Source organism: Trifolium pratense, linkage group LG5, assembly GCF_020283565.1.
Source record: "Trifolium pratense cultivar HEN17-A07 linkage group LG5, ARS_RC_1.1, whole genome shotgun sequence".
NCBI classification, from domain to species: Eukaryota; Viridiplantae; Streptophyta; class Magnoliopsida; order Fabales; family Fabaceae; genus Trifolium; species Trifolium pratense.
This window is the reverse complement of record NC_060063.1, coordinates 52,123,337-52,184,284: the sequence shown is the minus strand read 5'-3', so window position 1 is coordinate 52,184,284 and position 60,948 is coordinate 52,123,337. Positions and strand designations below refer to the sequence as shown.

The 60,948-nt window shown below is 31.7% G+C and overlaps 9 protein-coding genes across 10 annotated transcripts; 2 read left to right on the top strand and 7 right to left on the bottom strand.

Moving 5' to 3' along the window:
- Positions 1-1,213: 1,213 nt before the first annotated feature.
- On the bottom strand, positions 1,214-4,839 carry LOC123885558. The gene is made up of 5 exons (XM_045934836.1): positions 4,609-4,839; positions 4,444-4,505; positions 3,773-3,906; positions 2,822-3,262; positions 1,214-1,876 (listed from the first exon to the last, which is right to left on the bottom strand). The coding sequence occupies exons 2-5, from the start codon at positions 4,468-4,470 to the stop codon at positions 1,462-1,464; spliced, it is 1,017 nt and encodes a 338-aa protein (XP_045790792.1). The 5' UTR covers positions 4,471-4,505; positions 4,609-4,839; the 3' UTR covers positions 1,214-1,461.
- A 2,280-nt stretch (positions 4,840-7,119) lies between these two features.
- Positions 7,120-11,570, bottom strand: LOC123884226 (VAMP-like protein YKT61). Its single transcript, XM_045933289.1, has 6 exons — positions 11,150-11,570; positions 10,725-10,822; positions 9,421-9,525; positions 9,188-9,253; positions 8,455-8,541; positions 7,120-7,465 (listed from the first exon to the last, which is right to left on the bottom strand). Exons 1-6 carry the CDS (start codon positions 11,340-11,342, stop codon positions 7,415-7,417), a joined length of 600 nt encoding a protein of 199 aa, XP_045789245.1. The 5' UTR covers positions 11,343-11,570; the 3' UTR covers positions 7,120-7,414.
- Positions 11,571-12,264: 694 nt separating this feature from the next.
- On the top strand, positions 12,265-16,219 carry LOC123884224 (probable apyrase 7). Of its 2 annotated transcripts, XM_045933286.1 has the most exons (3): positions 12,274-12,568; positions 12,793-13,827; positions 14,963-15,622. In XM_045933286.1, exons 2-3 carry the CDS (start codon positions 12,900-12,902, stop codon positions 15,511-15,513), a joined length of 1,479 nt encoding a protein of 492 aa, XP_045789242.1. In that variant the 5' UTR covers positions 12,274-12,568; positions 12,793-12,899; the 3' UTR covers positions 15,514-15,622. The 2 variants fall into 2 exon arrangements, with proteins under 2 accessions (XP_045789241.1, XP_045789242.1); XM_045933285.1 differs by having other exon boundaries at positions 12,265-13,827; positions 14,963-16,219.
- Positions 16,220-16,786: 567 nt separating this feature from the next.
- On the bottom strand, positions 16,787-17,700 carry LOC123884225 (heme-binding protein 2-like). Its single transcript, XM_045933287.1, has one exon. The coding sequence runs from the start codon at positions 17,625-17,627 to the stop codon at positions 16,959-16,961; it is 669 nt and encodes a 222-aa protein (XP_045789243.1). The 5' UTR covers positions 17,628-17,700; the 3' UTR covers positions 16,787-16,958.
- A 2,050-nt stretch (positions 17,701-19,750) lies between these two features.
- Positions 19,751-20,428, bottom strand: LOC123885840 (heme-binding protein 2-like). The gene has a single exon (XM_045935168.1). The coding sequence runs from the start codon at positions 20,400-20,402 to the stop codon at positions 19,788-19,790; it is 615 nt and encodes a 204-aa protein (XP_045791124.1). The 5' UTR covers positions 20,403-20,428; the 3' UTR covers positions 19,751-19,787.
- Positions 20,429-20,996: 568 nt separating this feature from the next.
- On the bottom strand, positions 20,997-24,633 carry LOC123885861 (phosphatidylinositol transfer protein CSR1-like). The gene is made up of 6 exons (XM_045935200.1): positions 24,447-24,633; positions 24,203-24,355; positions 23,254-23,400; positions 22,895-23,047; positions 22,644-22,766; positions 20,997-21,638 (listed from the first exon to the last, which is right to left on the bottom strand). Exons 1-6 carry the CDS (start codon positions 24,579-24,581, stop codon positions 21,561-21,563), a joined length of 789 nt encoding a protein of 262 aa, XP_045791156.1. The 5' UTR covers positions 24,582-24,633; the 3' UTR covers positions 20,997-21,560.
- Positions 24,634-25,930: 1,297 nt separating this feature from the next.
- On the bottom strand, positions 25,931-27,663 carry LOC123886881 (CRAL-TRIO domain-containing protein C589.09, mitochondrial-like). Its single transcript, XM_045936155.1, has 6 exons — positions 27,625-27,663; positions 27,228-27,422; positions 26,823-26,969; positions 26,524-26,676; positions 26,320-26,442; positions 25,931-26,083 (listed from the first exon to the last, which is right to left on the bottom strand). Exons 1-6 carry the CDS (start codon positions 27,661-27,663, stop codon positions 26,006-26,008), a joined length of 735 nt encoding a protein of 244 aa, XP_045792111.1. The 3' UTR covers positions 25,931-26,005.
- Positions 27,664-31,213: 3,550 nt separating this feature from the next.
- On the bottom strand, positions 31,214-33,470 carry LOC123884588 (plant UBX domain-containing protein 10-like). The gene is made up of 4 exons (XM_045933712.1): positions 32,598-33,470; positions 32,134-32,307; positions 31,712-31,912; positions 31,214-31,503 (listed from the first exon to the last, which is right to left on the bottom strand). The coding sequence occupies exons 1-4, from the start codon at positions 33,105-33,107 to the stop codon at positions 31,276-31,278; spliced, it is 1,113 nt and encodes a 370-aa protein (XP_045789668.1). The 5' UTR covers positions 33,108-33,470; the 3' UTR covers positions 31,214-31,275.
- Positions 33,471-46,541: 13,071 nt separating this feature from the next.
- On the top strand, positions 46,542-50,578 carry LOC123884774. The gene is made up of 7 exons (XM_045933985.1): positions 46,542-47,241; positions 47,392-47,478; positions 47,610-47,828; positions 48,118-48,282; positions 48,388-48,441; positions 48,561-48,707; positions 49,972-50,578. The coding sequence occupies exons 1-7, from the start codon at positions 46,840-46,842 to the stop codon at positions 50,347-50,349; spliced, it is 1,452 nt and encodes a 483-aa protein (XP_045789941.1). The 5' UTR covers positions 46,542-46,839; the 3' UTR covers positions 50,350-50,578.
- The last annotated feature ends 10,370 nt before the right edge of the window (positions 50,579-60,948 follow it).

Here is a 60,948-nt window from a genome sequence, read left to right as displayed (position 1 = left end):
TTATTAAAAAAAACACTATTATGTATTGGAGTTTTGGCAGCACACTGCATGTTAAAGCATCTTTAGATCACCCGAAAAGCTGGATAGATAAGTGTTAGGAAGACAATTATGTACTCACTTCATCAATTCTAATTCTATTTTATTTCCTACCTTTGAGTTTTTATTTATATATTTGTTTATAATCAAATAGGAAATTATAAAATCTAATATTTAATTATTTTTTTTAAAAGTTCTCGTGATAGTTGACTATGACTCTGTTTGGTAAAAATAAGCTATAAGCTAGCTTATAGATAAAAACCTAGTTTATAGCTGATAACTGATGGCCGGTAGCTTATAGCTGAAAAGCTAGTAGAATAAAATTAAAGTGTTTGACAAATTTAGCTGTTGTAAGTACAAAATGACATAAAAATTCATGGTTAGTGGATAGTTTTTTGTTTTTTTTTGTAAGTGTTAGTGGGTAGTTATTATAATTTTTAAAAAATAAATAAATAAAATTAATAAGGGTAAATATGGAATAAAATTAAAAAGCTATAAGCTCATACGCTGCTTGAAATAGCATCTCAAAAAACGCTATAAGCTAGTTAGAGAAGCTTGTTACCAAACACTCACATTTTTTTCAAACAAGCTTATAAGCTAGTTCAATAAGCTATAAGCTAGCTTATTGGACTTACCAAACAGTGTCTATGTACATGTTTGGTTCCACGTTTTCGCGCCCCAAACTCGCGTTTTCACCTCTGAACGTGATTCTTAGAATCAATTTTTGCAATCGCACAACCAAACATATGCTATGTCATGCTAGCGAAGCAAACATGAAAGTAAAACCTATATGTACAGAACTTTTCGGTTATCAATTTAAAATAGGAGGTGGAAATAAATGTAATTTTTGCACAAAAGAAACAACAAATATTTCCCATATTTACATAACATGCTCTAACTTTTGCTCAAAAAACATTTTGATAATATGAAATACATTGTGTTCTTCGTTGAACAGGAGTGAACAGGGCATTCATATTGCCTAATCCTATTTCAATTTTATAACTTTAAAAAATAAAAACAAACACTCTCTCCCAAAACTCTTCATCTAAACATACCCTTAATATTTTAGAGCATTCTAAAAGCTAACATATAGTAGTCACAAGATATTAAAAATGTTCCTAAAGTAAACAATGCACACTACCATCTATGCAGAAGATGCTACATAATACCAAGAAAATAGTGCTAGGAGCTGGATTGAATATAACGTATGCCAACTTCCAATTATTACACAGTATAGTATACAACAGTATAATTAATCTAATACACAACCTTGTAATTACCAATCAATACAGTTGCAGCCTAACCTAACACCAAAAAATGTTTTCAAGATACTTCAAGGAACTCCCCCTTCCAATTTTTTTCTATTTTATCCCTATCCAGAAGAAGCTTTACCCTAAACAAAAATACAAATTTATATTTTCAAATTTATATAAGATTTGAACTCTTTAAAAATCTGATCATCCGGCAATAATAGGGCCATATTGATTCCACAAAATCAATATACTTCTCTCGCATCCATTCTGACAATACTTTCAACATTTTTCTTGTCAGCTGTTTATAATCTGCATTTTTTATGTTCAATACAGGCTGCAAAATATGAGCTTTTATATCTTCTTTGAGCTTGCCATGAAAAATGTAGCTGTGGGCTAAATTGCAGTATGAGGGTAAATTCACAATTACTTTCACAGTCTGCTTGAAGCTGTAGACATAAAGTGAACACAGCACCCGCACCATCATGACGTATAGAGCCACAACGAGTGGCCCTATAATCCATAATGGAGTTAACTCCTTGGACACTTCAGGACCATAAATTGCATTAACAGCCAGGAAGAAAGGAGCACTGCAGATAAATATGGAATTAGATGATGCGGGGAAAAGAAAAAGAAGCATTCATGTCTAATGTAATATATGCTGTTTGTTGACATGATTTAAAAGTAATATAAGCATAATAGAACTGCAAAAAGTAGTTACATACGGTTTAGGATATAATGATAGGATTCCATATGTTTCTCTTAAAAACGCTAAATATACTGATAGGCAATTTTTATAGGCAGGAATTTTGGAACAAACGTATTACAACATACAAATGTTGTTCAAATCTAAAATAAAAGTGTTATTAAAATTTAAACATAAAAATTACAGAGGATTCTCATAAAACTATTGACCCGGACTCTTAAAGGAGGTCCAGTCCAGAACTTATTTAAGCATTAATAATAAAATCTTTAATTTGCTAATGTAGAAAAGACATGCATTTACAGGATATTAAAAATGATAGTTACATAAAAAGACTAATCTCTTAGTATACTATACATGTTAATCCCCTCTGCCTTTTCTTTTTATTTTCTCGGTAAACTTTGATAACCTAAATTTTGCTTCAACAAAGAAAGCTAGGTTGACATCTGATGAAATCAAATCTGTGACTAGCAGATGGCAAATTAACTTGAAGACCTCGATAATTTAATACGCATATGCTACAATAAGAAGTGAACATGTGTAATCTTTCCCCCTCTTGCTTTTCTTTTTCTTTTCTTGGTAAACTCTAATAACCCAAAACTTGCTTCAACAAAGAAATCCAAGTTGACAACTAGTGAAATCAAATATATGACTAGCAGATGACATATTAACTTGAAGACCTCGGTAATTTAATATATGTATGCTAGTGCTACAATAAGGAATGAATACACACCCTCTTTCCTAATCCCAAGTATAGTAGTAATCAGAAGTTATGTAACGGTAACCAGATAGCATACATAATATGCAGAAATGAACAAACTGTCATACTCACAATATTAAGAGAGGAATCTTTATTGTTGCATCCAGAGACTGAAATGTAGACCACACCACCTTCAAAGTCTGCTTTTTTTCAGTCTGTTGCATCCCTTGTGATGTTTTTGATAAAACCTCTGGAGGTGGTTCTCCCAAAGATTCCTCCACTCCTTGATTTGATGATGGTGAGCACAAGATTGTCACCCATTTTTTGAAAAGTTTATGAATAACAGATGATTCTTCAAGGCTCTCATTAGCATCAGAGGCACCAGAGAGTGGAACATTGTGGGTCTTTGGAGATTCTGACTTAACTTCCCTCTTCTCTTCTACTCTAACTGAGGTCTTGCGGATCTTCACCTCATCACTTCTGGTTACCGAATCATCATTTCGGTCTCTGCTCTTGAAGCCTGTAATCGTCAAATGTCTAAACTTGGATCCACAAATGTGAGGAGGCCCTACACTGGAAACAAGAAATCCTTTATATAATGCAGAAATAAAGGATCATATATACACACTCAAAGAAACCATATATACACACTGAAAATTATAATTGAAAATTTAAACATATATACATACTCAAATAAACCATTGGTAAAAGAAATATGTGCATACACCGTCTTGTTTTTCTCTCCTCAAATAGTTTCTCTTGCATAAATTAACTTTTAATTCTACAACAGATACTTTGGATGATGGAATAATATAAAGACAACTGATAAATCAAGACTTGTAAGTTTTAGTTTTTATTTCAGGGAGGCTCTTTAGAGTTGCAAATCAATTTGATTACACCAAATCATATCATAGATTCATCTACTGTATTGCAAAGTACTTCCATCATTACATTACTTGTTCTAAACATATTTTTTTATGCACTAACTCATTCTAAACATAGTTGCAAAAACTAGTGACTAGAGGGTGACATAACAGGCTGTCTATAACTCCCATCACCACATAAAGATTGCAATATTTTCACCTTAGACAACTAGTCTGCTTCAATATGTGATGCCAATCAGCTCTTCCAATCAAGTGACGTTTTGTTAAACACTGCTTCAACTTCAAACTTTTGCTCCGTGGCAAATTCCTAGATGAAAATGTCACATACAAGCCCTGGAGAAAAGTAAACAAAGTATCAATAATTCAAATACCCTTCGCATGTCCAGGTTTGCAGTACAAAATGCCTACTAAAAATCAGTGATTTTTTTAAACTTAATGTCAGGAAACTTTGTGACAGAGAGGTTTATCATTTATATAGCTTCAACTTTCAAATAAAATCATCTCATCATCAGAATATTTAATAACTATCGACTATTATGGCGCTCCAATTACTCAATTTCATATACTAGTTCAATAGATGCCACCGGAAAACATCGCTAAAACTCTAGGGAATATCATAATACTCCAATAGCATTGAAACTAAATCTAAATTTCGAGACCATCATACAGCAATGAAAAATTATCTTAACAATTAAGTGGATAGGCAATAATGCAAATAATTGACAACACCTATTGATAATGAATGATAAACAACTCTGATTGACATCAATTACTACTAAGATCAATTTTTTCATAGAATGTAGTACTTTTTCTAATATTTTGTGTGCTACAATCAATTGTGTGTTTTGATTTTATGATTATATACGTTACCTGCGGTTGATGGGAAACTAAAACCATTTTAGGTCTTCAACTACCAAACTATTCAGTAAGACCTATTCAACAAACACCAAAAAAATATTGGGGGTTAGAGAAAAACACAGTTACAAGAAAACGGTAGCTAGCAGAGAAGAAGGATGCGAAGAAAGAAAAACGTACCGTATTGGAAGGAAAGTGTTGAATTGAGGAATTGCATGTAAGGGTATTTTGAGAATTATGAATGAGAATAACGCATTTGTGTTATTCAATTTGAAGAAGTAAAATGGGAAATGGAACTCTGCAAACCCTCAATTCAAAGCAGCACAATTGCCGACGAGACGAAAGAAAGAAAGAAAGAACGAGACGATGGATATGGTTATCTTCTCATATATTCTCCTCTTTAATTAAATTAAATAAATATACTTAAATTAAATTATAGTACAATGTAGGAGTATTTATTTATTTATGTTATAAAGATATATTTAATTTAAATTATTTAAAATATACTCAGAAAATCAAAATAGTAAGTATGTATGTATGTATTTATTTATTTATAAAAGATATTTAATTTAAATTTAATTATTTATATAGAGAAGAAGACTTTGGGACACAGTATAGAGGAGAATTATTTATATTTGTAAATGATATTAGACAAAAGGGAGTAATATGTACTTAGGGTGAGCTTGATTTGTAGGAAAATAGGGATTAAATATAACAATTTTTGTTTATTATGTTTGGTTTTAAATAAAAAATTGGATTTCTGAGTGGAACAATTTTTTGGCCAGACTTTACTTACCTCGCGGCCGAACTCTGAATTACTAGGGGCCCTTTCACCTAGGAATAGAGGGTTATAAACCAAAAATTAAAAACTGAAGTTTTTGTTCACCACTAAATTATAGGATGACTTTTTGTCTTTCGTATAAATTGTTTAAAATATCAAAATAATTTTGTATCCATCAAACATCTTGTAAGACAAAATATTGTTCAATCTTTTAAAGTTTGTCTCGTATTGTTATGTCTTAGGTTGTTATATCTTATATTATTCACTATTTATCTTTTGCAAATTAAACATGTCCTCATAATGAAAACAAGTTAAATTATGAAATTAAAGGAACCAAATTAAAATAAGGTGAGCCTAAGTTGCATTTGGAGATAGGAACCAAACAAATGACCATTTGCAATGGGTGTTGAAAATGGGTGTTGAATGTAGCAAACCATTAGAGAGGGAGTGTTGAAAATGTGTGTTGAACGATGTGAATGAGAGAGGTGTTGAAAAAATTCAACGCGGTTGAATGTTGAACGGAGGGACACGTGGCACGTTTCTGTTCGTTCAACTTAGTGCGTGCACGACACATGCCGACAGGGTGCGTTGCAAAGCATACCACGCGGAAAGAGAAAGCTGATGCAGACACGTGTTTGAATATGATTGGCTATATGGATTTTTATCACATTAATACTTTGAACTCGATTATTTCATTGCAAATTAATTTTTTATTTTTTTACCAAAATTCATGATTTTTTATGTCTATAAATAGAGACTCGGTTCATTTGATTTGGACACAGAAAAAAAAATAATTTTTTCACTATCTTAATCTTATTATTATCTTTCTATTAGTGTTTATTTTGAAGTTTTAGTCTTTTTTTTAGTGAAGTGGATCCCAATAATCATTTCAACACCCAAAATTCTTTTACAAAAAACTAAAAAAATAAATTGTTAAGTGTTTATTATTTTAATTTAATTTGAATCGATAATTGTAATTTTATGTAATCATAAAAACAAAAATATAAATAAGAATATGAAATAAAAAGTGGTGGGGTAAAGTGTTGAATGAAAAACCATTGGAAAGGGTAAAAGTTGAAAGAGTGTTGAATTATTAGATGGAAGAAAAAGAAAATGATGTGGAGTGTTGATAATTGAAAAAGTTGGTGTTGAAACCATTGTAAATGGTCTTACAAAAATAGAAGCTAAGTTGTTTAGACTTTTTTATTATAGTTAATGAGTATTTTCCTAGTATGCCCTTAACACTTCTAGTAACGCTCAATGAGCGTCATTTATATGGACCTAGTTTTTATTTTTATTTTTTCTGATGTAACCAAAAAAAAGTTTATTGTATTTTTTTGTTTTTATATTAACCTCTGGTTATATGAGAATATTGAGAGTTTTATTTATAGGTACTTTTTATAAATAAAAAATTAGTTTAAAAAATATATTTACTATTTAGAAGACATTTCCAAATTCCAATGATATATTTATTTACTGTTTATAAAATCATGAAATTAAATGTTTATATAATAATATCCAATACATATGATTCATATTACTCTGTCTTAAACTAACCCATCAATTTGCAAAAATAATTTATCCAAAAACAAATACTAACATTTTCAATTTTCAATATTTTTTTTTTTTTGAAGAAGCTAAATTAGCCCACCCAAATTGGCGCCAGAGAGAATCGAACCTCAGACCTCAAGAGGAGCACACTCCCAGGTCCCAAGTCAATACCAATGCACCAACTCAAGTGGGTTTTTCAATTTTCAATATTAATTACATCAAACCAATAGTTATCAAGATTTCTTTAGTAAAAATATTACTGTCTCTCTTTTTTTCTTTTTTTTTTTTCAATTTCTGATATATACTATTTATACTTTTTTTTGAAATGAAGTATTTCATTCATTTTGTGAGAGAGGGAGTAACTTCAAATGGCTTCATCAAAACAATTATATATGCAAAACACTACAGTATAATTTATCATAGTAATAAGCAACACAAACAAGGTCAATGAGAATGTTAATTTGGCAACACGGTAAGACCTTTGGCCAATATTTGGTTCCCGTCTGAAATACATATATCGGGAAGATCACAGAATTTCACAAAACAAACAATGGAGAGTGATATAGACATATGAAGCTATTTTCACCCTATCCAACAGCATCAATGTCGAACAGGATTCAGACGAGCTTGCACGATACTGATGGTCCTGAAAGCTTACAATATTGTACAGCACTGGTTGGTTTTTTTCGCCTGTTTGTAGAACATCTGTTTCAAACACCAGAATCATATTCGTGTCAACTCAGCAAAGTGGGAAACAAATTTCAATTAATAGTAGTAAACTGAGAATTTCTCTTCATGAGATGCAACCCACTGGTATATTCAAAATAAATCATATTTCTCTATAAAATAATAAATAGAATCATTAACGATTTAGCAACCAAAATAAATATTGAAAAAGAGAAGTTTGAAATCATTAGACGCATAAATAATGATAGACAATCTTATAATCTAGCCAAAAACAAGGACCAGATAAAGAACCTAAAGAATTTCAACGATATTAAGAATGTGCGCTAGGCACTTGTGTGGTCAGCTGCTTGCTATTGATTTCAATCTAAAAAAGTAGGTGTTGGCGTGTTGCAGCTGCAGAATCAAGGGTTGACGCTGAAGGACAATATGCTCTACTGAAAAAATCATTCGGCAAAATTGAGCTACCTGATAATCAATGAAGGTGACATTGCCTAGTCCCTTGCAGCATGCATTTTGAGATACATTTCAGGCAGGTGGTATTGATAGGTTTCTGGAGTCTATTGGTAATAAATAGGAAGGGACCTAATAAGACTCTAATGTTTGGGTTATGGTAATATATAATTAGCAACTTATATGAAAACGAATTCTGATGTAGATAGACTCAGAAAGACAGATAGCACAGAGTCTATTTAAAAAAAAAAAGAAAGTTGGAAGAACTCATAAATTTGCAAGCCACATGTCCCTAATATGATTTATTTCCTATCATCACGTAATCACTTAAATAAAAGCATCACCAGAAATCTAACCAACAATGACATTAATTACAGGAACAAAATGCAATAATACATGCATAATGAATACCATAACCACATACACCAAAGCTTTAGTAGTGAAAAACGAGAAGAGTTGGAGAAATAACAAATATCTGAATGTACGTAACCACATCATATGTGCTCATGGGACAATCCCAGAGGGCAGAGTTGCAAAACAAGAGCTGTATTACTTACCTGCGACGCTGCACTAAGATCAGAACTCTTCTCAACTAAACTGTCCAGCCTCTCCCCTCGAGCAAGCACACTATCAATGGTCTTGTGCTGTTTACAACAGAAAATCATCACATGGTGAGAGAAAATAATAAAATTCAGTCATGATAAATACTACATTGTTTGTGTCTGATGCAGTTCTTAGAAATCTTAAATCTACAAACCAGAAAAACATGCAGAGAACCAAACTAGCCAATCTAGTGAGGAGGAAGTGAGAAAAGCCCACACACCCAAATAAAATTACTAAATCAAGATTAACAAATTTTCCTTAACATGATCAAGTAAATGTAATAGTAATAATAATAATAATAATAATAATAATAATAACAGAAACTGAACAATTGCAATCCAGCTGACAGACATCATTAAAATCGACGACATGTCGACATCACAATGCAAAGAAAGTAAAAATTTGCAACAGTACATTATATTTGGCTCTACTATACCGATGCTTGGCTTGCATGATACTGGTATTTTCATCTATAGCTATATTTATTTGGAAACCTATGCCGAGTCTCAAACAATCAAAAACTTCATTTAGAAAATACGAAGCCTATCATTGTTAAGTTAAAAATTGAATAGCTACACAACAAAAAGTCTAACTAAAAAGAACTAGAGAAGTAAATTTAGTAGACAAAAGATACAGGGAACCCATGTGCTACTTTGAAATATAGAGTCATGCATTCTTAATACTTACAAGGATGATTTTTGTTTCATCCAACTCCCTCTGGATTTTCAACAACTTGTCAGCCTCTGCAGGGTCCTGAAATTTGACATGGACATAAAAATGAGGTCCGAGTCAAAAGCCACCATATGAAAGGTTGGCAGAAAGAAAGAAAAAAAAACTTCTTTGACGCAATTATAAATAGTATTCACTTTTTTAATAAAAATAACTGAAGCCAATATAATGATGAAGAGGCAATTACATGCCTGGAATTTCACGAGAGCTTCATCCAAATAGGGCCATGTCTGAGTACTGTCTGCCTGAATGCTTCTCCAAGATTCGCCAAAAGCTTTTTGATATTCATCCAGCACCTGCAAGACATCATATTTTATTAATATTCCACCTGATATAACTAACATCTATTCTTACTCGCCACCCAAACATATTGAAACTTAAACTTGCAAGAATGCACTCAATAGACATGGAATTCTCACTAAAGACGAGAAAATTAAACTTGTAATAATATGGTGCAAATCATAATAGACATAGGGCAAATTACATCGACATATAAAGGCAGGAGGGAAACAGATGTTCGGACATGAGATCCTTGCTACCAAAATTAAAGGATATAGATTATTAAGTCCAACCAGGGATATAACATATGGTGGCCAAGGCACAAAGGAAAACAACATCGATAATGGCAGTTCTACAACATTCCAAACCAATTGTTTTCGTGATTTCATTGGATTTGGAATTAATACAACATATTCATATTGGTTTCATGATTTTATTGGATTTGGAATTAATACAACATATTCATAACGGTCATTACTGAGTTGACGGTTTACCTTTGTGAGCGTGTTCACGAGGAAATGAAACATGATTGGGTTAGTATGATAACAAGACAGTAAACCATGAAAAAATGAAAAACAAAGACAGAAAGTCTCAAGATCTCCATAAATTAAATAAGGAATTAGACATTATTTTAGGATCTTAAATCCTCATATCGAAACATCATGTTGGACCAGCCAAACCGAGCCGAGCCAGATGGGTCCACTTAAAGTGTCAATACACAGTTAAAGTATCCTCAGTAATACCAGAGGCATAAATTGTAAAATAATAACTAAATCGTCTGATCATATCATAATATAGATATTTGTTGAGATATTTTATGACGTGATACAACAAAGTACATCATGATGAGATATGATTGGAAGCATTTTACATTGTCAATGCATAAATTATCTTCCAAAATTTCACCAAAAACAAAATGGGCCAACTACTAGCATAAAAATATAGTCGAACTCCTAAATGTGAAATGCCTCTAACTGAAAGATTCCATTCACAATTTACCGACAAAGCAAGTAACCGAAAAATGGCATCGATGTAATTAATAGTCAGCACCGAGATAACAGAAAAAAGACAGTCTTATAACCATAACCTAATCACAAAGGAAGCAGCAAAATACATAACAAGCTACCGCGAGATTGCTCAAAACATAACACAAGCTGCAAATGATAAATACACCAACAACATTGACCCTAAACACCCTGCTCTCACTCTCACTCACCTGATTGAGAAGAGAAAACGCACTCCGGACTGGATAGTGATCATCCATAAATCCCACTGCACAAAGGCCATTTCTATTGTAAGCATGCACCTTATACTCTGCAAATGAAACAACAACAAAGGTAAACAGATTTTCAAACACTCGAAAATTTTAATAACCATCAAATATCAAATCAATAATCCTTTCTAATTACAGTGCTTAAGTCTAAAAACAATAAAATGTTAACTCAAATCAGAAAACGGTTAAAAATTAAAATACATGTGAATTATTAACTATGAACCCGATCCAGATAGATCAAGGAGAAATTAAAATCGAAAACTCACAAACGCGTGATTCGCATAATTCAAATTCCGAAACCGATAATTAGTTCGAATATGAAACCCTAAGATTGCGAAATTGAAGGAATAATATGGAATTGATTAAACCTTCGTGCTGAACGGATTGACGCTGGCCTTGAGGTGTACGATTAGCTACGGTACGACCTACGAAAACGATGAACTCTCTGACGCTATGGCGTTGAAAGTAACCGAAGTGACTCACATCTGAAGCGTTTGCGAGAAAAACTGATTCTGAACCGTCACCGGTGGATTTAAGCACCAAAAGAGCGGTGATCTTCATTTTTATTTTTTTTTCTTTCTGTTTTCTCTTTCGCTTTGTTTCTGGAAAGTATTTCGCGGCTTTGTTTTTTTGTTCTTTTGTTGATTCGTACGCAGTCGGTGTAGAAAGGAGTTGTGTTGAGGGGTGAATGGTAAATGACGTTGAGAGTTTTATCTGATGCGGTAGCGTGTGTGCTGGAATGCTGAAACTGCGGAGCTGGAACCAATGCGGGTGGTAAGGGTATTATTGTACTTGCAATAGGCTTTGTCCACGTGGGAATAAAGCGCAGCCAGTACTCCTGTCAAAAATAGCTAATTTTATTTAATTTAATTGTGTTAGTTTACTTACTTATAAAATAAAGTATTTTTATAAATTAATTTAAATTGACTTATATTTTAGTATTGATTCTATTTTTTTAAAAGTGGAATAAAACTAACTCATTTCGTTCCGTGAGCTTAGCTCAGTTGGTAGGGACATCACATTATATATGCAGAAGTCTGGGTTCGAACTCGAGACACTCCACTTATTCATCTTTAAGGTGGATTTTCTAGCCACTGGGCTAGGGGTGCTCGCGGTGTGGTTTGGTTCGATTTTGAGCATAAAAGTCATCCTAATCGCGAGATAAAAATGCACGTGGTTCGGTTTAATTCGGTTGGTTTTTAAAAAATCATCCAAACCAAATCAAACCAATACGGTTAGGGTTGGTTCGGTTTGTGCGGTTTATCGCAATATAAAAAATATGACGATATTACCAACTTGTTACAAAATAAACATAGGATATTTTAATTTATTTTATTGTTCACATGATATAATATTGATATAATATGCATAAATAGAAATTGCATATAGATAAGTTAATCTCAAAATATACTGTAAATTAATTAGAGAAACTTGTTACTTATTTTTATGAAATAAGCTATAAGTTAATCTAATAAGCTATAATCCAGCTTATTACCACACAGACACTATAGTGTAACATTAATCAAGTTACCTTTTTTGCAAATGGAAGCGAGGCAAAGAGTTGCCACTGTAGTTGTGGAGGTGAAATAATTCCCACGTGAAAGGAAAAGCTTGAATTTTGCAGAGTCCCTCCTCATCTCCGAATCCGATCCTGCGTCCTTTAAGAGTTCTGTATCAATCAATCACATAATCGCGGATCAAATCAATTACAAGCTTCTTCTTCTTCTTCTTCTTTATCCATTCTCTGGTTTTCTGTGCTACAAAGTTACACCCAAACCCTCTCTAAGGTAAATCCATCTCTTACATTACTGTTCCATAAGCTACATACAGAGATATAGATAGTAAATCTGAACAAATTAATGTTGATTAGGTGATTCATTCATTCCTATTAGATCTTTCTTTCTAATGGAAGTTCCCAAATCCCCTTCCAAAGATAAACGATTCGCCACCAAACATAAATTCTTGTTCAAAATCACCGCACTCATTTTCATCCTCATATTGTTGTTTATAGGTTTCCATCTCGAGTCTTATAACTCGAAACCGAATTCATCGTCGTCGTATTACACTGTTGTTATAGACTGTGGAAGCACAGGAACACGTGTTAATGTGTATCAATGGATGTTAGGGAATGTAGTAGTAGGTAACAAAAGTTTGCCAATCTTGCTACATTCATTTCCTGATAATAATCAAACTACTAGGAATAGTTCACTTTGGAAAAACTCTTGTCAATATCATTGTATGCAAACCGAACCCGGGTTAGATAAATTGGTTAATGATTCTTTAGGTGTGAGAGGAGCTTTGGAGCCTTTGATTGTATGGGCGGAAAGTTTAATTCCCCGTGAAATGCACCATGACACGCCTATTTTTGTTTTGGCTACTGCTGGAATGAGGAGGATTAAGAGGGATGATGCGTATCGTGTTTTGGAGGATGTTGAGGTTGTTGTGAAATATCATTCTTTTATGTTTGATAAGATGTGGATTAGGGTTTTGAGTGGGAGGGAGGAAGCTTATTATGGTTGGGTGGCTTTGAATTATAAAATGGGAAGTTTTGATGATCATCATCTTCCTGGGTCTTCCACTTTGGGACTTGTTGATTTGGGTGGCTCGTCGTTGCAGATTGTCGTGGAGATAGATCGTGATACTGGGGATGATGTGAATGCGATGAGATCGGAGTTTGGTTCGATTGAACATAGGATTGTGGCATACTCGTTGCCTGCATTTGGGTTAAATGAAGCATTTGATAGGACTGTTGTTATGCTTGGAAATAAGCGTAGTGTGGAAAGAACCAGAGGTGTATCTGAACTCAGACATCCTTGTCTGATGTCTACTTTTGTACAAAACTATACCTGCAATTATTGCTCTGGATTTGATGCCGCTGACCCAAAAAATCGTAGCCAACCCCAGAAAACATTTAGTCTTCTTGGAGAACCTGACTGGGAACAATGCAGAGAAATAGCTATTGCTGCTGCAATGAACTTGAGCGAATCCCGCGTGTCACATCAGGCAGTTGGTCCAAATTGCCAAGCAAGTTTATTTTCTGGTATTGGTAAGTGAATAATCATGTGTTTGTATTTTTAAAATTTTATTTGCACTTTATATTTTCAATTTTTTTTCTTCTGGTAGCCTCCTCTTTAAGTATGTAGAACACATGTTAATTGAAATTTATAAGATGGATTTCAGCTGACTAAATTTGGATGAAGTTATCACTAATCTAATTAAGCACTGTGCAGTTTGTTTTATGTCTGGTGGCTAACTGGCTATATGTAGTTTTTTATGCATAAGCACACAGACATGATACTTACACTGACACATATACACCGTTAATAATTTAAGAAGATTGAAGTTATTGAATGTAACTACATGTATTGGTGTCAGACACCAAACATATATTCAATCCAAGTGTCCAAAGTGTCGGTGCTACATATTTCTATATCTAGTTACTTTCATCTTTTCCTCAACATCTGACCCATTCTCCAAAACTCTCTTTCAAAGGTGGCGTTTGTTTCAGGTTTTGTTGTGAATGCATTCCTTAGAATCACATTCCTTAGAATGTTATTCCAAACCACTTTAGAAAAAGTATGTATGATTGATTTATAACATTTTTAGGAATCTTTTATAGAAAAGGAAACTTCAACAATTTCATTTTGATATCATAGGAATCTACTTTCTCATCCCTCTTTTGGGAATGAAAATCACATGAATGTGGAATTGTGGATGTTGGATTTTTTTTGTAAAACTTTAAATCTCCCCCGCACCCATCTATGAAAAATTGTTACTTAAAAAATTCAACTCTAAAACATTGAAAATGTGAAACTATTACTTCGGATAGTTAGCATGTAGTCCACTTTGTCTTTATTGACATGTGGCTTTCACACTACTACACCTCAGGCTGCCCAAAGAACATGTAAGAGGGAAATCTTAGGGTTGTCGGGGTTTTGTTTCTTTGATTGTTGCATGGAACTAAGGCCCAGTTTAGATTAACTTTTATTATGAGAACTTCTCAATTAAAAAAAGTTTTGCTTGAGTTTACAAGTTTTTACAAGGAAAGTAAAATAAGAGAGCCTTGGAAAATAATTGATTTGCAATTTCGAATTATGCAAAAAGATATTGTTTCAAAAACTCATGGTAGCTGATAAGTTTATTCACATAGACTCTTACTGTATTTGATTTATACCTTGCAGGCACCGGTGCACTTAATTTAACAGCTGTTGCTCACCCAACGAAGCGATTTCATGCTTTGTCTGGTTTCTTTTTTGTCTACAATAAGCTAAATTTGAGCTCAAAAGCCAATTTAACAATGATTTGGGAGTCAGGCAAGCAAATATGTTCAAATTTATGGGCTGGCTTGAGCAGTACTTCTGACAATCCAAATTACACTGGACAATTTTGTTTCCGGGTGGCTTATATGGCGTCGCTGATCGAGTATGGTCTGTGTCTTGGTGATGTAGAAATGGAATTTGGTCCAGGCGATGTTTCCTGGACATTAGGAGCTGCATTAGTTGAAGGGAAGTTTCAGTGGTTAAATATTGCAAACCACAAATCCCAGACTATAATTTCAACTTTAAAGAATGTGAAGGTCATGTCATCTTCAACTTTTCTTTTTGCTGTACTTCTGTTGCTTTTATTGATTGTTTATTGTACTCAAATCAAGCTACCTATGCCAAGCAGAAGGGCTTCTGCTCCTGGCTCATCTTTGCCATCCCATACTCATACACGACATCGAGCTAACTAATATAATGTTTCAGTATTCTTTTATCTTCCTTTTGCCATCCTATACACAGTTTTTGAAAGGACGATACTAAATTTTTTAGAGAGCAATGCTATTGAGTTGGTGCAAAGTGCAAACTATATGCCTGTAGGAAACTAGCTTCCCCCCCCCCCCCCCCCCCCCCCCCCCCCAATTTTTGGTGCCAATACCACAAATACCAATAAAAAATGGTTGGGGAACTTGTATGCATTCGCGGCTGCTGTTTTCTTGCCCGTGAAACTAAAACATGATGCGCATTTTCAATTGATATGCAAAATATCCGGGGTACTTAAATTCCATCCAAGAGGCATGATAGGCTCTGAACTTTCATATATGGGTTGAGAAATAGAAAATGTCTGGCCATGCTATCAATATTTGTCCTTTGAGTTATAACGCTCAATTTTAGTATCTTACTATTGTTTGAACATTAAACACATTAGAAAGAAGGATATTTTCTACTATTTGAAAGTCTGCTAGGAACATCTAATATTATTATAGTATAAAACCATAAACATTCTTTATTGTTGAATCTGATATTTACTTCAGTCATTTTCTTGATTTTTTTGGGTGGTCTCTGCTGGTGGATCCTGCCATAGGGGAGGATAGCTTTCACTGGCTGCTGACTCTGACTAATTAGATATTTAGACTAGTCATTAGTTAGAGTTAGCTTTAAAGTTTAAAGCAATGTATACTGAAGATAGAAGACGATGAAACGTTAGACTTCTGATAAGTCGATTGTAATTTAAGACATTGAGTTGGTTAACTTTAAATGGATGGGAGTTTTTGCAACTATAATAACTTTCTACTGTTCGTTCTCCAAACATATTTGAGGTTGGAGTTCCTACAACCACAACCAGATCAACCTACAGTATGTTGTTTAAATTCTCTTCAACACAAGCTGCCATTTTGGCACTGTAAAAAAAGGTATATTCATTTTATGTTGCCATGCCACCAAATGGACATTCTATCAAAAGCAGTTTATTTGCTTCTCCTGGAACTTAGTTTTATATTTGCGCTTCTCCAGATGAACGCCCATGCACAAACATACACAGAAAGATAGATCTTATCGTTGGTCTCACACGAAACAGCTTCCCCTCATTTCCCACACTATTTGGACAACAATTAAGCCGAGGATTAGAGGCATTTGACACAACTTACATCAACGAATGCTTATTCTACGAGTGTCTTACTAAATTAAGCCGAGCCTAAATGTTTTTTTTCTTTCTAAGACTCAGCATCCAATCCAAAAACAACGACCTTGAATGTTAGTTTCAAGCAAGTTCATTCATCTATTTTGACATTAGCAATCACATCTTGTTATTATACACACAAGTCAAGCCAATCCATCATAAACATGTTTCAGAAGACATAATAATCACATAATGATATAGTACAAATATAAACATATGAACAGAACATCAATGATCAGATCAATATGCTGCAACACGAACATCATTACACCCTAATTGAGGAGCATGAATATCAACCCAAACCTCATTTCTCCTTTTAGCAAACCGAAAAGGACTATATTTATACTGAGCAATCGAGTAACCACCATGTTCAATCTTCGACTCACTCCACTCAGACTTACTCAAACTCTTATCCAGCTTCTCAGCCTCTTTAACAATCCTTTCATCCTTCGCAACTCCAGAGAATTTTCTCACAGCAACACAGTGACTATCAAATTCATATGACTCAATATTAAGTTCCGGAAGTGGAACCGGTGGATTCGCTTGAAACTTTTCCGGCAAATACAAACTAACATAATAGCCTTGTGATTCAAGAGGACCAGATCCAGGAACCAAGGTTGTTAATACTGGAGAAGTAATTGGAATTCGAGAGAAATTGAGATTTGCGCCTTCTGTGAATTGGAATAATCTGTGGAAACCGTTCCATGTGGCTTTCTCGAAAGAGATTATGTTGACGGCGGGAGTGGATATCCAGACGGAGGTTTGATAGAGTCTGATTTCGAAATCGGAGTCGGTGTGAATGATTGTGTATTGTGGTGATTCTTTTGTAGCAGCGGTTGTGCTGCAAATCATAGCCATAATAACCAAACAGATTGTGTTAATAACCGCCACTTTTCCCTTCTTCTTCATCGTCGCAGTTTCTATTCTTTTTTAGCTTTTTACTTTCCTCTCAAGAGTCTCTATGGTGTGATGTGATTGACCACTTTGCTTTGTCGTTTATATTGAATTCAAGGCTAACTAGTTGTCGTTTAGAGACCATCTTTTGAAACAAGTTTATAAGCTCATATAATAAGCTATAAACTAGCTTATTTGTGTTACCAAACACACCCTAAATATGAAATTTTTATCTAGTAAATTGTGCATTCAATGTTTTAATGATGTAAAAAGTTATTCTCTCTCGTCATTAACTTTATCATTTATTTCATTTTTTTAGTATGTTTAACTCGTGACCCGTATCGCTGTTTACCCAGATGTGTGTTGTTAATTTCAATTATTTTGAAGATTGTGTTGCTGTTTTTCAATTGTATGGGAGCCAATTTGGATGTACCGAAGCTTAAAACTCTGTTTGACAATGTCAAATTTAAACTTATAGCTTATAATCCCAAATTATAATGGAAAATAAAAAAATCACACTTATTAAGAAAAAGTAAAACATGATAATTTGAAATATGTTTTTGTGGGTTTTTCTTAGAATAAGTTGTATAGGAAGATGTAAAACCAATTTTTATTGGTTGTTGTTTATTGAGAAAAGGGGAGAGAAGGAAAATTAAATGCAATTTGCATTTAATTTTATGAGAATAAGGGAAAAACATTCTTGAAAATGATTTTTTCCCTTATAATTTGGGACAAAAAAAATGGGTTTTTTTCCCTTATAATTCGGGACGGAGGGAGTATTTAATAGCAAGCTTTTCATCACGATTCTTCATCTTATATATATTACATTTTCATGACAGACCTTACTAAATTACTAAAAAATATTTGGTCTCTTTATCCATTAAGTAAATTGTGTTCGGAAAAAAATGTTCAATAATAATGTGACCTTCACCTATTTGTAATGTGGACGTAGGTGAAGTGTTGGATCTGTTACACGCTATTAACCAGGTGTATGATCTACGACTAGAGGGAGTCGATTTTGTCTTGGACTCAAAGAAGGTAGTTGATTATTTTCATAAAGGCCAAAATTATGTTACAAAATTTGGTGATGTGATGAAAGAATGTAAACTTTGATAGGAGATAAGCAAATGAGGCAACTCATACTTTAGCATGATAGCCACATCTATAACTAGGTCCAATATTTTCATTGATGTATCAATATGTATTAACCATAAAGACCACAATATGACAAAATTATGCCTCAATGACTTTTTTTTTTTCTTATTGAGTGTAATGCAAATGATGGTAGTATATTTGTTCTGTTTCCATGCCAACAATTGTATGTTATGTCAAAAACAACATTTTTGCTTCTCCTGAAACATCATAGTAATATATGGCCTGTGTTTTCATGGTGATATAAAATTCGACTCATGTCCTTGAAGCTACAATTTTGTAGCGTTGCTGAAATTGCAGTAATAGTATGTCAAGACACAAGATTTCAATAGTTGGTCGACTTTCCAAATATACAATTAGATGTGATGTGTTGTTCTCCAATTAAACGCCTATGCACATACATTCCCATAACAGCGGCCAGCAAAATCGAAGCTGCCTAAACCGTGGAAAAGGGGTTGTGGGAGAGCAATACAATCATCGTGTTGCTAACCAAAGCAGTCGAATTTTGCACCCTAGTCGGTGAAATTCTAATAGCCGAAAACATCACTAGCATATGCTCCGACCTGAGTAGCATGGGGCACATCCCGTGTGAATCAGCAGAGAAAGATCTTATCTTTGGGCTCACACAAAGCAGATTCCCATCATTTCCCACCCTCTTATTTCGACAGCCATTAGGCCAAGAATCGGAGTCGTTTGAAAGAATTTGGATTTGGATCCTTTTCTATTTTTCTCTGTTACCTAAACGTAAGCACTTGTACAAGTGTTTAAAAAGATGTCATAAAATTAACTAATTTTCTGCTTGTTTCTATTTATTGTGTTTCAGATCATTAATCATTTCCTATTCAATTGGAAACATAGCTCATACATAATATCTCATATGATAAAATGCTTAACCAACGTGATTTTAACAAATGAATTTCATGATAATGAATTTGATAATACATAATATTCATATTCATATAAGTATATGAATTAGAATACTCACATAAGAATGAAATAATAATATGAACTGAATATGAATGATCAATATGCTGCAACACCAATAGCTTTACACCCTAATTTAGGAGCATGAACACCAACCCAAACCTCATTTCTCCTTTTCGCACTACGAAAAGGAGTATCATATTGTGCGATCGAGTAACCACGTTGTTCAATCTTTGAATCACTCCACTTAGATCTACTCAAACTCTTATCCAGCTTCTCCGCCTCTTCAACAATCCTTTCGTCCCACGTAGATCCAGAGAACTTTCTCACAGCAACACAGTGGCTATCAAATTCATAAGGCTTAATATTCAATTCTGGAAGTGGAACCGGTGGATTCTCTTGAAACTTTACCGGCAAATAGAAACCAACGTAATAGCCTTCGGAGTCAAGAGGACCGGACTTGGGAACCATGCAAGTTACGACTGGAGACGTCATTGGAATTCGCGAGAAATTGAGATTTGCGCCTTGTATGAATTGGAATAATCTGTGGAAACCGTTCCATGTGGCTTTCTCGAAGGAGGAGATGCCTACGGCAGATGCGGACATCCAGACGGAGGTTCTGTAGAGTCTGATCTCAAAATCAGATTCGGTGTGGACGACAGTGTATTGCGGTGATTCAATTGTAGCGGTTGCGCTGCAAAAAATCATAGCCATAACCAAGCATATTGTGGTTACTGTTACATTACAATTCCATGATCTTCCCTTCTTCATGATTGCACTTTCTATTTTCGTCTCTTCTCTTCTATTTTTTTATAAAATAGTTTAGATGAGTTGAATCTTAAAAAGTCACTGAAATTAGAGAAAGGCTCAGAACACTGACGTAGGGAGTTACATAACCACTTACTCTAAATCCATCTCGTTGTGAGATTTGAGTTGAATCCTTACAAAGTGGATCAACTTACATTTGGCAAATGAACGCTCTTTATTCATGAATGAGTCATGAGGCATGAATTAGATCCCATGCTGTAAAAAAACTCATGGTCAATCAATTTAGACTGTCTGATTTTGATCGGTTGATTCATAAAACATGCCGTTTTTAGAATTTATAATATGAGATATGAAATCTTAATTCAATTTTGATTTAAGCTTATGGCTTGATGGAATGTAATTGAGGACAAACCGGACAATCATTATTGAAGAATTAAAAGCAATTTTTAGTAGAACATATTCAGTATTTTTCATCAACCAAATATCAATCATACTGTCATAAACCAATTTCAATCAGTGTCAAGTACCAACTCATCACAATCATAATAACAGCCAAATATTGTATTTGCATTGTAATGACTTGAGGAAAAAGAATTATCATGTATTTCATTTTGTGCCACTTATACAAGAGATATTGTTAAACATATAACCTGCAAATGCACATAAAAAAGAAAAACAATAAACTGAAAAATTATTATTTCTCCTCAGATCGGATGGTTGAAACAACGCCGGTCTTCCAGGTTTATGAACTTGCCTCTTCAGTATTGCCTCTATATAGTACTGCTCTTAATAAAGGAGTTGATTTCAATCTCAGCACACTAATATAATTCCCCTATCTCCAGCATAGTTCCTCTTAGATTCCTATATATCAGACATAGGAAGAAACAACAAAATGCGATGTCTATACTAGCATGGTTCTTCTAAAACTCCTCTCAGAATTCTCACTAGTCTTAAAAGGAAGAAACCATTTTTTTCCTAGTAAACAAAATGGTCTGTTACTGTTGTCAGATCCACATAATGGTCTTTCAAAGTCCAAGATAAATGCTAAACAAGAGTAGTTCTGTAAAGTTTACTGCAATTTTTCATATCTTCCAAATATAACTTTCAAACTCTGAAGTTTGGTGGCAAAGTTTCATCGGTAAAATATTCCTTCCTAACAGTTTCTGCAGAGCAAAACCTTACCTGTAAAAGAAAGATGAAAATGAAAATGGGGCAGTCATGTCAAACAGTGCTTAAAATAATCTTCTGATTTTGTTTCACTTCAAAATGTGAGTCATCAATCCTATGTTGAAATGTGAATTATAAGGTTTATGGGTTGGTTTGGGGGAATGACAAATGTGTTGGTTTGATAAGAAGGTCATATGTTCAATTCTCACGACTAATATAACACATTAATTGGAGATATAATATAAGGTTGACATGGTAATTGGGGTGGAAGCATTAGCGAGTGGAGTGATATGGAGGTTGAGGATTTAATCTCCACCCTTAGCATAATATATACTAACAATACCAACATTAACTGTTAAAAAAAGTATAACACATTAACTACTAAGAGTTTCTGTTGAAAAAAAATCATGTCTAATATCATGTAAGCAAACATTTTTTATTGAGCAGTGGACGAGTTTTTGAAGCTCCAATGTGTAGCTTCTAGTCCCTCTGTGAATTTGGTGTTTTTTAAACACACTTACTAATCACAATTCATGTTAGAGACATGCTTGCCATCCCAAAGGAAAGGTGGAACTTCAGGACAGCATCATTGTCTCTAGCATACATGATGATTCTGGCATGGAACCATCTGACCTTTAATAGGGAGGCTCTAAGACTTGAACTTCAGAATCACAAGGTGAATGGCATGGTTGACTACCAAATTTAGGGTTACCACATCAGTGTCCAATTACCTCCTCTTTCTGTGATATGATAATGCCACCAGACCCACACCTAATGACATCATGATTTGAATACTGATCATGAGTAACTTAATCAAACGATAAAACCATCTTGACATCCCCAATATCTTACTTGCCAAGTTGCCATACCATGATTAAAAAGGCGGAAGACAGATAACATACGTAGAGAGAAAGTGTGCATGATTCGGTGAAAAAGATAAGCTACACTTCATTGCAAAGGCAAGAATACCTCTTTTTTCTTAAATTTAAAAAGTAAACATTCAAAATGTGTAACACTTACCAGAGAAGCATATGATTTTAACATCGGCTTGGTAAGCTGCCAAATTGGTTTAAACACAAAAGGAGCATCTACAAATAGTACTTGAGATAATCGCTTTGGATAGTAATAATAGAACACATTAAACTGCCAAAAATAAAGAAATATATTAGATTTTATGATGCTCTTTGAACAATTTACTTCTAACAAGGCACTGTAGTTCATGAACACAAGTCAAGTTAAATAAATATTTGGCGGATAGTAAAAAACCATACCAAGAATGTCAAGTATTTAAGATCAGCATTTTCTGTACCAAACCCTCTGAGATCAAATATTCCAAGTATCTGTTCTTTCCCAGTTGGTAGCTTACTCAATGCCTTCTCAATTAAGAAAACGCATAACTTTTCATCATCTGCAGGGTCCTGTGCCTGTGACATAATTATTTATGCAAAATCAGGCAATTTCATAACTTAAATTTAAGATCTGTGAAACATAAATGTAAGTGTCAATTGTTTGGTTTTATGCATTTAACCACATTTATAGTCTCTCTGATAGTTTTAGAGAACATATTAACTACTAAAACTTTTCTTCAAAAAAATATTAACTACTAAAACTTGTAATTTTCTACACTTACTTTAGGAAAATGCTTTGCTGCCACCACCACAAGCACAGGCCTGTCATTGATATCTAGAAAATCATGTATATATGCTTTTCCAGTTTGAGCAACATCTTTAACAGTTTCTTCAGTCAATTTAGACACCTCAAAATCTTGACGCCATTTCTAATAAAGTAGAAAGGGAAAGCAACAAATACACAATTTGTAAACATTGAGGGTCTAGTTGGTTGAGTTGGTGAAAATTAGGAATAGGAAAACGTTGAAATTCACAAACGTAAAATCAACATTAACAGGAATGTGATAATCTAGGATGCACCGACACAGACCGGACACAGCACTAACACCGACACATAGAGTCAGGTAATTTAAGAAAATAAAAGTAATTAAGGCTCTATTTGGGAAGACACATAAGCTAGCTTATAGCTTATAAGCTCATTTGGCTAAAAAATACCTGTTTGGTAACAATTTTAAAAAAGAGCTTATAACTTATTTTACTAACTTATAGATTATTTTTCAAATGCTATTTCAAGTAGCTTATGAGCTTATAGCTTATCATTTTTTCTTCCAAATTTTACCCCTGCCATCTTACTTGAAAAAAATTAAATATTAATTAAACATATCTTTTCTATGTCATTTCATACATATAAGCTAGTTCAACCGCTAATTTTATCAAACACTACAAATTCAATCAACTAGTTTATTCACTATAAGCTCATCCGCTATAAGCATGCTTATTAGTTATCCGCTATTGTTTTACCAAACAGAGCCTAAATGTAATCAAGGTGAACATACTTCAGTTTGAAATGTCGGTGTTACATCATAAGAAAGTAGTAAATAGAATATACTAGCAATTTTCACTCATTTTCCAGTTCCATTCGTCAACAAAGCATATCATAAATTAGTACTAATAATAAAGAAATTGAAAATGAATGAACATATAATTAATTAATTATGAGAAGAAGCATACAATGGCTTTAGTCAATTTAGAAACAGCTTCTTGAACATCAAATTTTCGATCTTTGAGAAACCATAGTATCATATCTTCATCATCCCTACCATTTCTACCAACGGGAAGACTATGGTATTCTTTTTCAAGCTTATCCTTCACTTCTAAAACTAACTGCAAAAAAAAAAAAAAATCACATTTTGATATACCCATTTTCAGATGTTAAAGAAGTTTGATTCTTAGTAAGAATGAAAGAAAGAAGAACCTTGCGTGAGTCATTGGGTTGGGTTTTGAGTTGAAGATTAGAGCTCCGAACCATGAATTTGTTTGTTCTTGTAAGGGAAAGTGTTGAAGTAAGACGAGGAAGAGTGATGGTTGGGAAGACACGCACCAGCGCCATTCAATTCAACTCTGTTTTCTGTCTCTATCCACACTCACTGCAGTGATTCGTGTTTCTTTTTAGTAAAGATAAACATATTTATTTTAACGGCTAATGTCACGGAGTGGTCTACCGTGGAGGAACCGTGATTTATCGAATACGAATTTTATATAATTTATCGTTAAATTGAAAGTTTATATTATATAGATTATTCATAAAAGAATTAGAAAAATTGAAAATTATTTTATAAGTTTATATCATATAGATCATTCATAAAATGCAGGGGGAATTTGCTAAGCAAAGTTGGTTTATAAAACAATTAAAATTAAAAGTGATGATTTCAAACGGTTAAAGAGATGATTAGAATTTTCGATTCATTTCATCTTCATGATTTGGTAAATGCAGTCATTGGCTACCTTTTCACTCTTATTGTCACGATGCATTAATTAAATAGTCCAGACCAGTGTTAATGACTAAGAACCCTTTTCCATAAAAATAATTTCCTAATGTCTTAGGTCAATTCAAATTCATAGAAAGATTTATGCATGTTAATTCTATTTATCATAGTTTAATAATCCGATATTTCTAAAATGACTTTTGACCAAACAATTATTTCAGATTCAGGTTTCAAAAGTTATGGTTTAAATCATTCGATTCCTAAATTCAATTCATAAATTCGTCAATTCATAAAAAACATTACACGCAGAAATAATTGAATAACAATAATATTAAAAAGGTCTCAAAGATCCTCAACAATTCACATGGTCCACTTAAGGTACATGAATTAACGGCATTTTATTTGTATCATGTTTATAAATATATGTTCGAAAGGTAAAATATTTAAAAATAAAGTGGGTGTAAATTAACAAAGTGGGTGTTAAATAATTTGATGAAACTTACCAAACTAACCCTCATTTGACTTGTTTTAAATACAAATATGAATGGTTTTTTGGTCCAACTCAAAAAGGTACACCTTGCTAATTTAGACCTTCATAATTCGAACAATAAATTGGATTTACATGGTGAGTCTAATTAAAAAAGTCATTTATTAATATTGGATTCGTGTGCATGTGAAAGTCATTTTTAATTTTTCATAGATTCATACGAGTCTACGAGTCGAGTATATGGATCGTCTACGAGTTTGAGTAAACTAAAACAACCTTAGTACTCATCACAAGTATAATCACAGCCAAATAAAAAGAATTACCATATTTATTTCAAACACCATTTTTTACCACTTATACAATAGAAGTTACAAATATAAGATGAAAATGCACAAAAAAACAATAAACTGAAAATGCATTATGGCTCCTCTATATGATATTATTACTCTTAAAATGAGCTAATTTCAATTTCAACCCACTAATATAATTCCCTTATCTCCACCATAATTCCTCTTAGATTCTTTTGTTACCACAACTTTTCATATCTTCCACAAATAACTTTCAACCTCTCAAGTTTGGTGGCAAAGTTTCTTCTGTAAAGTATTCCTTCCTAACAGTCTCTGCAGAGCAAAATCTCACCTGTAAAAGAAAGAAGAAAGCAATGGTCATGTCAAACACTTCTGAATAAGGATGACTCGATGATTGAGTTGACAATGTTAAGAAGTTGAGTAATAAGGAGCTTGAGGGTTTGATCGCGCCCTTAGCATAACATTACCGACATAATAACACATTAACCACTAAGATTTTCTGTTAACAAAATCCTGTCTAATATCACATAAGCAAATATGTAAACATTAAATACATGTAACACTTACCTGAGAAGCATGTGACTTCAACAACGGCTTGACAAGCCGCCAAAATTGCTTAAACATAAAAGGAGCATCCACAAATAATACTTGAGACAATCGCTTCGGATAGTAATAATAGAACACCTCAAACTGCAAAAAATAGAAAATTAAAATATCAGATATATGGTCTTTGAGAAGATATTTGGAAGATTGTAAGAAAGAAAAACATACCAAGAATGTCAAGTACTTAAAATCAGCATTTTCTGCACCAAAACCTCTGAGATCAAATATTCCAAGTATCTCTTCTTTCCCAGTTGGAAGCTTACTCAATGCCTTCTCAATCAAGAAAACGCATAACCTCTCATCGTCCGCAGGGTCCTGTGCCTGTGACATAATGCATTGTGTCAATTGCAAATGATGAAAGGTAAAACAAAGTTTTGGTTTCATGCATTTGATTTAACCACATTAATAGAGTAATATAAAAGGGTTTAAAATATTAACTACTAGAACTTCTAATCTTCTGCACTTACTTTAGGAAAATGCTTTGCTGCAACCACCACAAGCACAGGTCTGTCATTGATATCTAGAAAATCATGTATATATGCTTTTCCAGTTTGAGCAATAACTTTAACAGATTCTTCAGTCAAATTAGACACCTCGAAATCTTGACGCCATTTCTAATATAGTAGAAAGGAAAAGTAACAAGTACATACAATTTGTAAACAAAGACGGTCTGGTTTGGTTGATTAGGTGAAAATTGGGAACCGGAAAAGGTGGAAAATTTTGAATGTAAATTCAAAGTATTAACTGGAATATGATAACTTGTGATGCAAGGCGAGTCTGCGATTCACCATACATGACACTGACACATTGAGACTAATAATAAAACAAATTGAAAATTAATGATCATATAATTATGATGAGAAGAAGGATACAATGGCTTTAGATAACTTAGAAGCAGCTTCTTCAACGTCAAATTTTCGATCTTTTAGAAACCATAATATCATATCTTCATCATCTCTACCATTTCTACCAACAGGAAGACTATGGTATTCATTTTCAAGCTTCTCCTTCACTTCAAGAACTAACTGCAAAATTTTCAAAATAATAATCACATTTTGATTTATACCCTTTAATATGTTAAGAAAGTTTATAAAAGAAGTACCTTGCGTGAGTCGTTGGATTGCATTTGCAATTGAAGGTTAGAACTCTTAACCATAAACTTGGTTGTTCTAAGGGAAAGTGTTGAAGGAAAACGAGGAAGAGTTGCGGTTGGATACACACGCAGAGCCATTGAAACTCAATTTCTTCTCTCAGCTTCTGTTTACTTACAACTCTGTCTCTGTCTCTGTCCACACCCACTGCATCCATGTTCTATATATACTACTCGACGATTGCATTCTAAGCAGACTTTACACGTGCATTCGTTACTTGATTTGCTTCACGATATATGTATTATGAGTCACGAGAGGAGAAATAATCAAAGGAGTGATATAAAATACTATTGGACAAGCACATATTAAGGATAAAGTAATTGTTAACTTGGTGCATAGCTCAAGATATGCATGCATAGGAACAAAAAGATGGAGTGAGTTGAAACAATGTGAAAGCTCAAGAATAAGATTAACTAAAATTAGAAAAGTGTGCAAATTCATGCAACCTTTATCTCAACTCAAAACTAGCATAGAAGGCTAAAGCCATTCAGAACAGCTCATCACTCAGCATAAAATTGTTGTACAAACTTACAAAGCCAAGGCATAAAAGAAAGAATTTAATTTTCATATACACCGACAATGTAATTTTTTTGCATATGCAAAATCGTTATGTAATTATTTGTGGAGATATTTCAAGACCTAACCTATAAAAGTGAAATTATAACGTGATTCGATCGAATGCATGTGTAGTCATATTTACACCCTCGGTTCATAAAATTAATCTCTTATAGTGTAAAACTCTTTTACACAATATCTATTCATATTTACCATGATGACACTTTGACATTGTTTCCTAAATGTCTCAACAAATATTTTGATTAGCTTTAAATGAAAATCATTTGTATATTATTATTTTAACAAACAGGCCATATATCTAGTTGTTTGGATTTTGATGTATTGCCATTTGAGATTTAGGGTTTCCTCTTTAATTGATTCTCCTTTGACAATTTTTATTTTTATTTTTTTATGATGATGATATGATAAAAGCTCAACCTTCTACATTAAACCTAAACATTTAAAGAAGTTTTGAAGTATCACCAAAATAAATTCCACCACGATCCTTAAATCTCACACTATTAGTGATCAACGGTTAAAAACCTAAGTATCTATTACTCGTATCACACATCATGGTGGTACCTCAACATACGTTAGGTTTAATAATATAGTAAATTAATTTAGGATGACACAAAGGCAAGAAAACAACAAGCATAATTGTAAAACATAGTGTGAAGATTAAAAGTTAAAAAATAATATTGAAATTCATGTCACATTTGTTGTATAGAGACAACTACTTGGCAAATGGCTTATATATATATATATATATATATATATATATATATATATATATATATATATATATATATGGGGTTTTCTAACTTAGACCCTAGTTAGGTCTAAGTTAGCAAGGTGCACCTTTTGAGTTGGACCAAAATACCCATTCTTTTAATTTTTGAAAGAATAGAGCAACAGGGGCATTTCTGTAATTTTACATAAAAAAAAAAATAACATCACGCGCCCCACCTTCTTAAACAATTAATAGACGTGGATCCAGTGTCGCGCGCGTACGGAAGGACCATGGTTACAGACCGTTGATTTCCATCAGACAGCCAAGATGTGATCTCATTAAGACTGTCTGATCAATCAGACAGCCCAGATCATCCTGATCTATCAGATCATCTTGTCTGCGCCACACTAGATTATATGCTGGAGAGAGAAAATTTTGCTTTTGAAAAAGGCAGCCACGTGTCAGCATATGAATGGGTCTGCGTGATTTTTTTCATTTTATACTTTAAACTCGATTATTTCGTCGTAAATTAATTTTTTATTTTTTATTTTTTATACCAAAATTCATAATTTTTTTTCTCTACAAATAGAGACTTGGTTCGTTTGATTTGGACACCGAAAAAAAAACGCAATTTTTCACTACTTTAAACTCGATTATTTCGTCGTAAATTAATTTTTTATTTTTTATTTTTTATACCAAAATTCATAATTTTTTTTTCTCTACAAATAGAGACTTGGTTCGTTTGATTTGGACACCGAAAAAAAAACGCAATTTTTCACTACTTTAAACTCGATTATTTCGTCGTAAATTAATTTTTTATTTTTTATTTTTTATACCAAAATTCATAATTTTTTTTTTCCTACAAATAGAGACTTGGTTCGTTTGATTTGGACACCGAAATCCTTCTGAAACCATTTATATGGTAGAATGGTTTCAGAGAGTTGTAATCTGAAACCATTTTGCTGGTAGAATGGTTTCAGTAAGTTGATTACTAGTTATTTGCTTCTGAAACCATTTAGCTTGTAGAATGGTTGCACATAGTTGTATTCTGAAACCATTTTACTGGTAGAATGGTTTCAGTGAGTAATTTATTAATTGTGTTTGCTTCTGAAACCATTTATCTGGTACAATGGTTTCAGAGAGTTGTAATCTGAAACCATTTTGCTGGTAGAATGGTTTCAGTAAGTTGATTATTAGTTATTTGCTTCTGAAACCATTTAGCTTGTAGAATGGTTGCACATAGTTGTATTCTGAAACCATTTTACTGGTAGAATGGTTTCAGTGAGTAATTTATTAATTGTGTTTGCTTCTGAAACCATTTATCTGGTACAATGGTTTCAGAGAGTTGTAATCTGAAACCATTTTGCTGGTAGAATGGTTTCAGTAAGTTGATTATTAGTTATTTGCTTCTGAAACCATTTAGCTTGTAGAATGGTTGCACATAGTTGTATTCTGAAACCATTTTACTGGTAGAATGGTTTCAGTGAGTAATTTATTAATTGTGTTTGCTTCTGAAACCATTTATCTGGTACAATGGTTTCAGTGAGTTGTAATCTGAAACCATTTTGCTGGTAGAATGGTTTCAGTAAGTTGATTATTAGTTATTTGCTTCTGAAACCATTTACCTTGTAGAATGGTTGCACATAGTTGTAATCTGAAACCATTTTACTGGTAGAATGGTTTCAGTGAGTAATTATTTAATTGTGTTTGCTTCTGAAACCATTTATCTGGTAGAATGGTTTCAGAGAGTTGTAAACTGAAACCATTTTGCTGGTAAAATGGTTTCAGTAAGTTGATTATTAGTTATTTGATGAGATTAAGGTAGTGAAAAATTGAGTTTTTTGTTTCTGTGTCCAAATCAAACGAACCAAGTCTCTATTTGAAGAGAAAAAAAAATTATGAATTTTGGTATAAAAAATAAAAAATAAAAAATTAATTTACGACGAAATAATCGAGTTTAAAGTAGTGAAAAATTGTGTTTTTTTTTTCGGTGTCCAAATCAAACAAACCAAGTCTCTATTTGTAGAGAAAAAAAAATTATGAATTTTGGTATAAAAATTAAAAAATAAAAAATTAATTTACGACGAAATAATCGAGTTTAAAGTATAAAATGGAAAAAAAATAGGCGAGCCACCAGGAAGTGACACGTGTCCCATGCAATGCAAAAAAATTTCTCACTCCCCCCGCGCGTGTGTTGCACGCGCCTGTTTTTTGTGGCTTACAGCTTGCCACGTGTCCTGGGGGTGGGAAAAGAAATGGGGGTGCGTGTGAAATAGAGGAAAATTACAGAAGTGCCCCTTTTGCTTTATTGTTTCAAAAATTAAAAAAATGGATATTTTTGTCCAACTCAAAAGGTGCACCTTGCTAATTTAGACCCAACTGGGTCTAAATTAGCAGCCCCCTATATATATATATATATATATATATATATATATATAATATCTAATACATGTTAACATGGTTTATGGCTTATGAGACTCCTCTTCACAAAGGCTCCAAGAACAAACTAGCTTTAGGATACAAGCCAACATCTTTAAGAGTCATTCTCATTTGATCAACACCATAAACTCTTCTTGGAAAATTTGATATCAATCTGTAGTTCTCAATTCCAGACAAACCTAATGAATCAATATATGAAAAAATCGACTGAATTTTGTCTGTGCATAGGAATGTATGTTCTCTTCTTTCTCCATTTGGAAACCTTATGAGTATCTGCAACAAAAAAAAATAAAAATTGACAAACATATATAATCAAAGTTCAACATAAACTAATACTACCTCAGGTCATTTTTATAAGAAACAGTTGATTTTTTAGGTTCGTTGAATAACTGATTCATCAGTTATTTAACAAATCTAAAGATTGGGTTGTTTCTTATAAAAATGACCAGTTTCTTTGTTGTGCAGGACTAAAGCTTATTACCTGTGCAACTTGAGTCTCCTTTCCACTACTTGTGATTCTTCCTTTGTCTTGTTTTTCACTTGTGGAACCATTTCCTTTGTTATGAAATTTAGTGACATCAACGTAATTGTTCCTTAACATCCCATAATTTCTAGTGTTTTGTGTTTCCACTGGCTTCTGAACTCTCTCTTTTGAAGATAAACTTTTGAGTTTCTCTTTTTCCTACATTTAGGTAGGATTGTTAGTTTATTATTTGGAAATCAACATTTTAAATATAGTTAGAGAATTTTAAATTTGCTACAATCATGCATCTTGAGCTATTCGATACATTTTCATCTGCATATTTTGAATTTTTTTTCCAAGTTGAAAAAATAACAGTCTTATCTTGATCGGACGACCTGAGAGGCTGAGATTCATGAATGCGCTAGGATATATTTTCTAACCTTGTCTATTTGCAAAGCCTTAAAATATGCAGCATCTTGCTCTTCTCTAAGTCTACGATCTGCTCGGATCTTTTCATCTCGCTTCGCTTTAGCACTTCCAAAAGCTAACCCTTGTTCTTCCAATGTTGTTTGTAGAATCTCCACTAGCTCTGCAGGTGAAAGTGGTCCCTCTAGCTGAACACACACCCAAATTCAATTAAAAGAGAAAGAATGGCGAATGAGTATAACATTTTCCATTTCAAATATAGCGAGTTTGTGATTGTGAATATTAAGTGTTTTTTTTTTCTTTTTCCGAATAGACTCTGATACCATGTTGAGTTTTTATAACGAGTCTGGTTTATTTTCAAAAAATCAACTCGTTAAGTGTTCAGGCCTAATAACAAATCAAAATAGAAACATACAAAAATAACTAACTATATACAACCATTTCTTAGAAACATATAAAACCCAAAAATTGAACCAACCTGTTGCAACACAATTATGCCATCATTAGGAGCAGGACTTATGACAGCACAACAAGGAAAACTTGAAGGTCTCAATGATGCAACCATTTGCAAACCCTCTCCTCTATCTGCAAGTGCACCCCAACAAACAAAATTCACATCAAGAAACTGAGTCACTAGCTCAGAACACAAGGTTTCCTTGCAGAACACGTTTGCAAAAGGGTGTTCTTGTGAATGGAGATACATGAACACAAACTTTTTATCTTGTTCTGCTAACTTCATAGCTTCAATGAAACGACAAGCGTAAAAGAAGGGATGTTTTGTGCCATATTGTTGCTCAAAGTTGTCTAGAAAAATCCACTCGTCTGGAGTTGCTAAGGAGCTTTGTGGTTGAGGAGTGTCTAGAGGTTGCAATGGAAAATTTGTATTTTGATTTCTTCTTCTTCTTCCTATTCCCACGAAGCTCATTAAGCTTCGTGGTAGGCTTGTCATTCGGCGAATGATCCTATGATCTCTTACTGCGGATGACATTTTGTGTATTCTAATGTAACATAATGATGTTGTGAAGATTTAGAGTCCCAAAGAGGTGTGTGATTAATAAAAACATACAAGGGTTTATCATTTAATGTGTTTCTTTGATGTTTTTTTTTTTATCTACAGAACACATTCCGGTTCATCTTAAAAGTCTCGCATCGTTTAAGAATCGAGAGAAATGGTAGTTTATATACAATATAATACTCACACTCCTCAATCCACCGAGACCGGGATATCTTTTACAAAGGACAAATCCGTGAGGGTTCACACACAACCCAAAACGGACAATACCTCAGAATGCAACTCTAAATCGGAAGAGAACATATACAAGAGGATAGTAGAAGAATTTTGATATGCCACTTCTTTTGTCTTATCATTCTTTGACAAAGTATAAAGAAGATTCTTTGCTTATGTTTAAATCTTCCGTTCATTTTTCAAGTTCTAGTTCAACATCAAATTACTTTACTTTATGTGTAAGACCATTAGACTGTACTCATGTATGCAGGGATATGGTGAATATGGCATCAAATCTTCTTCCTTTTACTTTGTTCTTTTTATTATCCTAAAAGTACTGTAGTCAAGTAAAAGAACATAGTTATATATGGCCAATGAAAACTAAACTTTATTCTAATACAATTTTTCTTTTTTGTCAAGACTACTTTGGATTGAACAAGCCAAATTTTAGTATGGATTTGATATAGAACGTATAATATTTGTATTTGTACTTTGTATTTCTAGTAGCCAGAAAGAACATTGTACAAAAAAAAAAATATCATTGAAATATATTAAGAGTGAGTTAAGTCTCACATTGGTTGAAAGAGTTGATGTTGAGCAACATATAAATGAGAGACTCATAAATTTAATGTCTTAAAGTTTTGAGTGAAGATGTGGTATTAAAAGTCGCTTGTGTGGTTGCTCACGGCCCAAAGATGGTATCAGAGTCTGATGCGACTTGATGGGGAGCAATAAGTGAGTGGTGATGGACCGTGTATACGGAGAGACTCACAAGTGAGAGGACCGATGTGGTATGAAAGTCATTTTGTATAGTTGCTTAGCTCCATCTGTTGATCCAAAGTAATGAGGCTCCCCCTCGTGGCCTAACATATATTATGGTTCATTGCCTAACAATATTTTGTTGTTTTTGTGAAAAATATTTTGTAATTGGTGGAAAATGAAATATTCGTGGAAAAAAATGTAAAAAGAACTAAAATATTTTTTAAACCCGCCGGTTTTCAGTAGAAGAGATTATGATAATTCGGAGTTCAAATAAGAGATAAATAAACCAATAATTGTTCCTCTCAAAATTTGGTTTGGATTCTTTCAAACAATTTGCCTAAATAAAACTTGAGCTCAATTACTTGGTTAAATATTTTTCCTTGCACTTTTTTTATTAATAATAATGATAATAATAGTAGTAGTAACAATTGATTATTTCTAAACCAAAAAAAAATAATTGATTATTTCTATGTTTTCAGGGGAACATGGGCTTATAGCCCTTGAAACGTATGGGCCATATATCACGGGCTGACCCTCGTAGAAGAAAAATTTTCATCCGCCCATATTTTTTTTACACTGAATTTTTGTTTTTACCTTTGAATAAAAATTTTGGAACACGTTTGTCGAATTTTTTTTGTCATGAATACAAACTTCAAAATGTGTTTTCCAAATTTGAACAACGAAAACTTCGGAAAACTCATTCCAAAGTTTTTATTCAAGGACAAAATTGAATTTTCAGGACAAAAAAATTCAATTACTTAGTGTTTCGTTTGTGTCAACTAGGCATGACAAATGGACTCAGACCCACCTCACTCCGCCCAGATCCGCCTTGAATTTAGCAGAGAAAAGTTGATCTAACTGGGTGTGAAGTCGAGTGCGGGGAAAACCCGAATTTTAAATACGGGGCCGGTTACTATTTTTGTTTCTAATATTTATATATATAATAATTTTACTTTCTTTAATTTTTTTTAGTCTTTATGGATCGATACTCTTATTATTATTTGTTAAACCAAAATGAGTTTTAGTACGATGCCTATAAGGTTTTGATGATAACAATAGTAAAAAAAACAAACTCTTCGTAACAAACTTATGTGCATTGATAAATACTTATGTGCTTGTTAAAAATCTAATGTGATATCTCCATACTCCTCGTAACAAACTCATGTCACGTGACAATACTTTTTTTTTTTGAAGAAGCCAAAATGAAATATATTAACCAAAACAGCCTCCTTGGCACAAGACGTACCATGACAGACTATAAAAATTTACAGGAATAGTCAAAACAAACAAAAAGCAAATACAAAAGTCATACAAACCCCAAGCATAAACGAGGACTAGACCACCAGCTATGGTAGTTTAAAGCTAACGTAATATTCGTCGACTTCAACCACCTAAATGAAAATAGCTTGATCTTGTCCAACAAAACATGGGGCAAGTCTGCTGATCCTCGAAACAGTCGATGATTTCTCTCCGTCCATACGACCCAAACACAAGCTAGCCAGATGACAATACTTTTTTTTAAGGTTATAATGGAGCTGAGGATGAAACTCATTCATGTGACAATAATTGAAACTATATTACTCCATTTTTTTTAATAAATACTATATTACTCCGTTTGTCCCAACCCCATTGCAAAAATTTAATTGTCACAAAACACGGTGTGACTTTCATTTTTCAATGAGAATTTAATTATTTTATTTTTTCAAATATACCTTTTAATTTATATTACGTGCATTACTCTCAAGTTATCATTTTACAATTATAAATAATAAAGAAAATATTCTCCATAAATATAATTCAGTTGGTAGGACATCGCATTATATATGTAGAGGTAAGTCACTATTTAAGGTTTAAACCCAAAATTCTCCACTTATTCGCTTAAAAAATGTGAATTTCTAACACTAAATTATTTGACTAAAAAATAATAATGAAAATAGATCAATGATCATTAATTATAAATTAGTAAAATTGCTATTTGTTTCTTTCATTTATCATTTTTTTTCTTACTCTATTTAAAATTATCAAATATGACTGTTATTATAAGACACAACAAAAAGTAGTTTTCATCATAATTAATATGAAAGCTCATATTTAACCAAAACAAATAAATATGAAAGCTCATATTTTCATTAGCCTTCAAATATCCCTTACCTATTTCTTTCAAGACATCATTACTTGTGGCTTTACTTTCTCAAATGTGTTGACAAAAAAAGTCTATCTAGTACTATTGGCACTTATTAGTTTTGAGCAAGTAAGAGAAATTTTGTGTGGAAACATTTATAAGTTGGGTTGGTGTGTTTTCCTCTAACTATTGTCTTTTGTAATTGTTTGACATCTAAACCGCTCTAGTACGTACAATAAGTGAAAGAATAAATAATCAAACCGAAATATATGGTATCTTATGCCTATGTAGCTCTATAGTCTCTACCAATATTGAATAATTATAGTTGGCTTTCGAATTAATAAAGTTCATATTCTAAGCTTGGCTTAAATATATACCAAACAAGGCACACAATATCACATCACATGGCCTCCACAATCATACTCAACAATGACCCATCATTATATTCAAACCACTAAGGGTATAGTGGTTTACTTGTATGCATTATCTTATTCAACACACTTGTAAGAATATAAGTTACATGATGATCATAATTCATAAGTATGTATATGATTTATGTCTCAATCTCATGATACTTGTTAAATTACTTTTGTTATATTACAATAAGAGTGTGCATGCTGATATATATATAATGATTCAATGACTATATATGCAAAATAATTTTACTTGGTTGTTAATGTATATCTTGACTAAAAGAAAGGTTAGTGCATATCTATTAAATTTCAATTATAATATCTTTAAGTTATATGCAAATTGACTTCTATTTATGAAAATATATGTTTCATATTCATGTCATTATATCATGTTTGAGAGTTCAAAAAAATATATATTACAAATACTAGCTAAAATTACATGAACAAATTAATATACATCGGTCTCTATGAGCATAACTCATGGACAAAAACACCGGATAAATTATGTATGGACTAGGGTTCGAACCCTAGTACTCCTGCTTATTCATTTTAAAAAATGAAATTCTAGCCACTAAATTATTTGACCAAAAAAGAATTAAAATAACAATTTTAGCCATTTAATTTTCTCAAATCTCAATTATATATTTTCATGATTCATTCAAATCCAAACCTCCCTCATTAAGAGTTTGAGCTTCACAATTAGCCATTTGGATTTGCAAGTGAAAGGATAGTATATATATATATAGTTGCAATCACAAGGTAAGATAAGACAAGGTTTCACATTCCTTACACTAAAGTTATGTAAAATAAAAAAATGCGTGCCTCTTTATTTGCTTCAATTGAAATTTTTATCTATTTCTGGTTCCCATTACCATTAGTGTGATATATGGGCTTCTGAATTCTGATACAGTAGTGTAGTATAAATTTTTGTTTTTTTATATCCTTATGAATTTAAAATTGAACATGATACTTATTCTTTTTAAAAGCATGACAGCCTTTGGCAAAACCAAGCCAATTGATTCTACATAACTTGAAGCCATAAAATCACACTTTTAGTTTAGGAATTCTGAATAAGTTCTATGAGTGCATGTAAGTTGGATTCAATATATTCGATTTTTATTTTGTCAAATATAGTTTAGAGGACTTTGTATATTACATGCAATTAATGTTTCTATCAACCGAGTTATACTTACATGGATAATATATTCGAATTTTTATATTTATACTTTTACAAATGAATTTTAGTCTCCTTATTGAGACCCACTTTTTAAAAGGACACTACTAAAAAGGAATTAGTATATCTTTGGTTATTTTTTAAAGAGACAAAATTGAGTATAGTGAGTGGTGTGTTGGGTCATGGGGTAGCCGGGGATTATCTATATTGGGTCAAGAGCAATTAATTGAGTTGATCAACTTTCACTAAAAATTTTAAGACATTAAATTTATGGGTAATCTCATTTATAAAATGTTCAACCTCAATTAATTTCCTAAGCAATGTGGGACTTAACTCACCTCGCACTTGCCACAACAATATCCCCTCAAGTGTGAAGTCCTTCAATTCTTTATGGTCCCCCTCAAGTGAAAGCTTTTTCAGCCACATATACTTGCACCGATGTTGCTGCTGCTAAATGGGACTCGCCGCTCGAACACCTTTTTCAAGAAGACTTTTGATACAAGGAGTCAGTCGAACCCTTCATCGAACCATCGACTCTGATACCACTGTTGGGTCACGAGGCGGACAGACAACCAGAGGGTCGTCCATATATTGAACTAAGATCATCAACAATACAGATGAGTTGAACACCACACTTTTATGCAAAATCTTAAACCATTAGATTTATGCTGCTCAGCAGGACATGCCGCCTGACCACCTTTGTTAATTATGAAGACTTTTGATACAAGGAGTATTGAACCATCAGCTATGATACGTTGGGTCACGAGGGTGTAGCCAATAGATCATCCACATTTAACTCAAAACAACCATATAAGTGAATTGGACGCCACACTTCGATAATTTTACATTAATCAACCCTTATTTTTGTGTGTTAATCGTTCAATTTTTACCTGCTTTTTTACCCTGTTAATCTAGAGGGTTGGGTGGTATGGCAAAAGATGTTAATTCCATCTAATCTAACATTAAAATTCAAAATCAAAATCAAATTCTTCCAAATAATTTATCTTTTCGTAAAACTTATAAGTCCGAAAAATTTTAGAAAACAATTCATTTATAATCAATTTTTCTTATCACATCACATAACCAAACAAACGCTTAACTATAAAATCTCTTCAGATTGTATGTTCTATAATGCATCCATTGTGGACCAATATTCATGCTGATTGCTACACATTATTCTCATGTTATTTCATTTCAACACATACATTTGGTAAGAGACAGAGTGAGTGGGTGTTTGTGAAAAGAATAGAGAAAATAAAGAACTAGAAAAAAAAAAGTGGAAGAACCGTAAGTGGGAAGCATCACCATTACTTTGTCACAGCCCTTAAAAGATAAGGGGTGTGCTTGGGCCCATGCTTTTGTGCTTCACAATACAAAGACACTAAACTAGCTTAATTAGTAACCATAACTCACAGCCCAAGAGAATTTTACTAGCTAGGTAGGGAAGAATATATATCTTTCTGAATCTATTTGCTTAATTATTAATTATTTGTTACATAATGGTAATTATATTATCAATATATACTTTGACTGGCTTGGTATAACATGCAGCCCTTTTAGACATACTATGTGTGAATGATTCTTATCCTTAAACACTTTTGATGGTCTTCGTTTTATTATAATTTAAAATTATGAAATACTAATAATAAAGTCTAACACTATTTTGTTAGTTGAAATTTATATAGATCGTATTAAATTTACATGAGATATGCATGATGTTTTTGTGTGGCCTATTTTTTATTTTTTAATAGAGAGGATCAAAGCTCGAAAAACAAAAATTATACAGTAGTTATTTTAAGGTAAGTGAGTCTCATTACATCAAAATCCAATAATTCACTAATATGTGAAGGACAAGACTATAATCAATTAATAAACTAATTTTTTTTTATTCTTTTAAAAAAATTATAACCTAAATTACAACTAATATTTATTAATGCGTTTGCACATCAATTGGCCTTAGTGTAAGAATGTGTGATCTCCACCTCCCAATTCCTCTCCAACAAATGCACGATACACATCACTAAAAAGAGCCCCATTGGGCTAGAAATTCTATCGGCCTTAACAACACTAAAAACAACCGTCGAATCAATGTTTAACAACATCGCTTGAAAATCCATCCACCAAGCATCCCTCAAACTTTCAAGAACCCCTTACTCAGCCACAAAAACACTACACTCACACACATTTTGGGAATTCACCCGACCATTCTCCATGACTACCACGAAGTACTCCACCACAACCGGTTTTATTGTTCGCTTTGCAAGCACAATACCTATTCAACTTCACATAATTCGGTTTTGGAGGAACCCATCCTATTAAAGATATATAGCACACACCCTTTCCAGCAACATCCCATTAATATAGGATCAATTTCATTTTCAACTATAAGAATAAAATAGTGGAAGAGTACTGTGGTAAAGAGATGTTACAACTAATCTATTTTGTTTAGGATTCATTTCATTTTATGACCGAGTGTTTGAAAATATATGTTACAGAAGGAAAATTCGATATCGGTATATGGTTTCGTGACGTCAGCCCTTATATGAATTTTTCACCTCAATGAATTAGTCAATATATAATGGGTGGAGATACCTTGATTTAACAAAGAAAATTTGACATTTTTATTAATACACTACAAAAAATTCGCTAGTTTGCCACGGTCTATTGGCCACGGTTATTTGGACTGTGGGTAAAGAACATCATTTGCCACGGTCTAAATGTGGCTAAAATATAATATGATATTTTTTTTATAAGATTCAAGGCGCGCTTACGTTCTTTCTCTATTGTTTTCGCTCTCTTTCCCAATTTTCATAAATTTCCAATTTCTCCAATATTTCACTTTCACTTGCCGGAAAATTTCTTCTTCCTCGCCAGAAATATGAAATCTATCTCTTCCCTCGCCGGAATCAATTCCCTCTTCTTCTTCCCCGTCCGCCGCATCAATTTCCTCTTCCGCCATGAAATTTCCTTCGGTTTCTATCTATTTCCGCAATGAAACGTGTTGATTTTAGTATCTAAATTAAAATATTCAGTAAATAATTTTTAGTATTTTCTTTTATTTAATAAAAAAGAAAGTACTTTTAAAAATATTAAATATAAATAATTTTTATTTGTTGCCGACAGAAAGAATTTTAAATTTTAGCCTATATATAAATTAATAAACTTGTTATTTTCATTTTGAATTTTGAAAGAGCTTTTTTTTCTTAAAGAGCTAGACATTGTTGGTTAATGTATTAAATTCTTAATGACTACTAGTAGTATAGTACTTTGTACCAAAAAATCTTAATGATTGTACCCTGTGCCAAAAAAAAAAACCTTATTGACTCGTGAAATTAAATGTAATAATATATTAATGACATTAAAAAATCAAAAGAGACAATTGTGTGGAAAAGGTATGCTTACCGTTAAGAAGTTTCACATCAGATATCAGATGTGAATTGACCTGTATAAATGTTTATAAGTAACAGACAATTATTATTTTATAAACGTTTTGTAAAGATGGATTAAACTCAATTCCCAATTCTAAGATAGTATCAGAGTCTTTTCAAGATCCGTTGGACCATCAGCTATCAGGTCACCTATCATTTATTTCCACAAAGCAATCCCAATATAGAACTGGGCGTGAGAGAGTGCGTTAAGAAGTCTCACATGTGATTGAGTTGACATGAATAAAAGTTTATAAGTAAAAGACAATTATCACCTGATTTTATACAAATAAGTTAAACTCAACTCTCAATTCTAAAATTTACTAGTGTTTCATGATACTAGTTCAGAAAACTAAAATAGTTATTTTTACATTCGTGAGTATGCTTTTAAAATGTAAGCAAAATTACAACAAAGATCCTTTATCTTATTTTTTTGTAACATTTTGGTGCTTTATCTTTTTTTTGTAACACTTTGATCCTTTATCTTTTTTTTGTAACACTTTGGTCATTTATTTTGTTTATTTGTAACACTTTAGTCCTTTTTTTTTGTAATATTTTGTCCTTTATCTTACTTATTTATAAAAAAATAAAGGACCAAAGTGAATGGTGGGATTGGTCCTTTTGATTAGTCGGTCCTAGGACCGGATACCAAGTCTTAAAAAAGAAAAAAATTACCAAAGTGTTACAAAAGAAAAGATAAAGGATCAAAGTGTTACAAAAAGAAACGATAAAGGACCAAAATGTTACAAAAAAAAAGATAAAAGACCAAAGTGTTATAAAAAAATAAGATAAATGAACTGCAGTGTAATTTTGCCTAAAATGTAAATTATATAAATTCTAATACGCTCATATCTCATTTAGTTACTTAACTAATATTTCATGTGACAAACCTTGACTAATATTTCATGTGACAATAATATAAAATTAAGAAATATGATGATATTTTGGAATCACCAAAAAGTAAAAAGATAATATTTGGATTTTGGACAATTTTAAGAGCTCATATTTAATACTCTCGAGTCGATCTCATTTTTTTTAAGTGTTGTTTTATCATAAAGTTTTACAATCAAAATAGTATATTGTGAGAGTTTTTTTCTTGCTATTCTACTTTCATTTTAAAATAAAAAAATATAGTTATTTGAGAATGACTTATATTTTTATATTGAGAACAACATTTAAAAAGAAATAGATGAGTATAAATGAGATTAAGTTATTTAATATCCAATAATGACTCAAATAAAATTAAGGTGAATTATTCGATACACGTCATATTTAGATATGTATAGCAGTATATCGTTGGAGTGGATAATTCTGATAGATTTATAAGTAGTACTTATTAATTTTTGGCCCTATCAAAATTATCCACTAATAATGTACCGGTACATAATCAAATAAAATGTGCACTAAAATGTTCGGCTAAACTTATATCTAGGGGAATCCACGAGAAGTTTAAAATAAAAAGCTTATTTGAAGATATCATATAATTAAAGACATTTATGAGTCTCGCGAACTTAACTCAGTTGACAATGACATTGCACTATATATATAGGAAGGAATGAAATTTTAGAATGAAATTTTATAGCCACAATCATGCCACTTATCCCTCTTAAAAATAAAATTTTTAGCCACTAAATTATTCGAAAAAAAAAAACCTTTTCAAAAAAAAGTAATTCCTCATTAGCACTACTCTTCATATGCGCAGCTCTATAATGCATGTTTGATATAAGTTTTAATTTTGGTTGGAGAAAAAAATCATAAGCCTCCCAGTGGACCCCATCGCTTAGCTCCTAATTGAAATGTGTCGGTTACGTACGGCCCATTGACTCCTTTGACCGTCCATTGACATCAGTTAGTTAACGGCATGTCTTACGTCAAAGTGTCAAACTGCTCAGCTAAACTTGGTCATTAGTCATTACAAAATATAAGAAAAATTTTATTTTTTAAATTTAAAAATTCAATGCATCTAGTTTATAATATGTACTAAATATATTAAATTTTCTCTTATATTAATATCAGAGGAAGTAATAGGTAAATAATTACACCTTCCACATTACTTTATTTGGATTTTTTTTTTATAAGCACTATTTGGATTTATTTATTTACTCCAGTCAAAAGTACTCCGGTAGTAATAATTTTTATTTAATATTTTATCACAAATTAAAATTAATATTGTACCGTCCTATAAATTTAGTTCATTTGGTAAAGAACATCGCATTTTATATGTAGGGATTGTGTTCGAACCCCGAACATCTCACTTATACACTTTAAAGGTGAAGTTTCTAGTCACTAGACTACCTAACAAAAAAAATATCGTACGTCAAAGTGTCAAACTACTCAGCTAAACTTGGTCATTACTACTATTTCATCCGTTTCAAATTAAGTGACACAGTTGACTGTTTCACGTATCTCGATGCATAATTTTGACGATTAATATTTTTAATTATATTATAATAAAAATTATAAAAATTTGATATTTTGAAAATACTCATCGAGACGAACCCAACATCTTATATGCTAATATTTATTTTTATTTATTAATAAAAAAATATGGTCAAAACAATATGTGTGAATAGTGCAATTAGTCAACCGTGTCACTCAATTTGGGACGGGGGAATATATTAGTAATAGGTAAATAATTACACCTTTCACAATTACTCTATTTGGATTTATTTGTTTACTCCATTCAAAAAAGTACTCCGGTAGTAATAATTTTTATTTAATATTTTATTACAAATTAAAATTAATATCATATCATTCATAAGTTTAGTTCATTTGGTAAAGAACATCACGTTTTATATGTAGGGATCGTGTTCGAACCCCGAACATCTCACTTATACACCTTAAAAGTGAAGTTTCTAGCCACTAACAAAAAAATATCCTATCCAAAAAAAATAAAAGAGGGAAAAATACATTTTTGTTAGAAAAACAGTTCAGTTTGAAATTAAGAACCAATTTATTGAACCTATTAATTCAGTTTGGATTAGAGAAAGTAGAACAATTCGGTTCAGTTTTCTAAACTCCAGACTCTGGTTATGGTTCGATTCAGTTCAATATTTTATCTCAATTGAATCATAAACGATCATAAAATGAGGAGTGCTAATAGAACTCTACTTCCTCCGGCCTCATTTATAAGCAAAAGTCAACAAAAGTTTTTGGCCTTAAATATAAAAAAAAGTCATCAAAACCAACTTTATTTAATGCCTACTTTTTCAAAATTACCTTATTAATTGTTCTACTTTTTAAGATGATTGTAGAATCCCAATGCAAAATTAACATATTATAAGGTCATTTTAGTAATTATAATAGAACTTTTACATAAAATCAAGACAAAAAAGTAATTTCTTACTAAGTGTGCAAATTGAAATATTTGCTTATAAAAAAGGTCGGAGGGAGTATTTCTACACCTTTTTTTGAGGAAATTTATGCGAGGCCTATCATTTTGTGTGAAATCATTCCTGTATAATCCACGTAGATTTCATCCAAATAAATTTAAAATGGTGATTCACCCCATAAAACTACAAATGTGTTTTCAACAAAATCGTAGATGTTTTAATAGATGTTGTAAATGGAGATTAATATAATTAGCATAATAAACATGTTGTTGTGGTAAACAAAAGAGAGTGCTCCATCTTGTTCTAAATGATCACTAGTATTATTTATATGTCCGAATTTTTACTTTCGTTTAACTATTATTAATTGCTATTGAGAAATCTGTAGGATATCCTCGCATATATGATAGATAATTTTTTCCATACGCAAAAATCAAAGATTGGATCCATAAACACTTGTTTTAAGAGGTCAAGTCATTTACCATTTGAACCAAATCCTTAAACACTTGCTAAGCATTAAAAAAATTCTTTCATCCCAATGTATTGACAACATTTTTTATTACTATAAGTATCCGGTTGGATCGCCTAATCTGGTTCGAAAGTCAATTATGGCATCAAGTGATTACAAACCCCCTCCCGATTACATTTGCGGTTGATCGAACCGTGATCTTTCCTATCAAATTCAGCGACAATCACCATTAAACCAACTAACGATCAATATTGACACCTCATTGATTCAAAAGTATAGTAGTAATTTACTATTTATTTGTATGTATTGCCTGGTACCATTAATTGGATTGGATAATACATGGTCCAATAAAAGTTGCTTCAATGTTTGGTGCATATTACAGTGGAGGTAGCTCCATAATCATAAAGTCGATTGTTCTGAGACATTTATCAATTGCAATTAATAATAAGAGTAGAGAGGAAAGTAAAAGCAGCTATCACCAGGGGAGAGAGTCACATAATTATTCCGTAGCATTGGAACATGGTATAGGATGACAGCACATAAATTTTAACCATATATCAATATCAATATATAGATACAAATCAATGTTGGAAGCAATACCTGGATAAAAGTTTAATTCAAGTGTACCTTATAATAGTGTAAGACAATACTAGTATATGGCAATAATAGTTTCATTCAAACTTCATTCATACATAGTAAAGTACTGTATAAAACAAATTTAGTATCAGTTTGGTGTTGAGAGTATTCAATTTTTTGAGAGGTAGTTACGTATAACAAAGTTGTAAATGATTTATCTGATAAAAAATTTGTCTCAACACTGTATTATTTGATAAAAAATAATAATTAGATTTTCCATTGTAGATTTTAAAATATCTTAATTACAATGAGTTAAGAGGACTAATAAATTATATGGTCAGACTATTATGGAAGAGGGAGAAAAATATAATTTAGGGTGTCTATTTTTTCAACCATATAAAAATTTATTTTAATGCATAAATATTCAATTTGAATGTTGTTTCAACTTTCAACCATATTTTATGTTTTTTTTTTTTTTTTTAATTTTAAAATCTCTAACAGTATATTCTCCAAATGATTTATATCAAACTTTTATTTTAATTTAAGCCACTAGGTTTGGTGAGAGATTTGATTAGTATATTAGAGGTCGTGAGTTCGATTATCTGCTTCATTGTAAAAAAAAATGTCGACAAATTTAATACTACTACCAATTTAAATTTGGTTTTCACCATCAGTATATGACATACTTGACCGCCTAATCTGGTTCGAGGGTCAGTTCTTACATTGAGTAGTTTCAGCCCATCTCGATCGCAGTTGTGGATGATCAAACCGCGATACTTCCTACAAGTCCATCGTCAATCACCATTAGACCAACTTAAATCAAGATATTGAACTCAAATAGTTAATAAATTCTCCCTAAGAAGAACGAGGAGAATCTATTAATATTTTAGTTCTATATTTAGTGACAGAATTCATAATATTTTAGTTCTATATTAAGTGACAGAATTAATGTTTAGATGTAACAACCCTTTGGCAGGGTAAATAAAAGTAAAACTTTGAAAATTGCAACCCCACACATGTGTATAGGTCCCTTGTCTATTTTATGTGGTGGTAGTACTTGAGAGTTTTTTTCATGGTGTGGTAGCAAAATATTAAAAACCATACTATATTTATATTATCTCTCTCACTAGTCAGGACCATTTAGAAGGTTGTGTTGTTTATAGTTTGAAAACAAAACTTTGTAGCCTCTTTCTTCTTAGCATAGTTTCTTCTGTTTTGTATTGACATGAAAGATTATTATTCAGTTTCAAACACAAAAAAACATATGAAAGAGTCTTTTTTTTCATCTCAATTCACAACAAGACAACAACAATGCAAACAACCAAATCATGTTGTCTCAGAACAAACAAGTTTACTAAATCATTCTCTTAAATTGTCTTCTTCTTCTTCAACTTCCCAAAATACTCTATCACCTATTCTACATGTTTTTGTTACTTTGTTTCTGGTTTTTACCTCAATTAGTCCTATTTTGTCACACCCCATTGTCTCATCAAATTCATCTTCATCAGAACTAAACTCTCATAACAATTTTAACCAAACTTTTCGACCGGATGTTTCATTGCATAAGTTGAGAAGAATTAGAGCTCATTTGAAGAAGATCAACAAGCCTCCCATCAAGACAATTAAGGCATTTTATTTTCTTTTTTTATAAGTTTTTTTTTATCGAATCGAAGCGACAAGACTGAATCTTTATTTTAAGAAATTATGACAATGATGACAAATTTTTCTTCTTGTGATTCAGTGATCTGAATTTAATTCTTTTACTGTTTTGTTGCAGAGTCCAGATGGAGATTTAATAGATTGTATTATATCTCATCAACAACCAGCTTTTGACCATCCAAAACTCAAAGGACAAAAACCATTGGTAATTTCATTTTTCATTCAATGTAACACAACATGTTTAATTTGATTAGTCTTAAGAAAAGTACTAAGTTTTTGGTTTTTCAATTAAAATCATTGAAATGAATTTGAGAGTAAGAGGATTAAGGTTTACAGGATCCACCAGAAAGGCCAAAAGGATACAACGGCGACAACAATCGAGAAAATGCAACAAATAATTTTCAACTTTGGGTTGATTCTGGTGAAGAATGTCCTAAAGGTACTATTCCAATCAGAAGAACAACAGAACAAGATTTTCTAAGAGCAAATTCTGTTAGAAGATTTGGAAGAAAACCAAGAGGTGTACGGAGAGACTCAACAGGCACAGGTCATGAGGTTAGTTTAGTACTTACAATTTTCAAATTTTATTTTGTTAATTGAAAAAATTGTACTTCACTTCAAAGTTCAATATTGATTATTTATGCTGGAAAAAAATTGGATTATTTATTTATTTTGCTTAAGAATTTTTTCTCAGCAAAAAGCATCTAGACATCAGAGGACAAAGCAGACTTCACCCTATGATTTGCCTATTTTGCTTAAGAATTGAACACATAGGAAAAATAGTTACAGTATTTTGCATGAATGAATGTTAGGTGAGAATTTTGACATACATATCCTATTGCAGCATGCAGTTATGTTTGTAAATGGAGAACAATATTATGGAGCAAAAGCAAGTATAAATGTGTGGACACCAAGAGTAACAGATCAATATGAATTCAGCTTATCACAAATTTGGGTTATTGCTGGATCATTTGGTAATGATCTTAATACAATAGAAGCTGGATGGCAGGTATGTTCAAACTTATTTCAAAATTATTATCTTATAGAATGTTGAATTTTGTTACTAATATTTGTTACTAGCAATAATTAAGCATGTATATTTAATTTCTTTTAGGTAAGTCCTGAGCTATATGGTGATAATTATCCTAGATTCTTCACTTATTGGACTGTAAGTATTAAATGTGTTTTTCTAAGTTTTTTGTTTTTTTTAAACTCAGTAAAGTTAGTAATTAGTCGTTAATGTTAGTATTTTACATCTTATAAATATTTGATATTTTAATTTGATAGACGGATGCATATCAAGCAACTGGATGCTACAATTTACTATGTTCAGGATTTATCCAAACAAACAACAGAATAGCAATAGGGGCTGCAATCTCCCCAAGATCAATCTATAGTGGAAGACAGTTTGATATTGGCTTAATGGTTTGGAAAGTGAGTATATTCTTTACCTTTTGTTTACCATTTTTTTTTATGTAAAATATAATATTATTGTTGTATAGACTAAATTGTACTTTTGACCCATAATTTTTATAAACTTGCAATTTTGATCCCTAACTTTCATAATAGTACTTTCGATCCCATAACTTTTCCCTTTTGCAAAAATCTGGCCCCCATTAATTTTAACCAATTTAAAAATATTATTTTGTTTTCTAAAAATAATTACATGTGGCAAGACATGCTGATATGACATGTAAGTCATTGTTCATGTGTGCATTAACTTTGTCAAAATTAGTGGAGGCCAGTCTTTTACAAAATAAGTTAAAATTAGAAGGCTAAAAGTATCATTATGAAAGTTGGAGGACTAAAATTACAAATTTGTGAAAGTTTGAAGGACAACCGTGCAATTTAGCCTATTATATATACAAACAAGAATAAGATCATTTACTTGGTATGAATCACATCATAGACACCAATGACACCAACATCAAACATTAATAATAATTTAAATTAAAATAATTGAATGTAAATATGTAAGTTAATGTCGGACACCATACACACTTTGAATTCGAAGATCAAGGTGATTTTTTTTAGCTTTTTTGCTTTTCAAATTGTTACTTATTGTTATTGCTATATTTCACAACTTCTTTTTCCTTTGATAAAAAAAGTTATGCAGACAATCCATTAAGAATTGAAAAACTTTGTGTCCAAGTAAAGCAATAATTTGTTTACTTTTTCTATTCTCCATCCTTCTTTTGAAATTTTCTATATGTTATTGTTATTCAAATGGAAGATTCCTTAGCTTTTTTCTTTGTAGGAGTGTCCCTTATGGGGTACCCTGTTCCTATCTCTTTTTCCCTTTATTAAAGCAATATTACACGGCTAACTCATTGCTTTTTAACTTTGGTTTTGCCGTAACTGGCTTCAAAGGCCTAAATTATTAACAACAAAGTGTCCTTTTTATTTTTGACCAACAACAAAGTGTCCTTGTTGTTACTTTTTTCTCATTTATATACTTTCTTCCAAAAAAAAATATTATTAATAATGGTTAACAAGATTTTATAATAAGATATTAATTAACCCATAAGGGAACACTAATCTTGTTATGTCTATGAATCTTCTCCATTTCTCAAATTCTTCAATTACTACAACAATTTTGAAAATATAAAGATGCATGTGTACAAAATCTTTATCCCTTTGAATATATAAGCTATAACATTATTAACTTATATATACTATGCATTTTTTATATGTATAGGACCCAAAACATGGACATTGGTGGCTTGAATTTGGGTCAGGGCTACTAGTTGGATATTGGCCAGCAAACTTGTTTAGTCATTTAAGAAGTCATGCAAGTATGGTTCAATTTGGAGGAGAAATTGTGAATTCACGTTCAAGGGGCTACCACACTGGCACTCAAATGGGAAGTGGACATTTTTCAGAAGAAGGTTTTAGAAAAGCAGCTTATTTTAGAAACTTACAAGTAGTTGATTGGGACAATAACTTACTTCCTTTATCAAATATTCACCAATTGGCTGATCATTCAAATTGCTATGATATAAAAGAAGGAAGAAATAATGTTTGGGGAACTTATTTTTATTATGGAGGGCCTGGAAGAAATGTTAGATGTCCATGAATCAATCAACAAATTATTATTGGTACTAAATTACTACATTCTTCTCTTCTAAGTTATTATAAATATAGTGTATTCTTTTTTTTTTACTTTTTTCTTTCTTTCTTTTTGGAGATTTTGCTTTTACAACAAAGGTTCATGTATTTGTTAATTTTGCCATAATTTTTGGTTTTTTGCTAACAAGTTAGAGTATTAGGAATGATGTGTATCTAAGAAAAACATGTTTTATGAATGATATGTATCTAAGGAAAAAACATGTTTTATGTTTTTTGCTATATTTTTTTTTGTACATAGACGAAATGGTAAAACCATCATAAACGCACACTCACAAGTGAAGGAGCCGAGATTCAAGACGTTCGGCCTAATAATATCGATAATATTTTACCAGTTAAGCTAAGACTTGTGTACTATTTCTTGCTATTTCATTCTCAACTTGAACACTTTTTTTTCCCTATAATGAATTTCAAACTAATATGAACATAAACATTGAGGGGATGGCGTTGACTTTGACCAATAAGATTAGTGTGCATAAGTCATAGATTTTAGTGCTAATTAATGCATCCGTTAAATGTGGCTATGCATTTGGGGAACTACTAGCAAGCTAAAGACAAATCTCAAAGAGTTATGTGTTGAAACTTCTATGCATTTGGGGAGTAGAATCTAATCTGTTTTTTAGCTATGAAAACAAGTATTTTAATACTTTTTTTTTTACAGGAAGTATTTTAATATTTTGCCTTGTAAGTAAAAGATTATTTTAATATGGTAGGAGTAGTACCAATTAATGAATGGTGACTGGTGAGGAATCGTTTTCCTTTTCCCCACCAAGCTTGTGCTTTTTTATGAGTAAACTTGAAGAAATGTTGAATCACAACTATTTTGGGTTAATAATAATTAATAAACATGTTTCTTGTTGATTTGAATTTTATATCAACATTAATATATGTAGGACTGGTACAATATCCAATTTCTATTCTATAAGAAACATATATAAAAAAATAGAAAGCCAAAATTCTTCTAAAACTAACAGTCAATGTCACAACCGTATTATTTTATTATTAGTCTAAAGTCTTAGATCATCCTAAACTAGACAACAAAAAAGGAGGAGCACATGGGGTCATGACTCTTGAAAATAAGGTACCTATGTTAGTTGAATCCTAGTGTCCTAATGGATGTTGGTAACAATATTGTGTAAGTGTGATCTAGATTGGGTGCAACACATGACTGCATAGTCGGTGAGGTCGGAATCGTCAAATTGAAATCAAATGGTTTAGATTTAATATTAGAATTCTTATATTTAAAAAAAATTAAAATTGTATTAAAATTTGCGCCGTCTAATTTTAATCGGACAATTCTAAATTTTAAACAAATGACTTTTTTTGGACGGCAAATATATTATTAATCAAGTCTCTACACAAGACGAGCAGAGACCAATAAAAAAAGAACTACGTAGCAGAGACGTCATATATATGCGGAAAATCGAAAATAAACACCACCTAAACGAGGTCCACCTCCTAATCCCATAATCAGAAGGACAACCATCAACTTTCAAACCACCAGAGAAGACACCAACTCAGTCCAGAAAGTTGTCACTAGACACTAAAGTCAAAAGAGATCGACCCATCAGAATCCCAAAAACAGCTTCGTAAGGCAAAAGGCTGATGGAGCAATAATAGAATAAGAACCTAGGCAGACAAGTCTCAACTTGAATACAACCTACACTCCAGCAATGACAGAGGCACCACCACAAGGGCAATAGTACCGAAATAGCCACAACCAAGCATTAAAGAAACAGAACACAACAGAGGCACCACCACGAGGGTGGTAGTACCTAAAAAAATAACTGTAATTCGACTGCACAGAAAATAACCACATTGTGTGACAGCGAAGCTATTCTCACTACTTTATTAACTATATTATATCTGATCTTAAATATGTATATAAAAAGTTCGTAATAAAAAATAGATGTATTCCGTTTAAATTTTAGATTAAATTCATTATTTTTGTTGACCAAATTTTATATTTAAGACCGAAGAAGTACATTGCAAATTAACCATTCGTTTAAATTTCTAATTGTTCAAGTGAAATATTATTCTATTGGTTGGAGTCATTAATTTTATATAATTTTTTTATAAAAATGACTTGGGAAATGTTCACCTAAATCTTACCGTAATGCAACTTTATTAATCCAATTTAATTGAAGATATTTTTATGAATGCTATAGTCTTAGACTAACAAAAAAAAGAGTCATAATTCCTAGGTGATGGAAGAATTAATTTTTTATTACGAATTATGGTGGCCAAACTGGAAAGGCCTATGAAAAGAAGATGAAATGTAGTGAAATGTGAACAGTGATGATGCAGAGTGAGTCCCATCAATTAACAATCTACTATGAAGGCAAAAACATGAGGGAGACATATTTAACTATTGAAATTTGATTTAACGAATTTGCTACAGATTTTTTTTCAGATGTTTCTTGCGGATCTAACATAAAATTAGCATTATATTATCTTTTTTTTTTTGAGCAGCAAAAGGTGAAGCTTTTATTAAAGGTGAATTCTTCGGTACACGTATTATGTGGAGGTGTACCGGTACACCGCTGAGGTGGTTAATAGGTGGCAATCATTTATTGCGGATTTTGTTTCTTTATTAAGTTTTCATCATTAAATATTACTTTTTAATATTTATAAATGCATCTTTCACATAAATATAGTCATCAATCATGTTCCAGAATAAATCAAACATGCATCAAATATTTTAATCTAGATTGTCACATTTTTTTGACAAGATTCAAATAATTTAATATTATTTAATATCCTTTAAAATAATATAATTTTAGTATTTGAACAACAAATGATATTTTCTAAAAAAAAAAACGTATGATTTAACCATTAACACATATAATTATTTTTTTGTACAAAAAAACTTAAAATTTTTAATATACTTAAATATTTTGGTGGCTTCTAAGGTGAGGGCTCTATTAAGTCCCTCACCGGTGTACCACTAAACATAATCGTTGGATTAAAAAGGTCATCAAATCTTACAACGCATCACACACACAATATTTTTACTTCTTTCATCTCTATTAGTTCAAATTGTCGATAACATTAGTGACCTCCCAACTATCCATTTTCTCCCAAATCACAACAATTTACTCATTTTCTCTTTCTTTGTTTACCTTGAAATTATTGTTGTGATATGACAATGAATTTTAAAAATCTTCAAAAATGTTGATCGAATGAATATTTGGATTCAAAAATTGGAGTTTTGAAAAAGTTTTGATATTAATTTGACGCAATTGGATTTTAAGGAATTTTTTTCTGTTAAAATTTTGTCACCATGGAATTGTGTTGGTGTCTTGGTGATGGCTAAAAGGCTAAAACAAAAGAACCCTGCGATTGTAATCCTCACCTATACTAATATCATGGATGTTTCTAATAATTTCAATTCTTTAGGTTACCAAACATGAGAGGAAGAGGGCGAAGAGGCAAATTCATGAGACAAAGACAATCACGAATCCAATTCAACAAAATTCAAAAATGGGTTTACGATGTTATGGAGATAGAGTGAGATCAGGGGAAAAGAGAAAAAGGGAGATTCAATCTAGTGTAATATTAACTAATGAGATGCTATAGTCTTTTTTAATCCAACGGTTACGTTTAGTGGTTCACCGGTGAGGGACTTAATAGAGTCCTCACCTTAGAAGCCACCAAATATTTTATTGTAATAGTAAATCTAACTACTTGATATTAAACTGTTAGATTGTCGATATTTAAATTCATAAATATTTTTCATTTCAATTTGGTCAATTTAATTCCTTAGTTCTTATGATAGAATTGGTAGAGACCTAATTATCAGTTCTTGATAAATAGGTTTTTTGAGTAACAATTAATCAAACTAGTTGATATTGAGGCGTTTATATTGTCAAAAATTTGAATCATATGCGTGTCATTCCAATTAGGTGGTATTGAATTGTTTCAGAGAAATTTGATTTCCCTAGTCACAATTGTTATGTTTGTATCAAAATTCTTTCTGCCATCATTCCATTTCGGGTATTTACAGAAATCCTGCGAATGGTACCGCAATCTCTTCGACTAACCATTAAATTACAATTTCTAAGTATCTATTGTCCAACATCCCAATTTAGTGATTTTGAAGAAGTGGTTTACCGAATACGAATTTTTCAAAATTTACAGTTAGACTGAAAGTTTATATCATATAAATCATCCATAAAAAAAATTTAGAAAAATTGAAAATCATTTGATATGTTATAAACTTTCAATCAAACAGTGGATTTTGTAAAATTCGTATTCGTTATAATGTTATTCATGACAGGTCCACAATGGACCGCTTAATGAAGTGGTCCATATTAGAATTTATCTAGATTAGAATTAGAACCCCCCAACAAACAGTCTCCTTGAGCTTAGCTCAGTTGGTAGGGACATCAACATTTTAAATGCAGGAGTCGGGGTTCGAACCACGGACACTCCACTCACCCATCTTAAAAGGTAGAATTTCTAGCCACTAGGCTACTTGACAAAAAAAAAAGAATTAGAACCCATGACCATACGTTAACAACGCATACAACTTACCAACAAGACAGATAATCATCTTGTTAAAGTAATAAAAATAAAAATAAAAATAAAGATGTAAAACAACATCCCAACTTTATTCTTTAATGTCATTCAACATCTTTCAAAAATTAACAAAAGTTAACAAAAATTAACATCTTTCAACTTCGATCTTCTTCAAAAATACTACATTTCTAAGCAAAAATCAACATTATCTTTCAACTTCGATTTTATTCAACGATACTACCTTTCTAAACAAAAGTTAACAACATCTTTCAACTTTGATTTCTTTCAAAAATACTACCATTATAATTATACTTACTTTCATTAAGGATTTCTAATTTTCTCAATCAAGTCGTTCAATATCACCTAATTGAAATAACAATAACTTATGAATTTAAATTTTGACAATCAAGCATTTCTAGAACAATATAAAAAGTTTATTTACAAAACTATAGCATTTTTCAAAATAAAATGAATTAAATATGAGTTTTTGAAATCAAAATATGAAGATAAAAGTAACAAATATTTTGACTTAAAAATCACATTGAGCTTCTTATTTTTGGATAAACATTTTATAATGCTCAATACGTATTTGCAAAATTATCATAAATACATCAACTTAACAACATGACGATAATTGCATACATAAACAATTTGTAGGGATGAAAGCATGACATTTTTTTATGAAGACAAAAAATTAAATTTAGTAACTTTGCAGAGAAAAAAAATCTATTTAACCAATAAAATATTAGAAAACACTAAAAATTAACCTTATTACAATAATATATATAAACATATTAAGAATTATAAGTTTTTTTAAAAAATAAAATAAATGTATTTTAATAATTATATCTATTAATGATTCAACCGTAAATATATTAAACTTTATAAACTAATAATATTAAAAAATGGAAAGGTAATAATATTGAAATATTAAAATCACCATTGGATGCAATAATAATAATAATAATAATAAGTTGTTAAATTCATACGTTTGTTTTTTTTCTTTCCAGAAAATACCATATGTTTTTCAAAAAAAAAAAAAAAAAACGAAAATCATATTATTTTATAGGATATTATAATATTTGAATCTTTAAAAAAGTGAAAATTTAAGTTGGAAGATTTGATGCATGATTTATTGTGGAACATGACTAGTGATTACATTTATGTGAAAGATATATTTGCAAATATTAAAAACTAGTGTTTAATATAGAAAATTTAATAAAGAAACAAAATCTGCATTAAATATTTGCCACTCGTTAACCACGTCAGCGGTGTACCGGTACACGTCCACATAATACGTGTACCGAAGTGTTCACCTTTATTAAAACCAACCAAGAGTGATAATAATTTGAACGACAGAGACATGATTGATAAATCTCAAAAAATTACTTTATCATTACACCAAAAAAAAATAAATTACTTTATCATATCAATTTTGTCTCATCAAACATTGAATTAAACAAGATATGATATAATTATCATATTTTATCTTTTACCCTAGCCACTATACTAACCCTAAATCTAAGAAAGTTATTAAAGGCAAGGAATTTTTTTTTTCAATCTTATCTAGATCCTAAAGATTGAGTATTTTAAAGTTTCAAATTTAAAAGATTGTATCTTGATTAAAAAAAAAAAGTGTTTTGATCTTATCTGATATTTTTTTTTTTTGACTGAATCTTAATTATTGAATTCTATTTTTCTCTTTCAACACTATATATATTTTCTTCAACTTATATTTTCTTTTATCTAAAAAAAAGCTTTCTTTTTCCTTGTAATCATACACCTAAAGAATTAACTTGTTTGTTCCAAAGTTTTTTCACGAACAAATTTTCTAACCTAGTGTGACTAAACACACACTTCTTAATCATCCTATACTTTTTCCAGCACCATCACAAAGGTATATTGCTCAAATTTTTACTTTTTTTTAGGGAATTCTTAAGGTTAAATATATACTTACATCTTTATAAATTTTTATTTATTTAATGAGGAGGGATCCGTTGACTCAATAAGTAAGTCTACATTGACTTACTCCGCTTAATAACTCGATATTGGCATTCTATTTCTTCAATCCAACCGTTGAATTCAAAAATCTAATTGAGTAGATCAACTCCACAAATTTTTATAAAAATTAAAAACCGTTTGATACTTTTTCTGATAACTTAAATTGAACGTACGACAAACTTTTAAAAAAACCGTTGAATTTCAATGGTCGATCTTTGAATTCAACAGTTGGATTGAAGAAATATAGTTCAGATATCGAGTTATTAAGCGAAGTAAGTCAATGAAAACTTACTCATGAAGTCAACGGATCCTATCTCTTATTTAATATCTTCATGTTGAATGACTAAATAATTGAATAATATATAGGCAACAATGAGAACGACAAACGTTCGATATGGTCCAAAGAATCAACACAACAAAGACAGAATAAATCTATTACAAATTTTGACAACCTTTTATCCGCAGAAGATAATGAAAAAACGAAGGACCAAGATCAATAATAAGAATAATAAAAACTTACTTATTCATCTTAATGATACAGGAACATCTAGTCAAGATTCATACCGTCCAAAGAATCAACACAACAAAGACAACATAACGGATCTATTGCAAATTCTAGCAACCTTATATCCACAAAAGATATTGAAAAAACATAGGACAAAGATCAATAGAATGAAAAATAAAAGTCACCTTATTCATCCTAAAGATTTAGAAAGATCTAGTCAAGAATCATGTGATTCATGTGAAAGTCCAAGCGAAAACAATTCAGATGAATCAATGAGGTGCATAACAGATTTCATTATTCCAGGAGATATTCCAGATATTGATTCATTGATGTGTGACAATGAATTGCTAGTAGATTTTTTTTTTAGTTGATGTGGGAAAAAAATTGAAATTTTATTTTAGTTGTACTTTATTATTTGATGCTGAACTTATGAACTTAATTTTATATATGGTTATATTTTGTATTTGATGGTGAACTCCACCTATGGATTATATTTTGTATTTGAAACCCTAAACCCCTAACAATGAATTGGTCTAAGTGGTAAGGGTCTTGGTTCCCTTAAGCATGTGTTAAGGGGTTTGATTCATGTGGTCTTGGTCCCCTAACAATGAATTGGTCTAAGTGGTAAGGATCTTGGTCCTCCTTATGCGTATGAAGAAAATTCAGTTGGGAGAGGAGAACCCACCTTGTGTGCCCCACATGTTCCCTAACAGAGATTAATCATCGATAACTGTGGTAGAAACTTCATACCAATATTATGGTAAAAAAGAAACTCCCCTAACCATGATTCTTAGTTTGTGCTTTTGTGCCTGGTAATCAAAATCCAACTAGGGCATGTCTAACATAAAAGAGCGGTTCAAGTGGTGCATGGTGCATAAGTCATAAATAACATTATAACGAATTCGAATTTTACAAAATTCACCGTTCGATTAAAAGTTTATTTTATATAAATCATCAATAATTTTTTTTAAAGAAATTGAAAATCAGATGATATGTTTTTTTTGTTACAATGAAACCAGAGAGGATCGAACCTAAGACCTCCTGCTATCGTGCATATTACCCAAACTCCTTACTACTAGACCAAACATAGTGGTTTAATAATTTGATATGTTATTAAGACTCTAAATATTAAAGTCCAAATCTTATAGGAATTGAAATACCTTATACCACACTCATCAATAATGATATTCAATAAAAATCCATAAACTGATATTTATAATATAAACTTTCAATCAAACAATAAATTTTATAACATTTATATTCGTTAAAATATTTACATAAATTGCATACTATACACCTTGAACTACTCTTTCATGTTAAAAAAAATAATAATAACTTTCCAACTAATATGACTTCAAATCAACCCATTTGGCCTTGTCTTTTTCAAAAATTAAATTCATCAGCTTAGTTCATGACTCATGAATACGTACCATTGGGCCGAAAGTTTGGCAAGCGTCACAGTTTGGTTTGACTCGTCCTTTAGTCCTTGCCGAGATAAACTGCTAGTCCAATACTAACTAATTCTACACTCTTACGGCCGAAAACATAAATAATTCATAAGCCAATTTTTACTTCTCTTTGTACCAACCCTCAATATACTAACAACTAAGATTTATCTATATAAAAACAAAACTAAAAGTGGTTGGTCAATAAGATTCCTAATATGGCTGTTTGATTAGCTTATGCAAATAATTTATGTAATTTTTATGTATTATTATAAGTTTGTCAAGGTAGTTTATGATAAAATAGTTTATAAAAATACAAATTTTACTAGTGTGAACTTATAAAATAACATAAAACCTAATTTATATTGCATAAGCTATTTGCATAAGTTTAAAAATAAGCTAATCCAAACAGACCCTATATTAGTTATCGACAAATATAATAGATACTTCATACCAATAATATAGTTATCAAAATAGAAAATCTCGAGCAAACATGCATTAAAGCAAAATTGTTCCGACTAAGTTAGATAGTTAGTTATTATTTACTCAAAAAATTAGGTTTTAGCAAAGACTCCCCTAACATAGAAGTGTTTTTTTTTTTTTTAAACCATGTTATCTTCCCTGTATAATTCCATAGAATAATTTATTGTGATGACTAAGATCAATTTAAAAAATTTACCTACAAATATTTTTTATACGCACTGATCAAAGATCGAATTCTTAACTAAATGATTAAAGAAAAATAGTTTTTTGTTTAGTCCAAACGGTGATTGTTGATTTTATTGGATTTATTACAATGATCGTTGAAGATTTCCCTTATGGGCTGTGATGTTTGGGCCTCGTGTATGTTGTAAGTTATAGAATTTTTCTCCGCCCCCCTTCCACTCTTTTCTCCTTCTGAATTTGCGTTTTTGTCCTTAAATAAAAATTTCGGAACGCATTTTATGAAGCTTTTCTAGTTAAAATTTGCAAAATGGAAATTTGGAGGGAGAAAAGAGTCATGGGAGAAGAGAAAGATTCTAAGTTCTAACTATATGGAGGTTAGTCCATCTCATGCATATCACGATGAAAGAGGAGTGTCCGTGGGTCGGGTTGCACCGGTTTTAATCGAACCTGTTATTCGACTCAATTAAAATTATTTGGGTTGGGTTGGGTGTCGAACATGTATGTTTCATGTCAAACTCGAACCAACACAATCCGATAGTGTGCATATTGGGTTGGGTCAACGAGTCATTACATATAATTTAAAAAAAAATTAAAAAAATATAGTTGAATGACGTTCTATTGCATGAAAATTTTAAAATTTAAACTATATTATAAAAAAAAATGTAACAGTTTTTAAACAGGTTGAGTTCGTGTATCCATAGATTTCGAATCATAAATTTGTTACTCGAACCAAAATACTTCGGGTTTGAACAGATTGATCTGGGTAGACCTATATTTGAATGGATTCAGGTAAAATGTGGGTTGGGTCGCCGAATTGAATGAACCAGCCGTACTTATGAACACCCTTGAGAGGATTCTGTTCATTTTCCACCTTGGCCGTGTCAGCCCAGGTGCTCTAGTTCGTTGAGATTATTAGCCCAACAAATTTCAACCCAGACAGGAAAGACTTCTTACACTCAAACAAAATCACCATTGAACATGCTTTATGTTCCTACTATTCAAGTAATAACTCCACATTCCATAACATACTGTGTTTACATTTTAGTTTGAAAGGATTTTAGTTTTGAGCCAATCCTTTGAGACTTCCGAACTGAAATCAAAACACACTAGTAATTGTAATTTACAGGATTGATGTGCATACACGAAAAAACATTTATCATATGGTCAAAATGTAAATATACTCTTTTCAAACCATCCGATATATCAAATGGTCAAAAATTGTCCGACTACATAGCATGCATTCGGAAACAATATTAAATCTTGACTCTTTTTTTTTACAGTAAAATAACCTTAATTCATGCAAATTATTGATAGGAGAAGCGTAACATGACTACTGCTCAGGACTACGCTGCAACCCATATCAATGCCTCAATTTATTGGGGGCTAAATCTCTTCAACAAAGATCACCTCA

Bases quoted from the DNA above. Each gene is read 5' to 3' on its own strand.
- LOC123885558 (XM_045934836.1), bottom strand. From the start codon at position 4,470: ATGGTTTTAGTTTCCCATCAACCGCAG. The intron at 3,907-4,443 runs GTAACGTATATA...ACTTTTCTCCAG, and splicing joins TAGTTTCCCATCAACCGCAG to GGCTTGTATGTGACATTTTC. The intron at 1,877-2,821 runs GTGAGTATGACA...ATTTATCTGCAG, and splicing joins AAGATTCCTCTCTTAATATT to TGCTCCTTTCTTCCTGGCTG.
- LOC123884226 (XM_045933289.1), bottom strand. From the start codon at position 11,342: ATGAAGATCACCGCTCTTTTGGTGCTTAAATCCACCGGTGACGGTTCA. The intron at 9,254-9,420 runs GCATGTAATTGC...GTCAAATTTCAG, and splicing joins AAGCTCTCGTGAAATTCCAG to GACCCTGCAGAGGCTGACAA. The intron at 7,466-8,454 runs GTAAGTAATACA...TGTTTGAAACAG, and splicing joins ATCTTAGTGCAGCGTCGCAG to ATGTTCTACAAACAGGCGAA.
- LOC123884224 (XM_045933285.1), top strand. From the start codon at position 12,687: ATGGAAGTTCCCAAATCCCCTTCCAAAGATAAACGATTCGCCACCAAA. The intron at 13,828-14,962 runs GTAAGTGAATAA...TATACCTTGCAG, and splicing joins AAGTTTATTTTCTGGTATTG to GCACCGGTGCACTTAATTTA.
- LOC123884225 (XM_045933287.1), bottom strand. From the start codon at position 17,627: ATGAAGAAGAAGGGAAAAGTGGCGGTTATTAACACAATCTGTTTGGTT.
- LOC123885840 (XM_045935168.1), bottom strand. From the start codon at position 20,402: ATGGCTATGATTTTTTGCAGCGCAACCGCTACAATTGAATCACCGCAA.
- LOC123885861 (XM_045935200.1), bottom strand. From the start codon at position 24,581: ATGGCGCTGGTGCGTGTCTTCCCAACCATCACTCTTCCTCGTCTTACT. The intron at 23,401-24,202 runs GTATGCTTCTTC...CTACTTTATTAG, and splicing joins CTAAATTGACTAAAGCCATT to AAATGGCGTCAAGATTTTGA. The intron at 22,767-22,894 runs GTATGGTTTTTT...TATTTTTGGCAG, and splicing joins TTAAATACTTGACATTCTTG to TTTAATGTGTTCTATTATTA.
- LOC123886881 (XM_045936155.1), bottom strand. From the start codon at position 27,663: ATGGATGCAGTGGGTGTGGACAGAGACAGAGACAGAGTT. The intron at 26,677-26,822 runs GTAAGTGCAGAA...ATTATGTCACAG, and splicing joins CAGCAAAGCATTTTCCTAAA to GCACAGGACCCTGCGGACGA. The intron at 26,084-26,319 runs GTAAGTGTTACA...TTTCTTTTACAG, and splicing joins TGAAGTCACATGCTTCTCAG to GTGAGATTTTGCTCTGCAGA.
- LOC123884588 (XM_045933712.1), bottom strand. From the start codon at position 33,107: ATGTCATCCGCAGTAAGAGATCATAGGATCATTCGCCGAATGACAAGC. The intron at 32,308-32,597 runs GTTGGTTCAATT...GTGTGTGTTCAG, and splicing joins GCATAATTGTGTTGCAACAG to CTAGAGGGACCACTTTCACC. The intron at 31,504-31,711 runs GTAATAAGCTTT...TTTTTGTTGCAG, and splicing joins AGGAGACTCAAGTTGCACAG to ATACTCATAAGGTTTCCAAA.
- LOC123884774 (XM_045933985.1), top strand. From the start codon at position 46,840: ATGAAAGATTATTATTCAGTTTCAAACACAAAAAAACATATGAAAGAG. The intron at 47,829-48,117 runs GTTAGTTTAGTA...ATCCTATTGCAG, and splicing joins CAACAGGCACAGGTCATGAG to CATGCAGTTATGTTTGTAAA. The intron at 48,708-49,971 runs GTGAGTATATTC...TTATATGTATAG, and splicing joins TTGGCTTAATGGTTTGGAAA to GACCCAAAACATGGACATTG.